This window comes from Anolis sagrei, chromosome 2, assembly GCF_037176765.1.
Source record: "Anolis sagrei isolate rAnoSag1 chromosome 2, rAnoSag1.mat, whole genome shotgun sequence".
NCBI classification, from domain to species: domain Eukaryota; kingdom Metazoa; phylum Chordata; class Lepidosauria; order Squamata; family Dactyloidae; genus Anolis; species Anolis sagrei.
Window position 1 is genome coordinate 206930515 of NC_090022.1, and position 72089 is coordinate 207002603.

General features: G+C 37.9%; 1 protein-coding gene across 2 annotated transcripts; it reads right to left on the reverse strand.

Annotated features, from left to right (window-relative positions):
• Positions 1 to 1697: 1697 nt before the first annotated feature.
• On the reverse strand, positions 1698 to 53431 carry PTBP3 (polypyrimidine tract binding protein 3). 2 transcript variants are annotated; one of them, XM_060762493.2, is made up of 15 exons: positions 53343 to 53431; positions 43030 to 43063; positions 27720 to 27795; positions 25464 to 25633; positions 24069 to 24215; positions 22003 to 22167; positions 18607 to 18717; positions 17909 to 18083; positions 15991 to 16068; positions 15145 to 15284; positions 14798 to 14831; positions 12911 to 13003; positions 10044 to 10260; positions 8144 to 8221; positions 1698 to 7666 (listed from the first exon to the last, which is right to left on the reverse strand). In XM_060762493.2, the coding sequence occupies exons 1-15, from the start codon at positions 53348 to 53350 to the stop codon at positions 7534 to 7536; spliced, it is 1659 nt and encodes a 552-aa protein (XP_060618476.2). In that variant the 5' UTR covers positions 53351 to 53431; the 3' UTR covers positions 1698 to 7533. The 2 variants fall into 2 exon arrangements, with proteins under 2 accessions (XP_060618476.2, XP_060618477.2); XM_060762494.2 differs by lacking the exon at positions 43030 to 43063 and having other exon boundaries at positions 53343 to 53426.
• Between the last annotated feature and the right edge of the window lie 18658 nt (positions 53432 to 72089).

Below are 72089 nucleotides of genomic sequence, written 5' to 3' on the forward strand. Positions count from 1 at the left end.
GCTCAACCAATTTCCTGCATGCTACTTTTTGGGAATAAAATGTGGGGTTCTTTAAAACTGAGCAAAATAACAGAATAACGGGTTTTGTTTTGTTTTTTGCACTAACACTATACTTGAGCCATGGAGCAGCAGCCACCTTCAAAGGTAAAGTAATTTATTTCCGGTTCTCCACCCCATCCATATTCCACAGAAGGAACATCATCCCCTTGACCAATCTTCACCTACTTTTGTGGATGTAATATCTGGGCTCATTTGACCCCTGCCCCAACCTAAGCAGAATGGGGAAAGAAGATGGAGACAATATGCTAAAAATCCAGTAGCTGTTGGGTGAAATTTAAAACACACACACACACAAACAGAAATTAGGACAGAAAAAGAAATACTTGAGAAGTGGATCTGTGGGAAGTTTTCTCAATTTGGTGGGAAAATGGGGACAGATTGCAAGTAATGTCCCAAACACCCATGTACTGATCTAGGATATACTGTATTTTCTGGCGTACAAGACTACTTTTTAACCCAGGAAAATCTTCTCAAAAGTCGGGGGTCATCTTATACGCCAGGTATTGTCTTATAGAACAGGTGCTAAAACTTCTGAGCCGGACTGGTGAATCTGTGGTCACTGCATATGTTGGGGGGAGCTCAAAAACGGCCGTGGTCGCATCCCCGCCATATGCGAGGAATGTATGAAAGCAGCAAGAGCAGCGCTGTACAAGTACAGTAGAAGAAAATCCACTCATCAGAGTTCGTAGAAAGAAGTGACTTAACGCAGTTCCGATGACGAGGTGAGGGGGCGCCTCACCGGGAAGGTGTAAGTGAAGGGCAGAGCAAGCTGCAGGCGTCCGGGACACCCAGGGCATGGAAAAAACAGATAGAGCGGCGCTGTGTCCAGAAAAACATGCCTCTTTCATCCGTCTGGCCCGCCCTCGTATCCTATTACTGTACCTCCTTCTCTGCCTCTCAGATCTAGCTCCTGAGGACTGCAGTGAAGTGGTACAGGCACGCATGTGTGAGATCTGAGAGGCAGAGAAGGAGGTACTGTAATAGGAAAATTATCATATTGAAATCAAATTTTTATTTGGTTTGCGTTTGAGGAATCACAATTGTGTGGTCCTTCATGCTGCTGGCCTTCTACATCCAGCAGCTCTTGCCAGCGTGTGAGGAGCTGTAGTTCAACATCAGGGAGCGACACTATTTCTACTCCTACTCTAATTACATGGTGTAAACATCTACTCTGTTGCATATTAAGTAGACTTGGGTGCAATATGGATTGTAATGATTTGTGTGTTCAAGAGGATTTTTGTACAAATTTGAACCACCTCAAAGTCACTCTCCCAGCTTTTCAAAAATAAGGAAGGTTACTTTTATCACAGGGACGTTCCATGAAAATGATTGTCAAGGACTCCAGACTGAATCCAAAGAGAGCAAGTGTAGATGAGCTCATAGAAGAAAGAAACACAAATAAAAAGACAGACATTAGCTGTACAATTAGAGGGAAAATCCAAAGTAATGGACAAGAACGCAGAAAAATTTGAGAGTACAGATGTCATAACATTTATTAAGAGGCATGCTACAACTAGAGTTGTTAGAAAAAGAGTTAAGTATAGGTACTCAAGTAATAATCAGCAAATACACAAAACTCAAAAGAAATGGAGTATACGGCAGTATACAGAAGTTCAAATTAATCATGCACTACTCAGTTAGAAAATAGGTTTCTTTAATATTTCAACTTCTTTGCATTTATAACATCAAGTCATCTCAACAACATGGAATCCTTTTCCCCCTCCAATGCCACAAGCTGTTTAACAAATGAAAGCTGGTACTGTTGCTTATCAAAATATACAAGACAATTGATGTTTTCTTTAAATATAAAACCATTTTTATACTTGTTCCCAAAAACCTTTTTTTGCCAGGTAAAAAAATGTTGTTACAAATATTTACAGCATTTTCTTGTGTTATATGAATATTTTTACAAACTTAAAAAGGGATTCATGAACACATGAAAAGTTAGGGAATGTCTGACTCCTGTAAGTGTGCACCTTTTTTAAAACTCTGAATACAGTACTAAGTATCCACTATCCTCCTGCTTTACGCCATTACATTTGGTTCACATTTTTTTTAAATCTAATTTTTTCATAAAGTAGTCCTTTTACCACCAGCATTCATATAAAAGGTCACTTCACATTGAGTCTTGTGGGAAAATAGTGAGAAAGCGGGAGAGAAAGAAAAAGCAAACTGTCAAGATGTCTCAGTAAAACCAGGGCAGACAATCTTTGGTCATTGCAATGAGGTGACAATCTGATGCAACAATTTGCTTTGTATTTTGCGAAGATGAATTGTTTCCTGGAACTGGAAAATGAATTGGGAAAAGAGAATGGTTGAGAGATGAATCTACGCACGTAAATTGGCTGTTTTTCATTATAACCCCAAATACCGCACATAGATCCAAGAATTCAAAGTTCTGTCAAAGCATTTGCCCTTCATTTATGAAGGAGGATCTCTGTGTATGAGGACCCTCAGTATTTTATTATAGTTAAGGGTTAAAGTGGCAACCACACCCCAGATATTGATGAGCTTAACTTGAATTCTTGCATGGTGCAGCATGATTCATGTTACAATGGTAGGAAGAAAAAAGTTAATAAACCCAATGAAACAGCAACTGACTGACTGCACATATGGAGAGTTCATGGGTCATTTGGTATTTTACTATATAAATACATTTTCTTGCAAACAAGAGTATTGAGTCTAAAGACTGAAAGAGATAGCAAAAAAATTACACGTCTACTGAAGGCACATAAACTTTGGTCCCATTTTTATCTTTTGTATAAACCCTGAAATGAAAATTTTAGACATTTTCAATTTTTTCAAATAATTTCTAATTGTGAAGATTTGTTTGAAAATAAAAAAACAAACAAACAAAAAACAACAGTTTCAAATACAACATAACAGATCTCTTTGCAAAGACAATTAGGATGTTGATTTTTTTCAAGAAAATCTCTGTGCAACCTGAATAGTTTTCAGCACAAATGTTTGATAAACTGGCAATTTTTGTCAACGTTACCAGCCCACAAAAAAGGTCAAGGCAAAAAAATGGCTTTAGAACAGTTTAAACTTCTCAGCCCCTCCCTTGAAAATAGCAGTACACACAACACTTAACAGGATGAAGACTGAAACGGCATGCCTCGGGTTCATTATTCCCAGAAGACCACGCCAATAAGACCAAGAGGTCTTACTGAACTCTGTGGTGGTGAGATGGGCTTGTCCTTTGTCAAATTCATGCTACTCCTGTATTTCATAACAACAACTCCATGGTACAGTCTCAAGGCTACATCTGGATTATATAGGCACAAAGAGCCCTCAAGATATTCTCCAAGCACAATGTGATGGGAGACACGAAAGGCAACCAAGTTTGGTCAAGGCATACAATGAATGTTTATCAACTTATGGAGAAGATCTTTTGTTGATCAGCGGTGCACAGAAATTTTGTCATTACCGATTACAATTTCCACATTTCATCAAATTTAGCAACACGGCCTCACAGCAAGGAGTCCAACACATGATGATTTGTGAAGGATCTACACAGCCATGGTATGCCAGGGGGCAAGTTTTCTACTTGTGGGATTCTCCAGAGACAGTGTAGACCACCACGACCACAGCAAAAATGAAATAAAATTTGAATTATCTCGAAACCTACCTCTTTTTTAGAAAACATTTTAAAATTTTAAATAGGAAGGATGGATGGCTCTGGTATATTTAAAATTTGACATGTTATTGCTGGAAGCTATCAGAATAAGAAACTCATCTTTTCTTTGGCCAGAAACAGGAGAGCCTGGCCAGGTTGGGGAAACCGCTGTGTGTGAAGGAAGAAAGCCCTGGGCTCACAGGCAGCTCCAGGGCTGCACTTTTCCCACGTTTGAGCAATGCCTGCATGAAAACACACTCAGCAGTTCCCGAATTGGATTTTCATTCCAGTTTGTATTCAAAACTAGCAGCAGTGAGTCTTTCAGAGTGACTGCTATTATGGCTTAGCCACAAGAAGTAAGTAATGATAGGCAACTGCAGGTGTCCACTTGATCAAAATTCATGTCAATATAATTCTTAAAACTAGGTCTTCCATAACACTGAGGTGCTTGGGACTTGGTTATTTTCAAAGCCATTTTTATTCTGTGGTGATGTAAATTGTTTCTTTGATTTCCTTTAAAAAGATCCCCTCTTGTGATGAGTAGAAGCTTTCATTTTATTTAACTTCACTCAAGAAAACTTTCACCCAGTATGCTAAAAAGGCACCTTCAATAAAGCTGCATGATATGCAAATAATATTGTAGTTTGATTAGAAGCCAAAATATTATCAAGCCCTAACACACACCACAAATTCAACAGGAGACAGAAATGCCTAACACACAGGAGATTGTAACTTGAACAGTATCACAAAGTAATGACAAGGGCCACACGGTGCTAAATCTCAGCCATTTTATCCTCAATGGGTGAGAGAACAGAAAGGACTAATTTGACAAACTGCATGCTAGGAACGATCAAGTAGACTAGAAAACTGGCTATTATATGCCAAGGCGCCTCACAAGGAGATTGGTAGATGGATGTTACTCAATAACCACACCTTTTTAGAGCACCTTGCTTTTGCAGGACACTTGCTACAGCTGTGTGTCCAGCAATAAAGGAATGAAAGGACAAGCAAATGGTCAAGTTAGCTATTGTCTTCATACCAGTTCAAAGACTTGCCTTCTATAGTATTTGATGACAAAGTCAAGCTAACTATTGCTGCAAACTGAATCACTATTTTAAATGCAAACAAAGTGAGTACTGCCATTTCTCACATTTGTGCCTCACAAAAATATAAACTTGCAAAATAAGATCAACCCCTAAATGCTGAACACACATGCACTACAACCAAGATGATTTATACAGAATAGAATATGATTATGACAAGACCACACAACAATATTCAAAACAAAATTTCAAACAAAGTTTCCCAGCATATTTGTATTTGTATGCCCTACAACTCAGACTGCAGGCAGTACAGAAATATCTCTTAGGGACTAAGTGAAGCTATTTTTCATGTTCAGCTGACCATTTATTTCTCTGTTAACACTACAAAGTTGCATTTTAGATTAGTTAAATCAATAAATTAAATGCCTGCAATGAGTATCAATATACACATCCGGTATTTCACACAGCACACGCACACACACATGCACACACATTCTTTTCTTGATATTATACATGCTAATGCTCAGTCTCAGAACTTGGTTTTTTCCTGCTTCAGTTACATTCATCAACTCCAATAACATCCCCCTTTGTAGCAGCATTAAACGCATGGTGAGCAGATAACTTAGCAAGTTGCAATGAGGAGGCATATTAATTGGGATTCTGATTCAAAAAGCTATTTCGCTAATGCTTAAGTAGGCTGCCATCCTGAACATGCTTACTTGGAGCCAGGGTCCACTGAAATCAATGAAACGAAAGAGATATATTTCAGATCAAGTGCCATGCCAGCAGTAGGGCACCAGCTGGATCATTTGCTTAACTGAGAAAAGGTCTTGGACCACCAGGCTTTTGTTTATATTGTTATTTCGAAACAGCTGTGAAGGCATGCTGAACTGCGAAACGGGGGTCAATTATTACTGGTCGCTAGCACAATGCCACACAGAGAAACTGATCTGGTGATATAACAAAATGCACATGCTAATGAAGTATCCCAAGGGTGATTTTTAGCTGACTAATTTCCAGATATAGCTATATAAATGGAAGGAAGCAAGTGTCTCAGTGCCTATGCTATCATGCTACAATGATGTTACCAGAAAGCTTGCGTTGCAATAATAAATGACAAGTTACCTTTGTAAAAGGAACTTCCAGCTAGATCTAAAGCTATGGAATGTTTTTTTTTCTTTTTGCCAAGCAGCTGCTGGTATTCACAGAACAAATCAACTTGCTAAAAATCCCAAAAACAACAAGCACGCTACACTCCATTTCATTTCTTAAGTCTTTGCATCCATTTCCAAAACAATTTAAAGGAATAACCACCCTTATAAACAATGGAAAATTTCAGTAGACATAACATTTTGAGACATCTCTAAAAACATTGTATTACAATCATAGAAATAACCTGTGTGTAACTATATTTCACCAAAAATAGTAAGATTGCATCTCATCTTCCACTCCAAAAAGGAGTGAACATTCGGTACTGAAGTTACGATATTTATTAAGGAAAGCCAGTCTATAATTAGTATAGCCCAGTACTGTTGGGTGAAAAGGAATCCTGAGGCAAAATATTCTCAGAGAGCCAATAGCTCAACAGGTCAGATACCATTCAAAAACTGAAGAACATTCTTATGATCCCAACAGTGGTATCACTCAACTGCAACTTCCAAAATATTGTGAAAAGCTCTATAAGGATGTGCATCGAGTTATCTTTAATCCCCACCTCCCCATCCCTGTACCAAAGCACCAAAAATCTGTTTTGATTACTTATTAAAAACATTTCTTGAAATCACCAGTTTAAAAACTAAGACAAAGGGGGGGGGGGGGGGAAACCTCACCAAGCCACAATACACTTCGAAGATATTTCAGATAAAACTCTAAACTATTGTATCATTATAAGCACATAATAAGGCACATAAGAAATTAAGTAAATACACAGTAATTCTGATTTTAAGTATTAGAGATTATAGTGGTACAAAAAACCCTTGAGGTTTAATTTTATATATTTTTAAACAAGACTTTACCAAAAATAACCTTTCTAAAAATTTGTCAAACCATATGACAGACCTGAATTTTTTTTCCTTTAAGAGTGTAAACATTTTTTTCTGAAATAAATGTACAAAACTTGAAATCAGGACATATCTTTTCTTTTCATTTTCTCCAAAATTTTATTACACATCATTTCATAGTACTAAAAGCTAGTAACCTCTCCCACCATGATTTCATATCTAGTTAAAAGTGTGACCACTTTGGATCACATTAAGACAATTCATCTATATCAATTACATCTTATATTTGGACTTTATTATTTCACGTCATGGAGAAAGAAGGCACTGCCTTTCTTCCAATTTTTTCAAAACAGGCGCTGATTAACATGTTAGTTAATTGGTCAAAGAAATCTCCCCTCACCACAAAAAACAATATTCTATATAAGTAGTGTGAAAGGCCATCTACTAAGTCGATTTTGAAAACATTTTTCGGATATTTAAAGGGACACAGAAATGTTGTGTAACATTATTTTGGAATAAACAATAAAATTATGTTCCTGAAATCATTTGAAAAGGAGGGGCTTCTACTGAAATTGTTATTAAATACTATAGAAGAAAAAAAATTGTGAAGGGCTATCGGCCCCTCAAACAGGAAAATATATGGAAAGACCATCCCTTGATTTGTTACTGTGTATAGAATTACACTCGAACCACTCAAGTTTCATTGTTTGAAGGATGCAGCGTTGGTTTTGGCTACTCCAGTCTCTGTCTGAAGATGATTTTCACTGGGAATTGTGAGAAAAGTCTTAAAATGGAAAAGGTCACAGAATTGTCAGATTGTAGATTTGGAGAAGGAAACTCTGAGGTGATGGTTTTCTCCAAGGTCATGATTATGAAGCTCAATAAGAGCCTGGATTGCTTCTTCCACAGAACCCAACTGGATGAGCGCCATTTTGCGATCTTTCCTAAAAGTGAAAGGGAAATAGTTCAATCTAATTCACATTACTTCTCCAAATCCTAATGAAATTACATTTGAAACACTATCTGAAATACAAGGCTACTTGGAGAACAAGAAATTTGGCATGATATAGTCCTATTATTTGTACACATGTCATGTTGACCCCTTGTCCTGATAACACCTCAGAAAACACAAATTGATGGGAAACTCAATTACTAGTTGGATGGCCTCCAAACAAAACAGATCTTCCTTTGATTTGAGTCTGCTAGAGCCTGAGAGATGCTTCCTGCTATATTGTACATCTTCTGCCTTTTTTTTGCAGTGAAAAGATGAGAAAAACAAGAGCGAATTCATATAATTACATTTCGCTGTTACATGACTAATTGTTTTGACTTCTTGTTATTCTTCATTTCCTGCCTACAAGTATGAAACTGATCACTTCTCTGCATAATTTGAATTTTCATAAGTTACTGTGGAAACTCACGGAAAGAATTTGAAGGCTTTCACAATACACCCAGTTTCAGCAAAAAGATTCTTTAGGTCATCAACTGTGACAGAAGGCCTGTAAAAGATAATTAATTCCCTGTGGTCAGTTAAATAGCCGGATTAAACACACACACACATAAAATGAATTGTACTTTAGCCGTTCAAGACTAATCAATGTATTGTTGCATCAGCTTTCAGACACCCAAATCCACTCCATCAAATGTATTATGTGGATGCTAGATCATGAAAGTTTATTCAACAATTATTTAAGGTATGATAAGACTTTATGTTTCTGTAGTAAAGCAAAACCTCCTTGTCTTTGGAAACAAATCTTTAATAGTTTTGTGGATATCTTTTTTTCCTGCAGTTTTATGGATAAGGCTTATTATATTCTAGAGCAGAGGCAAGCAAATGCCAGGAACTAGGATCTCCACTGTGCCTTCAAAAAACCTTGGAAGACTGCACTTACCACCATCCACTCCACTCTTAATATAAAAAATTTATATATTCATGTAAAGCAGTGGTTCTCAACCTGTAGGACCCCAGATGTTTTGGCCTTCAACTCTCAGAAATCCTAACAGCTAGTAAACTGACTGGGATTTCTGGGAGTTGTACGCCAAAACATCTGGGGACCCACAGGTTGAGAACTACTGATGTAAAGTCAACTTCATTTATAAATCCAGGGCAGGTTTTGGAGCCAAAATGATATGACCCCTTGATAAGTCAAGAGCTGAAATTGTGTTTTCAGGGGCAGTTGGTCCTGGCTCACACTTCTCTGCCCAGCCATTCAAAAGGCCACGAGGAGCCATGTAGTACAGAGAATAGAGAGGGTTACCATATATACTTGAGTATAAGCCACGTTTTTCAGCCCTTTTTTCAAGCTGAAAAAGGCCCCCTCAACTTATGCTCAAGTCATGGTTGTTTATTACTGTACTCTGTTGTTGTTTTTGTCATTATTATTATTATTATTATTATTATTATTATTATTATTACATTTATTATTATACTCTATTATTATTTTGATTACATTTATTATTTTGAAATTTACCAGTAGCGGCTGCATTTCTCACCCTAGGCTTATACTCGGGACAATATGTTTTTCCAGTTTTCTGTGGAAAAATTAGATGCCTCAGCTTACATTTGGGTTGGATTATACTCGAATATATACGGTAAATTCTTTTAGATCCACTCAGACTATGCTCTTGCCTTCTGATACTCCACCTTGAAAGGGGGGGGGGGTCTTTTTCTTGATAAACATTGAGGTTCAGTACCCATGAATGTTGAAACAGGTTTTTAAGTTGATTTTTTAACTAAAATTTCTAGATTTATATAAGGAATATAGGATACAAAAACATTTAAATTTAAAATATCCAAAAAAATATATCTAAAAACAATTTGCTTTAGATGTGGGAAAAGTTGGCTCTTTACATTAGACTAAGAACACAAATATAACAATAATAATGTCCAACGTGTGATTCAATACAACAGCCAGCAGAGTGATCTTGTTTGCTGTGGACTCATCTTGTTGTGTTTCAAATAATAATTTTATTCTTATATCCTGCCACCATCTCCCTGAAGAGACTCGGGGAGGCTTACAGATGGCAGAAAGTGCCTAAAACAAACATAAAAAGTGAACACAATATAAAATACAATAAAACGCATGCACATATAAAAACATCAATTCAGACTTAATCAGTATCATAATAATTTCAAGCATCTCTAGTCCAGTTGCCAATGTGCAGGGCTGACATTACATCAAGCTACTGAGTTTCATATAAAGGGAGGCAAACAGTTAACTGTTGTAAAATGGCATTTTTAATTCTGGTGAGGGATTAATTTCTATTTTGGATTAGGGAGCAAAGTATCATATACTACTTACAGAACATCAATATACTTACGGAATGTTGGAGAGGTGCAAGGTGGCTGATGGTGGGAAGATATTTTGGAAGTTCTTTGACCCAGGCTTCTTGAAGCGATGCAAAGGGCTATTACTATAGTCCTTCGTCAGACCTTGGTCCTCCTGTCCTTCACGAGGAAGTTGTACTGTCTGATGCTTAGAAAGTGTAACACGCAGCATCTTTCCATAAAGTTTTTGTCCATTTAGGTGATTCATGGCTAAAATAATTAAGTCAAGAGATTAAGGCTTGGAGAGAGAAGACGCAACAGCTCCTCTACTGAATCTATACTTCTAAAACACCCATGCTAAGTCATGACCTAATGAATTATACACCAATTTCAGTTTACTTTCACCCTCAACTGCTCTATGCATGTCCTCTAAAATTACAGATTTTCACTATATTTTCAATGAATTCCTCATGTAATCTTCACTGAAGACATTTTAAATTCAATGTGGAGCATTAAGCAGCTAATGTCTGTAAACTACATGAAGCACCATTTATGAAACTAGCCCTCTTTCGAATTAAAATCCCTATCCAATGTAGTGGAAACAGCAGTGAATCTGAAAGATTTAAATAAGCTGTTGTCATACAAATTTTAATTGTATGCAAAAAACTATCACAGGAAATCATAATATAAACACGGTAACTTTACAACATAAAAAGAATAAGGGAAGGTGAGAAAAAAAAAGGAATGTAACAGGATCCAGAAAAGAATGCAATATGATCCCTGGGTTCAAAACTCTCAGGTTCCCACAGAAACTGTCTTTTGGTAAACAGATTTATTGTTTCCATAGATCAACACTGACAGAAGTGAGGGAGAAAGATAAAGAAAAAAATGTGGCAGCACCTTTATGACAAACTGGTTTTGATTTTAGCATGAGCTTTCGTGGCTATAAATCTTCTTTGGATGCAATAGCAAATGGTATTAATGACTCAAGTATGAAACATATTTATATAGCTGCGGGAGTGAATATAATAGGTGAGGCCCAGCCCTTGGAAAATGTAGGGTAAGCGACACAATTTGAATCTTTCTGGATTCTAACCCTTTGTCATAACTGTACAAATAAGCTTTATACTTGAGAACTCAGTATTACTCTGGACTGCATCTGAGGAAGTGGGTTTATATCTACAAAAACTCATGCTAAAACAAAGACAAGTTAATCTTAAAGGTGTTGCCATATTCCTTTCTTCCTCCATTTTCTGCTACAAGAGACTCGTGCTGGTCCAAAGCCAGCACGAGTCTGAGTGAGCTCCCGACTATTAACAGTCTAGCTTGCTATTGACCTATGCAGTCCCAAAGTTGAATCTGTCAAGTAGGAAATTTTGCTACCACTTTGTATGGGGAGGCTAATTTAACTAATTTACGGCACCATAAAACCTTCCAGCAGCATGTGTAAGAATGAGGAAGTACTCCATCAAGGACTCGGTGTCACAAGTGGATGGTGAAACGGCAGCTCTCCCTGTGGCCGGAATCGAGCATACTCTCATGAAGCTGGAATGTTATATTGCCTCTGCATCTGTCTATATATGTTGTATGTCTAATGGCATTGAATGTTTGCCATGTATATGTGCATTGTAATCCACCCTGAGTCCCCTGCTGGGCGAGAAAGGCAGAATATAAATACTGTAAATAAATAATAAATAATATATTTGAAAATAGATTCAGTACATACTATGAATTACATTATGTCTTACTGACATAGTTAATACCTAGCTAGGGCAAATTTCAATTGAGGCCTGGGTGTGGGTCCTTAAGATCCACTATTGGTGAAATTTGGTTCTTTGTCCTGCCCCTCTCATTTTAACAGACAAGTTTCAGACAAAATGGAAAGCTATGTTGCAGGAGAAGCTGAGAGGCTCCGAGTTTTCACCTCAGACTTTAATAACCCTTGGATATGACAAAGACAAATCTGTCATATAGCAACGTATCTGGGACATGGAGCAGCAAGGCCATCTGGTATAAATGAACTGGTATCCAGAAATTAAAAATAGCATGAGATGAAGAATTAGATGTAACAATTATAATTCTGTATAATGTCCTTCCCTCCATCCACTCAGCCTCCTCCCTCTTCCCTGGCGACAAACTAGATGTTTGTAAGGAGTTAACCTGCTAACAATAACTCCATTAGCCCTAACCTCCCTATTTCTCTTTTTACTTACTATTCCATTTTCCCCTCTTGTTCGAAAAAATCTGGAAATATTCAATAAAATTTTGTAAACAAAAATATAGCATGAAGTTGTTTATTCAGTGAGTTACTTATGCAAGCTTGATATTCCAAAATTCAGGAAATCCTTCACCCCAGCCAGATTTAATATTCTGCCATCATCACTACTGCAGAGCAGGTTTGCACGCATCCACTACCATAAGCAAATATGCCCATGCAGTCTGAGGGAAGTGGAAACTGCCAGACGTGTCCGATCACATTGCATTTCTACAGGGACACTCAATCTGCTTTAATTATTTCTATTGTACAGAAGACTCATGGCAGAAGGGATGAATACTATTTGAAATACATAACAAGAGGACAGCGAATTATGAATCACATCAATAGTGGCTACATTTTGTGCTGCAATGATAAAATTAAGGAGTCAGATTGCAGATTTTAGTAGATAATGTTTTAACCTACATATTTTAATATCTGTATTCAAAGATTTTAATCAAGCGTCATGTGCAAACCATGCTGCAGATTGCATATGTCGTGGATATGTTTCAAATATGAAGCTGACTACAATGGTTGCATATCTTGGACTTTCTGCTTTTAGTGTTTTGAACTTCTGGTTTTAATGCTTTAAAAACCTCTGACTTTAATGCTTTAACATTTCAAACTCCTAGTCTGAGAGCATAATAAAGTTCATTTGTTCAATACCTAGTTGGGCTTGGGTTGCATCTGCCATTTGGACTAAGGCATTTTCCTTCTTATTAAACATGATTTTTACTCGATGGACATCTCCATAAACACCTGCAAAAATAAAGCAATGTTTTATGCATACTGTGCAGCAAGGTCATTCAAGTTATCTTATTTAAGAGAGGAATATCATGTCAGTGTTATACTAAGGATATCTCCAAATATCAATAGGTTAGGAGGCTGATGTTGTTGTATGCCTTCAAGTAATCCCTGACTTATGGCGGCCCAAAATGATCTTATCTCAGGGTTTATCTCAGCATTTGTTCAGAAGGGGTTTGCCCCAGGCTTCCTTTAAAACAGAGGGAGTGTGACGTACTCCAGGTTACTCCAAATTTTCACGGCCAAGAGAGGATTCATACCTTTGTCTCCCAGTGTCCTAGTCCAACATTCAAAATCTCTAAACCATACTGGCTTTTGGTGGTGATATAGCAAAATAATCCAGTGCAAAGAATAATTAGGAAATATGTAAAATGACAATCAGAATGGCTATGGTGTATGATTTTTGCATCATGTGATTTTAATATTTATACTAGGATGTTTTAATGCTTTGTTTTAATGTTTAAATGTTGCTTATATCTTATGTTTAATGGTGTTAATGATTTAATTTATAGTTATATGTTAGTGTTAGTTATTATGTGTTTTTTTCTTTCTATATTTATATGGCATTGAATTTTTCCCATTAACATGTAAAATGCCTTGCATCCCCACTGGGTAAGAAAGACGGTATATAAATATAGTAAATAAATGTGTGTGTGTATACATACACACACAACCATATATTATGAGCCAAAAGTCACAGAGTGGTTTCAATATTTAATAACTTATTTCTTGTTTTTAATGTACAATACCATAGCATCACATACAGTAGATATAGGAAATTGTATTACATTACATGTAAAATCAGTTCAAAAACATTTTCAAAAAGTTATTAAAACATCAGACAACTTAGTGACTTTTGGCCCTTTCTCTATAAGTGTTCTTATGACAGAGATTGAAATATTATAATTACTATAAAGTGATATGCAAGGGGGGGGGGGGATCCAAAAGCCAAATAGATAGATACCAAGAGCCCCCTTTATCATAACTGAAATACAGCTCTTTCCTGTCTGAATGCCAAAACCAAGATAAGGGGGCTTCTTCCCACTTTCCTGGCTGCCTTAACCTCTCTTGCTACCTGAGAATGACTTCAGAAAGCTAAACACTGAATTACATCAAACTCCTATATATTGTGGGGACACTGGAGGAAGAAGTAGGGTGGTCTGCACATGTGCTATTCCATCTCCATAATCCCTCTACCAGACTATGTAACAAAGCTAACAGAAGCAACTGAAGACTAGAATCCAACAATGCACTTGAATATGTAAGATCAATTTGTGAGACATGTCTCTAATTTCTAATTATATGAAGTATCCCCTTTCATGTATATTCCACTCCTTACCAACTAGGAGATAAGCTTTTATACAACTCCACTTATTAGAGACATATGTATCTTGCATATGATGTCTAATGATTGCATTAAAAGCAAATGGAAATGATGCAAGCATCAACGAATCTTCCAAATGTAATACTAACATCTGCAGCTTCACCCATATCCACTTTGAATTCCATCCCAGGAAAATGCTGGTATATTCAATAAGTAAGTAACTGTTTAACTTGGAGACAGGCTGATAGTTTCCGATACTAGAGTCTCGCAATTAATAATCATGTGAAAAAAACTTCACATGTTTTGGAAGAGGTGTTTTGGCAAGAGGTGTCAAGAAGTCCTATACTTTCTATTAAAGTTTGAAGCAGCCATTCCTCAAAAATAAATTATGGTGTGGGTTGTATTTTGCAGAAAAAGTAACTTACCAAACAGGATAAAGAGTCCATCTGGTGTAATTGCCTGTATAAAATCACAACAGAGGTTGTTTTTTTATATATATAAATATTTAAAAGGAAATAACAAGCCCTACCTGAATTACCCTGAAGCAGGCAGGGAAATGTAAAAAATAACTACTCTCCTAGCATGTATACTGAAACAAGTTACACGTGTCAGACATATCTCCTCTGTACTAACACAATATGTAATTTAAAATATTTTTTTTACTGATGATAGTGGCTGTGATCTAATTTTAATTTAGATGTTGCTAAATACCATGCACTTAATCGACAACTATGTTTGAGCTACAACTTGTTATTTCATACATTACCCTTACATCAGGATTGAGATTGCTGACAAGCAGAACAGAATTTCCTGGCATTCCATGAACCCCTGGGATAGCCATGCGCCCAGTCATGGTGGAGGTGGTGATTGCAAGAGGCCCAAGTGCACTGGGAACACCTTGGACTGACAAACCTGAAAAAGTCAAGAGTTGGATACAAATTTTTTTTTAAATGCAATGCTCTTCGACTTTTAACCATCATTCTGAAACGCAAATTCAGTATGAAGCATTTTTAAGCAAAGGCATTAGAAACCAAGAAAAGGCATTGCAATGTATTCCTCCTCAATGAGTTCAGCAACACATATTAAACTGGTTAGCTATGGTACATAAAATGAAAACACTGCTATGTATCTTAAGTGCCACCTCTACTCCCTTCAGTACACTGAGTTACACAAGATATTGGATCTCACAGCTGTTAGACTACGGACAGGCAGTGTGTGAGCTTCCAGATGTTTGGCATTAACACCCATCAGCCCTAGCCAACAAAACCAATGGTGAGTAGTGATAAGGGCTGCAGTCAAAACTCTGGAGTGAGGTAAACATTTGTACAAAACAACTTCACTTACAGTTTATTTAAAAAACAGCAAAAACACCCTGTCCTTAAAAAAAAGATGAATGACCTAATATTTTCAGTTCTTTCACCAGAGACAAGAAAGACTGAAAAACGTACTATGAATATACTATGTTCATAGCATACATGGACAGAACATTAGAAGTGTGCTGGTTTTTTATCCACTATTTGGTTCCAAAACCAGTAAGCACAACAATCGTTCTCTTAAAAAGCTAGACAAAACACTAATGCTACAAAGTTAGGCTTTACTCGTATTAAAAAGAACTTGCCTGCTGCCTGGGGAAAACCAATGGCAGGGGCAAAGCCAGCAGCCCCTGCATATGGTGAGGAGATGATTCCTGGAGTGCCTGAAAAGAATTACAAAATAATTTAGATGGCAAGAAATTAATTTCTAGTATGAGCAGAAAACACATGAATTCCTCAAAATTCTTTGGATTAGACCAATGTTTTTTTGGAGGTACAGTCCATACATTAAGTGCCACTAGTCATAAAAGTTCATATGTGACTGTGCTGTTTTGCTTCATTTTGAAACACCACGTATACAATCATGAAATTAGTATTAGGGCAATTTGCATAATGTCTTTCAGTGTAAGTATGAATTTCATAAATATGCAGAAATTTGTGGGCATTGCTTCTCTGGGTTATTTCCAAGAAACAAAATTTCATTATTTGAACTTTGATTGAAGGGTGGCAAATATCTTCTTTCCATTATAAATCAAGGTTATACTTATAGCTTATAAAGCTCATGCTTATTTTCAGTTAATCAAATACAATCTTTGGGGGCTAATTATGGAAAAATATTCGATCAGAAAAATAGAGTTAAATGTTTAAGTGGAAATAGAGCTTTAAAATAATACTAAATCTAGGCAAAGTCAGAATATGAAGTATTCATAACGTTTATAGCGATTACTCTGAACAAAGAAGCTCAGATAGCTTATCAGGCATGTTCACATGACTGAATTGCAATACTTTTGAAATTAGCAGCAAATTGGCACATTCACAGCTGCAACCCATTCTCCCATCTGAATGAACTCAACAGCTTCTCATACCTCTTATCTTTAGTCACAATATGGTAGTTACACAAATACTGCAGGGCACTATATATTTTACTTATAATACATGCACTGGTACCATGACTAGTACTGGCAGTATAGGTATTATCATTTATTCACAGTTCTGATTCCACTGTAATTCATTATATAAGCAGCTGGCAACAAAAAGCTTTTTAGCCTGATAAGGCCTGCATGAATACTGATACCAAATGCATACAATTCATATTATTTTCACCTAGAATACAAACGATTCTAGCACACAACATGTGAACTCTCCTTCGCTATATTTCACTAAAGTGAACATCCTAATTAAATAGTTAACCCACTAGATACTGGAATCTAGGCATGAGTATTTGATGCTGCAATTAAGTCCTCTCAGGCTTGGTATAAGAACCAGCTGCTATTTCAAAGTCCTTGAACCCAAGGTTGGGTTCTTCCTACAGCTGTTTTGTGTATTATGTGTAATATTATAAACATAATATTGAAAGAAAGAAAAATAAATTCTACATATCAACTTTGGAAAGCAGGAATTTCACAGCTTAGAATGCAACCTATCCACAAAAAGACAAATGCATTTTTGTGAATTCTGTGTCATATAACTTCTTACAGTAAACCACTAATGTGATGCTCTCAAGTCTGTCTCAAGTCTGTCAACTTTTGTATATACTTCAGAAAGGATGAAAATTTGAAAAAGCTATAAAATGCTTGCAAATCAGAAAGCGGGTTATATTTACACTTTAAATAACAGCAAGTTTTCACAATAAATCCAACTCAGATTTTTCTTGTACAACTTGATTTATGTCTTTTAAGATCTACAGAAATTTAGGCTTCAATTGCAAGAGGGCCCATTTATTTATTGAACTAATTGTCAACAGCAATATTTGTCTGTGGACAATGCTGGCTCTTCAGCTTAGAAATGGAGATGAACACCACCCCCAGAGTCGGACATGACTAGACTTAATGTCAGGGGAAACCTTTACCTTTACCTTTAATTTTTAAAACCTATTATTCCAAATGATGGGTCTAGACTATATAACTATTCAACTTAATTCAACACTTTTGAAAATATTAAACAGTCTAATGCTAAAACAGAAAAGCAACATGTTTTACGCTCTTACAAAGATTAAATTCTTACCAAAAGCAGCAGCCATTGTGGGCTCAAGGGAAGGCTGCCCATCACCTGAAGGAAGGTCCAAACGTGTAAAATCTCTGCTTTTATCATTGTTGTATTTTACATTAAGGCTTGTTAGTTTGGAGAAATCAATACGGAGAGTGCAGCAAGCATTGTAGATGTTTTGACCATCAAGAGCCTAGAGGAAGAAAAAAAAAGATTATACAGTTAATCCCCAAGTTACAAACAACTCCACATTGTAGTTCCTTTTGTACTATTCTCAACTTTCAGGATGATGATGAGAGAGAGAGAGAAAGCAATGTTGCTCACACCTGTGATATGCTCATTTTCTGCAGATAAGGGACAAACATCCAAACATTTCATGTCGGTGACACACTTTTTAGACATGTATACGGACACATATCTCAAGGGATATGTCTGTATTCCTTATAAGAGATATGGACACATACATAAATAAATTTAATATTAATATTGTCTGCTGACAAAAATATCAAAGTAATGCTGCCTTATAAAGGATGGTGGTGATTGAAAGAGCACTGAAGCAAAGGCAAAAAAGAGAAAGAGAAAGAAAGAAAGAAAGAAAGAAGAAAGACATCAGAAAGAGAGAGAGCACTGGAGTACATGGGCTCAGGGGGTTCTGAGCCTTGGGAAGATACACATGTATATAGGAAATCCTTATTCATACTTTACTGTTTACCTACCATTCTTGCATAATGTGCATTCAATGGATCAGCATACTGAAGCAAGGCCTGAAACTGATTGTTCTTGGTGAAAGTGATGATCTTCAAAACTGTTCCAAACTTGGAGAAGATCTAAATCAAAACATACACCTGCTGTCATTCTTTCTAGGAAAGTTTGAGACAAAAACTGTATGGATATCTCAAATAATTAGTGTTATCTTTCTGAATTGGAGACTTCATTATTCTGCTAAGAATATTACACCTGAATATTTATTTTAAAATCATAAATAAAATATTCTCCTAATGAAAGTCTAACTGTATTTTACTACTATTTTACCACAGTTAAGACACTGTCCAGTTATGTTTTCACAGCAAGAAAAATGAAACAAAAAATCACTTAAATAGTGAGCCTAATTCTGTTTATTCTAGACCTTTCAGTGATTGTGATACAATTGAGAATGTAATTCCTCTGGACTGCCTGGTTGGTCAATATCAGGAGGTGGTGCCAAGGCATATCCATCCTGTCCTGTGGGTTTCAGCCTTCCATTTTTTGGTCTTGTTATATAACATCTTCTTGAAGATACTGGGAAAAGTGATACTGAGGACTAAGCAACAGCATCACAAATATATGGACAAAAACACACGTACATGTTTTTCACCTACTAATTCCAAATATGCTCTGGAACCCCTGAATTGATGCTTGGAAGTAGTTTCAAGATGAACAAAACCAAACCAGATGAAACTTTAGCCAGATGAGGCATATATTCTGCTTGTCTGGATAGAGATTGCACTAAGAAACCATGTTGGTACTCAAGGTTCCCTCTATACGGAAGCACAGGTAGTACCAAGTAGTCAAGAATGATATATGGCAGGCATGGGCAAACTTTTTTGCCGTGGGGCCGCATTTTGGGTCTGACCGAGAGGACCAGGCCAGGAGAGAGGGCAGCTAAGAACACGTGCTGGGTGGGATGGGCTAAGAGGGACAGGGCCTGTTAGACAGTGAGGATGGAAGGGGTGGGGCAGGGCCTGGGTCATCCTTAGGCTGTTTTCCTGGCATAAGGATGGGGCTGCTTGCCCATCTTTATTCTGGGAGAAAAATAAAACATACGGCGACTGCCCTGATCCTCCTGTCCCAATCTTCGGGCTGTCCTCTCAGCAATATGCTGGGAGGAGGGTGAGATAGGCGATGTCCGAGAGCCCTCCGGAGGGCTCTCAGCCACTGCGTGCCTTCCTCAGGCCGTCCTCTCAGCATAAAGGACAGGGCTGCTCGTACCATTCTTATGCCAGGAGGAGGGCGAGACACGCGATTGCTAAGAGCGCTCCAGAGGGCTCTCAGCTGCTGCGTGCCTTCCTCCCCCTTTCTGCATAAGGATGTGGCGGGCCACCATGTCCTTATGCTGAGAGGACAGGGAAAATGAGGAGGGCCTGATGTAAGTGCCCAGAGGGCCACATCCGGTCCCCAGGCCCTGCCCATGCCTGATACATAGCCTACAACTTTAACTAGGTAGCTTTATGTGGGCCTCAGTTATACATGTTCTAGTTATATTCAACTTAACTTAATTTGGAGCAGTTTCCTAGAGGGAATGGAATGTGGAGAAGGGACACAACTTGGAAATGTCAGCTGATAGGATAATGTGGTAGTTAAAATTCTTTCTAAAACTTGTAATTGTTGTTCGGGCCTGGCCCCATGTAAGCCGCTCCGAGTCCCCATAGGGGAGATGGTGGCGGGGTACAAATAAAGTTTATTATTATTATTATTATTACTTGACCAGTACTTCTTAAGCAATCTGATGAAAGAGAGCCAAATATTGTATTTCTAATATGTTGAGGATGGGTACCATATTCATGCTGAATCTACAACTCATTTGCCTCTTTCTTTTCTGGAAACTCTCCCTGAATCAGTAGCTGATAGTTTATAAACTGGCACCATCCCATGGACTACACCTTGAGTAGTATACTATAACATCACATAATGTCAATTCTGTATCAGCTTCACTGATTCCTGATGTATTGCCAGGCCCATTTCAGAGTGGCACATCACTAATATCAGTAACATTCATGAACACCAGGAGTTAGAAGTTTTTTTTAGTGGCTCTCTCTTATACTTTGATATTATCTTGTGAGAGATATACAACTGTATTGTTGAAGGTTTTCACAGCTGGAATCACTAGGGTATTGTGTGGTTTCGGGTCTGTATGGCCATTTTCTAGCAGCATTTTCTCATGATATTTCGCCTGCATCTGTGGCTGGCATCTTCAGAGGATCCTTGGCAACCACAGAACACCCCAGATATACAGTGTTCTCTCGCTACTTCATGGCCACTTTTAGTGGACTCACTGTTTTGCGGGTTTTTGAAAATTTTAATTAAAATATTAAATATTAAATATTTACATCCAGTGGAGGACAGGGACCCTGGAAGTGCGCTGTAGGGAAGGCCTGCCTCTTTGGCCTGCTGCTGCCTGTGTGGCTCTGGAGGCTCTGCGGAGGCCAGGGAGGCAGGCACACGCCCTTGGGATGGGCAGAGAAGCGAGTAAGGAAGCACGGGTGAGAAAATAATGTATAAAATATATAAAATAATATAAAAATATTAAAATTAATATGATGTCCCTACTTCACGGATTTTCACTTATCACGGGGGGTCTGGGAATGGAACACCCGCAATAAGTGAGGGAACACTGTACAGCTTTTGGGGCTGCTTCTAAGAGGATTTATAAAATGGTTTTCCCCTCAACTTTACTTAGAGTGAATATTTTACAATTGTGTTTTACAGGTTCGGGCTTTGTTCAGAATTGTTTGAATTAATGAAATTTAATTTTGCTTAATTTTATTAGTTATGTTTTTATTATGTTTTTATAAGTGTTAATTCTTTCAGAAAAATTAATTGTATTATATAAATAAAAATGTATAGTAGCAATATGACCAGATCAAATTTATTAGTTTCCATTTTAAATCTCCCTTTCAGCTACATGTGCTCCATTTCCCATTTGCTGAGTTTTTTTTCTTAACCTGCACCTTTGTGAATAAGTGATTACTACAAAGGCAGCATAGAAAAGATGGGATGGAAGGGAATCTACATCTTGAACACATACAACCCCACTAACAAATCATTAGTAATGTCAGTTCTCATCACTATAAGCATTTACTTATTAATTTAGTCATTAAATAAATTTATATTCCGGTTTCTTCCAGCATGGGTGAACTCTCTAGGGCAAATACAAATCTCCTAGTACAAATAATCCTCACTAGAAGTTTTTTTCATTTTCAAGAAGAAACCAACCAATAAGCAATATAACATCTAAATTAGATTATTGGGAAAAAAATCCTAAGAAATAACAGTTTGGTACCTTGTTTGTTAATCTTGCCTGAAACACAAGAAAAAAAGACCAGATTTTTTTTTGTTTGCTTGAGTTTTCTTACCTGATATAGCACTTCTAGAGTTACAGGATAGAAAAGATTTTCAACTATAATTCGAAGTACAGAACTCTGACCAGGAGGCAATCCACCCTCAGTAGCTGGAGCACCTGTAAGGGCCAGGCCTCCAGACTGCACAGCATTTACTGCTTGCAATGCAGCTTGAGTTCTCTAAGAAAAGAGAAAGAATAAAATTGCTTGATAACAACTTGACTTAAGTATTGTGTACATCAGTGTAACATACTTTGCATACAATCCCACAGACATTAGTGCCACTTAAAGGCCTTACACTTTCTTTTTAATACCTGATGCAGATAATAGGGAAGGTTACCATTTTTCATTCTCTCACATTTCAGATTAATGAAAACAAGTGTATTTAAACATGTTTTTAACTTGTGGAGAAATTCTGCAGATATTGGATATTTTTTAAGTCCCCAAAATACTGCTTCATTTTGACAGTAACCAAATGGGTCATGCTTCTTCAGATGACTATACAACTATATTGCAGTAGCAGTGATCCCATTTAAGCCAACTGGCTAGAACTAGGAAGAAGTTAGAAGAGACATGAACATGGTCTGTGTAGAAAACCTGTTAATCTGATTTACTGGGCACAGTGGCTTATTTTCATTTTCCATACTAATCCGTAAATCACATCTTCAGGGCTACTATAACTCATACCCAACTGACTTTAAATGCCCAGGAGCATTCTGTGACAGAACAAACCAATGCTCTCAATACACAGAGCCGAATACTATGGGTATTGAGGTCTTATTTATTTATTATATTGAGGGCAGTTTATTGAAAAACTGCTCCATAACTCCTATGCCCGCTTGAGCAGATAGGAACAGTATGACTCTTAGCTCAAGAAACGTCTTTAAACAAGACTTTAAAATAAGCGACTAGTTCTATGTAATTAAATCAAGGTGGCTTTTGGTTTAGAGACAGGAATTGCCCCCAAATTGTTCAAATTGGGTTTTTTCTAATGAGAGCTTTGGGGAGCTTCAGAAGTCACAAAAATGGGGTCCATGAATCGGAATCTCATACTAAGTTCTATATGTCCACCCATATTCTAAATCAGTGGTTCCCAATCCATGGATCATGACCACAAATGGGAACGTGAAGGGTTTTCTGTGGTGTCACCGGACAGTGGTGAGCTATCAAAATTTTAAAAAGGAAAAATAAAAAATAAAAGATTCCCCTTTGTTTCTACATAGCCCTGTGAGAGTGTATTTTCAACTCTTCTTCAATTGAAAACAAAAACAAGAAACAGATTAAATATTGAGAATGGCATGAGGCTGGCATTAGCTGTAACTTTTTCAACTTGTTAACAAGTTACAATTTCATTCATTACGTTAAATATGTCGTAACTTAACAGTATTTTGAATTACATAGTGCTGAAAAATCTATTTTCAATGTGTTTTAATTTACCCTAAAGCCCATTTTTAATGTATCGGGGTCGAGGGTCACTTTGCCTCTATAAAATGGGGTTGCGACTCAAAATGGTTGAGAACCGCTGATCTAAACAAACTGAGGATGTTGTGTGCTGGAATTCACCCTTTGGATATTATTCAATCCTGATATAATGTTTTTGTTTGCTTTTAATAATGTGGTGCACGTATATTTATTATTCAAAAGAAAGTAAAAGTTGTTCAGTTTCAAATTTACATCATATCCTATTAGCTAGCCAGCTCAAAGTAAAAAAAGTAAAAAAAGTAAATTCTGCAAAGGTTCCCCCAGTGTTGTACATGCATTAATTGGCCTTTTTAAAAAGTCAGCAAGATAGTCATACTTTAAAAATTATTTTTAAATTGCAAAATGTATAATATCTGATCTATTCAATTCTCAGTTTTTCCTTTTTCTAAAAATTGATGGGCAAAAGGTTAGTCTTTGTCCTGCAGTGAATACTGTTGCTAACGCCTTTACTTAAGCCATAATTCTTTTCAACCATATGCTCTTCCCATGCTGAGCTGTACAACAACTTGAAAATTGGATATTTAAGTTGCTGAAAAATCTCTCTATACATTAACTGTTTCAAAGAATGTCACTTTTTTCCTCAAAAGAAAAATACTTACAGCCTGATTGGGTAGATTGTCAGTCTTAAGTTCTCTGTGATTAGAATACTGAATATAAACAGGCTGACTGCGGAGGTGTGGAGTAACAGGAGTGTAGTAGTTCACCATAGTAACAGCTGCTTCTTCTGAAGCCATTTCTAGGAAAGCCTGAAATGAACACAAATAGAATAATGTTTTGTACATAAAACCACTTTTATTGAAAAGAACACCTTAAAAAACCAATGGTGCAATTTGTTACGTTTGTATCAGTTCATTCCCCTGCATAAATACCATTTTGTAAATTTTAAATTTCATATTATTTAATGCTTACAAAATATTTCATATTTGTATTATGTAAGCATGAATGATTTGCAAAAGTTTTCATGGAATCCCCAATAACAACAGGACTCTACTATGCCAGATACAGATATTCCTTTCAGATGCTGATGGCATTATCTTACAGCATGGTGGTCCAAGCCACTGGCTGCCAATCCCTGGCAAATTTCCAAGAAAGAAATAATCAGTTCTAACCAGTGGAAACAAATATGGTACCAATGCATGTAATTCTAGAAAAAAGTAATAATTTCCAGTTCTACCACATCATATAACTTGGGAAGCATTGTCTTAGAGAATGAGATAAGTATACATATGTGACCCAGAACAGTTTGCAGATTTCTCTTTAACTGTTTTCCCCAAATCACACAACAATATTAAACCTACAAAAGAAATTAAGGGAACTAATGAAAGGGATTTTTAAAAAGCACTAAACAATTTTATATGTCCAGAATTTAGACCGTAAATACTAAAGTACAGAAGGAGTGGGAAGAATGTACTTTAGGATCTACTGGAATATTTCTGACAATCTGCAATAAATTACCAATGACATGTGATTCCCAACTATTTTAAAGCAGCATTAACAAAGCAACTATTTTCAACTTAATAGGGCTGCTGAAATAATGACACTAAGGGATAACCAGGAGAGGACTTGTGTGCCGCTAAAGTTGAGTGATTTTAGAAAACTTATTTTCCTCACTACTGTACTGTGTTTCAGTTATAATAGGAAACCATTATTTTTTTTCTTTGAGAATGAGCCTTTGGCTTGTGCTCTCCATTCTCTTCTCACTTTTATGCAATTGAAGAAGAGAGCCAAAGTTTTCACTTTGATATTAAGCCTGTTAAAGTTTCCTATGAAGCCTTCTCATTTGACAGTTGTGTGAGGATAGGGAGCTGTATTCAGCTTTGACTCAGAAATGAACTGAGTAACTTCCTAGGAAGATATTTGGCTTGTATCCCAAATCCATGGGAACCACTGGAGACAGAGAGACTAACCCATCTAACATTTACACCAAGCAACAGATGAATGATCATGCATTACATAAATTACATTTTCTTGCAGCTAGGAGAATATGTTTATACCTGGCTTTTCCCCTTCAACATCAAGAGATTGGTTACTCTGCCAAAAGGTAGACCTAGAGAAATTACTTCTGCTTCAGTGACATCATTTGGAATCTTACGAAGATGAAGGACTCGTGAAGGTGAGCAAGGTGATCTGTCTCCTTTGAATTTCTTGTTGTCATTCCCATTAGCTAAAATATATATAAATAAATAGTTTAGCATAACACAAAAGCTGCATTTGCTGATTGGATTGCAAAATCGCAACTGCATGCAGGAAGCAATGCTAAGCTTTTTCATTTACCTATTAAGGTGTTTGTTGAATTAGCTTCAGCTCTAGTATTATGAAAAAAACATGGAATTTAGGAATATGATCTAAACTAATTAACCTAGTTAATTCTAATTCAAAACTTCTGAGGAGTTTTCATTTCACTTACACATCATTCATAGTCACTGAGCTAAAAGCAACCAGTATGACAGCTGGACCAGCTAGCTACTACTTGCATTTTTCCCACAGAAGTCTGCAGGCATAAGAGCTAGCAACTGACTTCTTGGAGACTGAGATATAAAAGTAACAAAAAACTTTAAACAAAATTATCAAGCAAGGCACAGCAGGCAGATATCAGCAATCCAGGGAAGATTAAGAATGAGAAAGGATGAATGAGAGCACTTCAGTAGTACTATAGCATATTTCAATGATAAGCTTTTTGCTAGTCTATACACTAAAAGCATGATGGTGCAGACATTCAAGGGGGGTATTTGGAGCATTAGATTGAATATCGTCGTTCATTTAAAATAAATCTTTAGCTATGTCAAAAACAGCAGAAAGGTTCAACCAACGCACACTCCAGATGCCTTAGCTAGCACATGCATTGGAGCCATAAGTTGCTTTGGGATGAAGAGGATGACTACATTCGCCTGGGGGTGGATGCCCTGCCAACTGCTCACCCCTAACCCAAGTCTGGAAGTCCCCAGTGGTGTAGCCAGCTCACCTGGCACAGGAAATCAACAGCAAAGCTGCCTGGGGAAAGATACCAGGCTGATTAGGACCCAGCAAGTATTTGTGGAAGTCACTACTGCAAAGGGAGACTACAAAGGTATACCCAAAAGAAGGGTAAAATGACACATGCCATTCTCTTTTTTGCAAACTTTTCCATTCACTGAAAGTGATTGCAGATTTTCACTTATTCAATATGATTTATATAAATGTTTCTACTATGTAAACATGGTTTGTGTATTTTAATGCTTATGTGGTGCTTATAGTTTTATTTGCTGAGATTTTTTTAATTAGAAAGACTGAATTCTAAAGATATAAGCACCCTATCTTTTGCCTCAGGATTTCTGCATTCTTTTTCAAATGATTATATTACACACTGAAATGCTGACTAAAGGACTTTCTCCTTTTCTGAACAGTACATTCTAAGGGGAAGGAAGGGTATAAAACAAAAGTAACAATGGCAACACTAACAGCAGACACAAAATTTAATATTATTGATAATTGGACATGACTCCCAATAGGACTGTTTTCGACATCAAGATTCGAGTCTAGCTGATATTTCTACGGTTACTTCCCAAGGAGTTAACAATATTTTGAGAGCCTTTTAATTTAAATGGCTGACATAATTTGGTGGAATCTAAAAATTAGTTAAATCATGGCTCTTGAAGATTACTAAATGGAGGCTCTATGCATATGTAACACTCCCTACCTTCTTATGATTGTTATATCAGATCCCTCCATGAGTTCCTTCTCACTTTCTTTTCTTTCACAGCATGAAGCTGCTCGCAAATGGTTTGTCACCAATTATACTCGGTGGAAAAACCTGGTGCTGATACAGCACCTACCATAATTATCTCAGAAAATGAAGTCAGGAGTAGCAGGGAGGGGAATGCTCACATGAGAGAGAAAGGAGAAGCATGTGAACAATCTAACCATAACAACATGACTGAGCACTACCACATCTATAAAGATTATAGTAGGCTACATACTAGACAAAGAGAATGAAATCCTGACACATTACTGGGGGGAAACTCATTGATTTCCCATAATTCCTATTTTAACTGATTTATATGCTCACTCCTCCTCTTCTGGAACTCTAATGCACTTTTCAGGCTGATCAGATTGGGGAGATGGTTATAGGAGTCTCAATTTAAATCAACATACTTCATAACTGCCTTACAAATAAATCATCAAAAATAATTAGTCCACAAGGCACTTTTATCACGGAAGATCAGGCAGGTGGTTAGCTACCACTGTACTACAAAATGTGTTCTTAATGCTACCTGTAGCAGGAGTAGAATTGCTCATGGTAAGAGGCCCGTAAGCGATACCAGAAGGAAAAAGCTCATCAGATCCACGCTGTGGGAAAAATGAAATAATGAAATGTAAATACATCTGTGCCTCTTTCTGACACTCAGGAGTGATTGTTTTCAGTATCTTGTTTTGTCAACAAGTCCCAGGTTTTATAAGCGCAACAGAAACATTTTATTTCACTTGAAAATCCCATTTTATCCAATTACAAAAATCACTGCCAAAAGATTACTCCACATACTCATGTATAGAAATTTTAATTAAAAAATCAACCCAACACCCTGAATCAACTTATTCATACCTTAACTCTTGTCCAAAAAGAAAAATGGAACCATCCCTTTCTCTGAGTTGTGTAGTGAAAGACAAGAACTTAGTCCATCCCAAGAAAACCTAAAAGAAGTACCGACGCTCTCTACAGTACTTATCCACATGTCACATGTCTATCTATGATGTCAATTACAGGCCTCGCTCATTTTTTTAAGTAGTAGGACTTGTACAATTGGCATCTGACTAAATACTTCCCCCCCCCCCCCCACTTTATGTAAGTCAGCGTGTTGGTTAAAACTGTCCCTTTATATCTTCATGTATAGTCCATCTGAAAAGTCATAGCCACATGACACTTATTTAAAAAAAGGACGGACACTGTGCAGGCTGCAAAACCACAAATACAACTTTATGGAGTCACTCTGCTAAGAGCACATTGTGTTCTAAAGTAATTTTCTTTGAAATTAACAATCTATACTAGCACCTTTAAACAAGAGAAAAGACAAAAAAAGTTTATTACAAGGCAGGGGATTTGACATGCATATAATGTTTTATCTAAATTTTTTGAAAAATGGTACTAACCACTCACATCCACTTGGCTAGCTGCTTTTCCCCTGCATCCAAGAAAGCTCTCTGGTCTGCTAGGTGATATACCATATATACTTGAGTATAAGCCGAGTTTTTCAGCCCTTTTTAGGCTGAAAAGGCCCTCCTCGGCTTATACTCGAGTCAAGGTTAATTATTATTTTACTCTGTTATTATTTTTGTTACATTTATTATTTTACTCTATTTATTGTTATTACTTTTGCATTATTTTACTCTAGTATTATTTTTATTATTTTACTCTATTTATTATTATTATTACATTTACATTTTACTCTATTATTATGATATTTACATTATTTTATTCTATTATTACATTTGTTACTTTACTCTTTATTATTATATATTTATTACTTCACTCTATTATTATTACATTTATTATTTTACTCTGTTTATTATCATTATTATTACATTTAGTATTTTACGCTATTATTATATTGATTATTTTACTGTTATTATTATTTTACTGACACAAACACACAGTATGTCACAGCAAACAAGATATATATGCTGGTTTTCCTATCACAAAATCACAAGTCGAACACTTCCCAAGCGTCTAGGACTGTGTGATACATCATCTTCTTCTACTACTACTACTACTACTATTACTTCTCCTCCTCCTCCTCCCATTGATTATTTTACTGTCTTTATTATTATTTGAAGGATACGTAAGCACATTTACATTGTAGAAGGTTAGAATAATTCGTTTTATGTAAATATTCAAAAACATTTAAGCTACTGATGCCTCAATTAATGTCATTTTATTGGTATATATTTTTATTTTGAAACTGACCAGTAGCTGCTTCATTTCCCACCCTCGGCTTATACTTGAGTCAATATGGTTTCCCAGTTTTTTGTGGTAAAATTAGGTGCCTCGGCTGATATTTGGGTCAACTTATACTTGAGTAAATATGGTAATTATGCAGCTATCATTGTAGAAGCAGGGCTTTTGAGCAAAAATAGTCGCAGCTACTCAATACCAACATTGCTATCTATTTTGTGTGGCAAAGCGGAATAATAATACAATGATGTACATAATGTCAGTGCAGAGTTATCCTTTCAAATTATTATCACACAGCTAAAGTACTACATTATTCTATCATGCTCAGCTCTTTCCGAGAGAATCTCTCCAAGCTAAACCAAAAAAAAAAAAAAGTTCAATTGCTCTCAAATACAGGATGGGCCAAAAGTCACAAAGGGACCTACCTGATATTTTAATAATTATTTTTCTTCATTTACAAAAAAATACAATACTTGATTTTTTTTCACATATAACGTAAATTTATTTCCTATATATACTGTATATGAAGCTATGGCATTGTAAATTAAAAACAAAAAAATAAGAAAGTTATTAAATATTGAAATCCCTTTGTGACTTTTGGCCCACTCCGTAGAAACATGTAAACATGTTAGAATTAAAAAGGTGTTAGGGCTTTGATTCAACGTAGGAGAGGAAATATATATGAATTAAAATGTGAAACATGGTTATAAAATATGATTAAAGCAACAAACATTAGTAAAAAATTTAAGTCTCGTCTTCACACAGAAAAAAGAGAGGTAATGATTTTTTATAGTCCATCAGTTACAAGGAAATTGGAATTTCTACAAGATTTCAATCAGCAGCTATCTCTAAAACTTCATTCTGGAAAAAGTCACTAGAAAACCAGAGTGGCATAGGGCTTTGAGCAATGGGCTGTGACTCTAGAGACCAAGGTTCAAATCCTGGCAACCCATGGAAACCCCTGGGTTACCTGGGCAAGTCACTGTCTGTCTGCCTCAGAGAAAAACAAAGAATAACTCTTGCCAATACAACCTTGTGACAGAGTTGCTGTGAGCAGGAAATAACTTGAAAGCACACAGAAATGTAGGAAGATGGTTTATTTTAAATCAGTCTCCTACACACATTGCTCTCCTTTCAATGTGGATAAAAACAATGGCAAAGTACTGGTGTACTTCCATATTTAAGTGTCCATAGTCCTCCCGCATTCAGCTTCAACAGAATAAGGATCACTGAATATTGGTTTTATTTGCTCTGCAACTCTTTTGCCTTTGTAGGTATTCGCAATAACAACACTTACCATGTTCAATATTTCTAAGATCACAGCAGTCTGAAACAGCAGAGACCAGAAGACACATAGCTGAAACTCAGCATGCCTCTTTGTTCCCACACTCTCAAGGTTAAGTTGACATGCCATAAGGTAGGGTAGTCTGGGAGAATAGTAGTATTGTTTTCATTTTTGTTTGCTTTGGATGAAAAGCAATCTCTTCTCTCTAAATATGTGCAACGTCAAGACCTCCACAAAGGCCTTAACATTTCACAGATGTTTTATATTGTCCATATTACAGTTGGGCCTCCACATCTATGGGTTCTGCATCCACGATTCTATCACCACTGCTTGATTTTTTTAAAATCCCAAAGGCAAACCTTAATTTTACCATGCACCAAAATCCTGCTGTGGTCTTCTCACCATTTCCACAGATCATCAGATGATTTCTGGTACTAATTTTAAATTGTTTACGTTTTATATAAGAGATGTCATTTAACTACACAATTGTATATAAGACTTGAGCATCATTTTGGTATCCATGGAGAGTCCTGGATCAAAACCCCAGTGGATACGGAGGGCTCATTCGACAATGTGTTGCTACATTTGTGTTACACAAAATCTTGGTCCAAGTACTCAATATGAAATGTAATAAAGGACAGCAAACAGGTCATGTTTAAGAAAATATTCTAGTGATTTAGGATCACATCATGCAAGTTCTTCAAGGGTGCTGCTGAACTTGACAAACCAGACTCTAGCCTGGCTAAAGATAAAAGGAACAGGCAGATCCTTCAAGTTCAGCTTCAAGGGCAATGAAATCACAGTGGAATAACAGGAGAAGCCTAGAGTCATCATTCTAGGTCATATGCTTGCAACATTATATTTGTGCACTAAAACATTTGGCAAGCATGTGTTAAGAGCTCAATAGAAAATTAATGGGCTTTATTTTAAATTTACTTTATATACAAAGCACAACTACAATAATGACTTGGTTTATATTACAATTTATATTTTCAATGAAATTCTAATTAACCAAATAAAGCTTTATTTACAACAGCCAAATTTACAACACTGAAAATCAAAATAGGCATGGATGGTCAAAACAGCTATGGGAGATATAATAGGCTTGCTGTAAGCTTTTTGGGCTGTATGGCAATGTTTCAGAAGCATTCTCTCCGGATGTTTCACTTATATCTATGGCAGGCATCCTCAGAAATTGTGAGGTCTGTTGGAAACTAGGAAAATGGGGTTTATATATCTGTGGAATGTCCAGGGTGGGAGAAAAAACTCTTGTCTGTTGGAGGTAGGTGTGAATGTTTCAATTGGCCACCTTCACACTACCTCCAATCTACAAAAGTTATTTCTCTCACCTTGGACATTCCAGATATATAAACTCAATTTTCCTAGTTTCTAACAGACCTCACAACCTCTGAGGATGCCTGACATAGATGCAGGTGAAACGTCAGAGAATGCATCTGGAACATGGCCATACAGCCCGAAAAACTTACAGAAACCCAATGATTCCGGCTATGAAAGCCTTCGGTGGTTATAATAGTTGCACCATAATTAAGACCAATCCTAGGAGAAAGATTAGGGATATACAGTCAATAAAAATAAAAATAAAGGTACAGGGAAACAATGAGTCACCCTGAAGACATTTGCATACTCTAGTGTTCATTTCAAAAACTGGAAGTCTGTTTACATAGGTGAAGATAGCACACGAGCTTCTTTTAAAGGTCCTATCATCAACAGTCATGGTGATATGTACTTTACACTGGAGTGCATTTCAGACGACAGAAAGTAAGTGATGCCAAGCTGTGGCTATTGCCTTATTACAGGAATAAAATGCCTTCATTGTTATAACAACCCCTTTCCATGCACAATTCAAAGAACTAGTTTATGGCCTGTAATGGGCTCTCTGAAAACATATACTTTTCCATTAAAGCCTGATGACTTCTGAGATCTTCAAGGGAGGTCTTTTCATTGCCCCATACCTGCTGCGGCACATCTAGCAGTGAAGAAAAATGTGTTTACCTGATAGATGTTGCCTCTTTCTGCAACTCATAAATAAAGGAGATTAGATTATCTCCCTTCCTCTGATCTTTCAGCCTAAAGGCAGACACTTCTTCTATTCAGGTGTGCCTTAGGCAACTAATGCTGCTTGGTGTCTAAGAGGCCTTTGATTGCATGGATGCTCTTTTACTGCGGTTTTTAAACTGTGTTTTGTATTTTTATGTTTTTGTTCATGTTTTAATTGTATTTGTTCTATTTAATTATAAGATGCTTAGTATGTACTTCTATTTACTTATAAGATACAGGTTTTTGCTGAAAAGGAGGGAGATTTAAAAATACTTAGACAATAATTTATATCCCTTCTTTCCCTGACCTGGAACACAAAAAAAAGCTACACAGGTCACAAGGGGGAAATAAATAACAAAAGTTATTTTAAAACGTGGAGTGAGTTGATTGGGTTGTGAATTCAATCCTTAAAAATACACATTCCCTTGTAACAAGATACTGAGATTTGTTATCATAACCTGCTAATTGGGGGGGGGGATGCAAATTGCATTTCATAGGGGTGTGTTTTTTATGTACAAGTTGTAAGTATGCTCACCACTTTGTTTTATTTTTCTTTTAAGGTAAAATGAAAGAAGAATGAGAGAAGCAAGTATAACTTTATGTATTTTCCTTTTTTCCTTCCATCTTTATCCAATCTGTCTGAAATGTAGCTGGAATGATGTCTGAATACAATGTCTGTATGTTCCATGCCATTTGAATAGAAGTCAGGGACTTGCAGAAGCCATCTCTCTGCCTCAAGTCTCTGAATATATGGGGTAAACAGTTCAGAGGCCATCTAACAGTCAAAGCAGAAAAGGCCGAAATGTCTGCTGAGATATACTTATTCATTCGCCCTACCTCAAGATGTCTTATTCTATAGTGACCAAATTCCAGTTAAACCAGCTCATCTCGCCATGCTGAATTTCTTCCTCTGGGTCACAGAAGCAAAATAATAGTTAAAACCTGCATTATGGGGTAAAAATAGAATATAGACTCCAGGTATCATTGCCAGCCTAATTCCCTGCAACACAATGCAAAAGTGTACCTTAACAGGTACACCCTGTGTCAGCTTAGAAATAGGTCAGTTTTAGAGTAGGGAACCTAACATGAAGGCAGTGGCAAGAGGCAAAGGTGAGAAGTGCCTCCACCACATTACCCCTTTTCTGCTCAAATCAGAGAAAGTAAGGCAGACCATGTCCTCCTTCCTCATCTTCTATAAAAATTTACCCTGCAGAGAGACTGCATTGGTCATTTTAAATAAGGGCCTATCGCCACTTTGCTCCACTTCAAGTGCCTGAAATGGCTTTCTCATGTTGATGATAAATTCCACTCAGACAAGAAAAGAAAGTGAGGAAGTGCTATCTATCTATCTATCTATTTCTGGCTTGGGGTGGTAGAACTTCTCTGCCTTAATGCTGAGTCCTTAATACAAGAAAAGTTGTTTTCCTTGCTCTTATCCACTCCCACATTTTTCACACTGCATTCTCTAATTCATTTTCTTGATGTTTATTCTTTTCATTCTCTATATTTGTATAGATTGTCATTTTAAGATCAACAATGCAACTTATCCTTCTCCCACTACGGTAACCCATCAAAAATAGATTCTCTCCTTTTTCTTTAGCTCTTTATAAGTATGTTCCTTCTATGCATTTCTGTCATATGCCCCTAAATATTATCACATAACCTACCTGGGTCAAAGCAAAATCCATAATTTTGATCACAAAGCCAACACGATACCAATGTATACAAAGGTATAGGGTTAGGTTCATCGATACTTTGCCTACCCCCTATTTTTCAGAGTTTCACAAGACTGGTAATTTTCAGTTGATTTTTCTGGTTTCGTTTACATTTTCAGAATGGTAGGTCCCGCTGGTGGAAAACTGCCCCCAGACAAGTGTATAGGAAGCACTCTGTTTAACTGCCTCTAAAACAGGCAACCTTCTTTTAATCTGCCTAGAATTAGACAGGTCGGATGCCCTCAGAGAGTGCTACAACAATCAATTCAGATATTATAAGAGAAGACAAGATGGGTCTCCAGAGAAGTCAATAAAAAGGTCCATGATTGAGCCTATCAACACAATTTTTGTTCAGATCAGCAGGGTAGGTTGAAATAAACAAGAAGAAATGGCAATGTAAATTCAATTTCCCACTGATAATCCTGTGTGTATTTCCTACGAAATAATACAAATCTCATAATTCAATCATTTCAATTTAAAACAAATTATTTATATTGTTTCATAAGTCTTGTTTTTCTTTATATATTTTGCATGCTTTTCATTACATGAGCAAAATGATATTCCTTATAATCAGCACACATCATAATCTATGAGATGAAGCCAGAAACCAGAACAGTTTTGGTACTGCTCTATTATCCGGGCAGACTCCAAAAGGGGGTCTAGATAGAAAAGGATAATTCATTTTATGAGGGGGGTGGTTGAAGGAGGAAAACAATTTTCCCCATTTTCGTTATTTCGTTTCCCCCCCCCCCCCTTCCATATCATAAATTATGGTTGTTTTCACAACGGCGACATGGATGGGGGAAACAACAGGAAAAATGGGGGGGGGGGGGGAGATAGTTTAACTTCTTCAACCCTTCCCCCCTGTAAAATGGACTATCCTTCTCTTTCTAATGATCCCCTGTGGCCTCCGCCCAGTTAATGGAAGCAACAGTACCCATTTTTCATTAGACAATGTTGTCTTCCCTTGTCAATGCTTTATCTAATATATCAGGTGTTTCAAAATGCAAGAATCTCTATATCATCCACACACAAAAAAAAACCTCACAATTTTTTGATCCATATTTTAACTAAACAGATGATCTTAAGTTGATCAAAATGAATAGGAATGCCCCAAGACTTATAAGAAAACAGAAAGTTCCATTGCAACAATCAAAGTATGTTTGTGCAACTTTCTATTTAGCCCTACATTACTGCCATCATTTAAGCAAAGAACATATGAATTTGAAAACTTTCCTTGGTGAATACTTTACAATATATGTATTTTATACCACTCCTCTACAAACTAAAAACAATTCTACACTAAAAATTCTAAATGATTATGGAAGTATCAGATATCACATTTACATACCTGAAAAAATAGCTGAAACACAGATCACTCTTTAGAATCAGGCCAGCCAAAGCATTTGCGATAACTGCCTCTCTAAAACTTCAGAGAAAGAGAATGTTTCTCTAGAAATCTTTATATTGCCTTACAATCTTAATGCTGTTGTGATAGTTTCAAAATCCCTGTGTTTTGCAACATTTTAGTACAGATGTTAACTTGTTAAGAGTGCAGTAACTTGATACTTTCAAATAGCTTCCAGTATCACTTAACATAGATTCTTGATTCTCCAGTACAAACAAAGCAGGTGGAGTGCCAAAGCCAGGAGTATGGGTTACAATTAGAGAAATGCATGCATAGATACCCTGTGAAGGATTTCAGTCTAGCTCACACAGCAAGACACAACACTGTTCTAAGTACCTTGCAAGAAGAGCAAAATACAACTCTAAATGCAGATTAATTGTGAAACAAAACTTTGAAGTGACAACTTTATGTTTACATTTTATAGTTAAGGATTGTGAGTGAGGGCTCTTCTAGACTGTTTAAAGAAGGGTGGGATTTGCACTAGGGATTTTCCAAAGTTTCATTTTAAAAATGTGGGTATAGTTTACTGAGATGATCCTATTGTTTGAAAGGTATATTATCCATTATTTATTGTGTTATAGTGCAAAACTGCCATTTCACTGACAGCTATGAGGGAAAAAAACTGAAAAGAGGAAACTTTTTTTTGTTTTATTAGATCTTTGAATTTTAAATGTAAACTCAATCAAGAATGAGAACAAAATATTATAGCTGATGCTGGAAACTTCCAGAAAATAGTGTGGGACAACGAAACCCTCATTTGATATTTTAAATCCCTGAGAACTATAGCAACAAATTCTGCAGTTTCCTAACATATTTGCCCCATCTGGGTGAATCCTGAGTCAGGCCTATACAAATAATACATTTAATAATGCAAATTGCCTACAGGAGACAGCAACAAGCTTCACCATCAACAAAACCATCCCATTTCACTACTGGTTCAACAAGTTGAGCAGCAATCGCAGTAGAAACAGGGCTGTTAGTTTAACAGAGAGAGCAGCTGTTTCAGTTTTCCTCTAGCAGGCAGCCAGTTCCATTGTCTCATGTATCAATTATTGAGGCTCACTGCTAGATCAGTATCAAGATACTCTGAACCTACAGAAAAGCATACAAGGTTGTAATTTAACATCTAGAGGGAAAGAGTGTCCATAGTGGAAGGAAAAGGTTCAGCCTCAATACTGACTTAAGTGGAAGAATAAAATCAAGGTAGTTGAAGCTCAAGAGTCTCAACTACTAAAACAGCAAGCAAAGAGCTGAAGATTTCCTTAGAATCATCTTTTCAACAAGCTGAAGGGAGAGGAGGGGGGACAATATGCTTTCAGAAGCTGGAGGCATGATTTGACTCAAAATAGGGTTTATATAACATGCACAAAAATAATCAACTGTGTAGCTATGTATGGTTTGAGAACCTCACAAATATATTTTTCTCCAGGGGGTGCCATGTACCATATATTTTACTTCAGTGCTTTCCTTCTCTTATGAGGAAAACCCTAACTCTCGGTTATGATAGCTGCAAGTCCAGCCTCACACCCTTTTCCTGCTGGTGGCAAAACAAAGGAGAAAGAAGGCAACAAACTGACTGCAAAAACCATACTAATATATTTATATATAATCTGTATGAATTTAAAATGCAGCATACCTCTTACAAAGAACCAAGAAAGGACATTAGCAATGTTCTGAATTAGGAGTTTTACCTAAAAATTGGGTTGATTACAGCACAGTATTTGATAGCAAGCTGAGGAAATTGTGTACCTGTTAAATCAAATCTCTCAGTCCTTAATTTCAAATGTTGCTTATGAATGAAAAAATTAAAAAGTCATTCACGTATTATGGTCATGTATTTCATATTTCTCTCCCACTTCTCTCCCATATTAGTACTGAGGAGACTTCTGCCTGACTACTTGAACTCTCTTGGCTCCAAATCATGCAAGCAATGTAATCGCTTCAAATATTTCAGCTGGCAAAAGAAATATAGAATCCGTAACTGTAGAGTACCATAACCAACTTTTAATACTTTTCTGTAGAATGAGTGGCTGCATAGTCTTTTTATTTGCATAAAGCAATTCATCATAAACCTAGGATTTTGTATTATTTTCCGAATGTTCTTAAAATACTTCCTTAAATAAGGCTCATGATGTATATTTCAAAACAACTAATTGTAATTTATTTCAGTGCTACTAGCAATTTAATATACAAAGCATTCAGATATTGAACCAGTATCCAAATAACATGATTTAATGATAATGTGTAGTATGTCTTACAGAGGAAAAAAAACATTTTGAAAGTTTGGAAGACAAAGAGATCCAACTAGTCTACAAAAAATCAAGAATACCTTTAACTCATAAGGCCTATCAGTGAAAATATTGCTAGCTAAAGTTATAATTCAATTCAAGCTAAAAATTACAACCTGAACTTCAAATAAACAAAACAAAGTGCCAAACAGAATTTGAATTCTAAATCCCATGGCAACACCATTTCCCATAACAGAAGAAATGCTGCATAATAAGATATCCTATGAGAAAAACCACTCCTTTTCCAAGTAAGCTACCTATTGTACAGGCACATCCTCCAATAAAGAAGCCCCTTTTTCTAAAATCTTTTTGTCTCCCCAAGTAGAGGATTGAGTCCAGCATGACCAAAAGTCATAATGGATAATGGCTCTAAATAATGAGTTGGCTAAAATTGGCCTGCCTTTACAATTTCTGAATGATCTAGGACCTAAGTCAAGTACTCATGCAATGCACTCGAGATATCTATGCTCAGTTGGACCTAGCAAGCATAGGTAGGTCTTCTACCACAAGGTTTTTAGCTCCCCACAAAAGGAATATTAATTTAGAACACTATCTGATTATTCCACTTCTGCTACCCTTAAGAAGAATATATACTAGGGCTAGGTTTGAACAACTTGGTATTATGAGGCAAACCGGTGGTTACTGTAACATCCCAAGAAGTGAGAGATTCTGCGTATGGGGAGAACAAACTGTGAAAGATATCGAACATTTCTTAATTGACTGTCCAGCATATACTGAACTGCGATACAGATATTTACATCCAATATTATCCAACTGCAGATCCCCCAACAGAAATGATCTTCTTGCAAGGACAGGGGAGATCCACGATAATCAGAGTAAGCCTTTTTATTCTGAAAGCTATCAAGAAAAGAGCACATTTCCTGAAAGAAGAACCAGGAAAATAAGACTCTGACTGTAAATAGAAGGTCAGCTGCTGTCCTCTCCTTTTTGCCTTGTCTTTTATTCATGTTGTAGATTGAAAATGTCATATGACTGGTCAAATAAATAAATAAATAAATATTGTCTCCCCAACCTCTCCTTCCATCTTTATTCTCTGTCTAGCTGGAGGGTATTTAACTAGTACCAGGATGGTGTAGGAGGGTTGGAGAAGCACAGTCTTCCAGTGTCAGGTTACAACAACATGTCTGCAGCAAACACTGCAATAAAGCTTGAGCCGAGGAAGGATGAGACTCTACTCTAGTCAATTCTGGCAATGTGTGCTTGCCTCCAACAGGCAAGGTAAACAAGCATCACTTACTGAGCACATATGAGAGAAGAACAGAAGCAGAAAAGTCTGTCTCACCAGTTACTCTCAGAATTGCCGAATCAAAGATGTAGAAAAGTGTGGCCACCTCGTAAGAAGGAATCCTAATAAAAGTGAAACTGCTAAAAAAAATAAACAAAATAAAACCCTGGATACATTTTAGAAGAAGGCTTCACATTGTTTCTAGAGGTTTTAATATATTTACTTCTGCAAGCTTATCTGACTTGCAGAAGTAAACAAAAATATTAATTGTGTTGTTGAAGGCTTGCACAGTTGGAATCACTGGATTGCTTCTAAAACATGGCCATACAGCCCGGAAACTCACAGCAACCCAAAACATTCATTTCTGTTAGTTATTGTTAGTTTGGGGTAAAAACAGTCTGTGGAACTGTTCTTTTACGTGAGGCGGGAAACTATCTTTCTATGTTCTTTCTACTTCTGATGCAAATTGTTTTGTAAAAGAGTGATGCCCAGGAAACATATATTTTGTTAATTGAAGTATACTTGGATATGCGTTTTCAATTTATCATTGTATTCTGGTTTTGATTTGTAACTATAAAACAATGATGTTGAGAACATTCACATCTAGCATCTCTTTTAACTAACAATTAAGTCAGTCACAACTAAGAAACTACTGTAATCTGATCACCAAAAGATATGGAAATTACAATGTTACTTCAAAATAATAACCAGTATTATAAAACAGTTCTATGAAGCCATCAAATGTAAGATGCATCCTAATTTCAGGTGCACCAACAGAAAACAGTTTTATTTATATATTAGAAAAGTGCCTGCGATTCGAAGATGCACCCCATTTTAGAGGTGTTGATTTTTTAGGGGGGGGGGGGGAATCTTAGACTTGAAGAAATGAAGTATTAGACAAATATCAGACATATATCCTGCATCAGACAAATTATGGAAAAGCTGAAGAAGTAAATGAGAAAAAGTAAATTAGAACGGTATTTTCTTCATTTTAAAGTGGAAGAGTAAGGCATCACGACACATTCACTTAAGAAAAACTGTGATTGACAATGACATATAACTATTATTATGAAAAACAAGAAATGTTCTGGAAGACATTCCTCTTCTCTTGAGCAAACTTAACCATCCAGTGGTTCAACTTATATTTGTACAAAGTTCAGAAGCCTTCAGAGGACACCATAAAGTCTGTAAACATATCCTGTATGTATCACTTTATTTATTGAGAACATGCTTCCCACTAAAACTGTAGAGGGAAAGTCTCAGGGCGGGCAATGTATTTATTTATTATTCTACTGACAGCAGAACTTTGTTCCAAGATTTTTTTTAAAAAAAGATGATGACACATACAGGTGAAGTGTAGACTTTCAGGATTTCCTTTTTATTTGGACCCTGAAGACTAGTAACAAGAGTGAGGTGCAAAATATGGATTTGCAGAGCAAGGTGCCTCTTCTAAGCATAAACGCAGCTCAGATATTTTTCACTGCCAGAACCTAAGTTTGCACACAAATTATATCTTAATAATAATAAGCTTTAATTATATCCCTTCCCCTCTCCCCGAAGAGACTCGGGGGGCTTACAACACAACTAATGAATACAATAAATGAAATACAAAAATAATCACAAATCAATTAAAAACAAAATAACAGAATAATATGATCTTATATATGTATGTTCCTGTTTCTCCTAAAGCTTTCTTGCTAAATTTAGACGAAATAAAGGTGTTTTGCTGCAGATCTATTTCAAATCCACTGAGAGTTGGAAGCACTTACAAATCTACTGTGCATCATTTGACGACTAGTAAACCCTGATCTGCTATTTATCTTTTTCTTGAAAGAGATCCGCAAAGGCTGAGAGTTGGACAAGATTTCTACAACTATTTTTTATCTTTTAAAAACATGGAAAACAAAAATGGCTCTTGTCCTTCTTCAAACCATGGAGTTTCTCATCTCAGAAATAGCCATACTTTGAAAGTGAGCTGAAGTTTTCTTCATCTCTTAAATCTAAAAAGAACTGAAACAAACTTCCAACCAATGCTCTCATCATCATCTCTACATTTCCCTGCTCCTCAGAATAATCCAGAACCAATATCTACACACTCACACAACATTTTGTCACCAACATCCAAAGAAGCAGTGTAAACCGATGGGAAGAAAGGTTGAAATTTCCAACATGAAGAATTTAAGCCTTGCTGAGGCCATATTTGCTGACTGCTTCCAAAATGAAAGCTGGTTGGAAGAGGCAAGTAGATCAAACCAGAAGTGACCAACTTAAAAGATAATGTTGAACACATTCCCTATTTCATAAAATGGATAACTGAAAAACACATATTCCCAGCACCATTTTAGCTTTATTCAGATGGGCTAATTAGGCATAATACTTTGTTTTAATTTGTTTAGTATGTACAGTTCTCAACTGTAATAATGTTAGGGCAGAACATCATATTGATTAATTTAAATCCCTGCATCATGCAAAAATGAGTTTCACTTTGTATGTGAATGCTTCTCATTTCAATATGACTATAATTCAGATAACTGAAAATACATTCAAATGATTTAATCGAAGTGCCATTCAATTAATGATTTATCTTAAAAAACACTTGAACCTAACCAACTCCCCATTTAGCTATTGCACTTATCTTCCTCCTGCATTGATATTCTGACAGACTCACTCCAATCTTTCTGGTTTCCCAATTTTTAGTCCTTTTTCATTTTATATTTCTTACCTCTTCTCAATAACTTGCACAAAGGTTTAAAAACTTTATCTATTCCCACCATCCAAAGCCATATTATTTTATCCGCCTGCAGGTCTGTTTACTTTCATTTTATAAGACGCTAAGCCCTTTTAGCTTGGTGAGACTTTCTTCTTAGTTAAGATATGGGGGATTACCTTAGTTAAGATGTTCTGTAAACAATGTAACAATAAGACTTGTATCTTTCACTGAAACTGTACTTCTGGGTTATATATAACCAGACATTATTTACCTGATTTTTTTTTATAATGAGACTAAGCATTTGGCACCCTAGTGAGGTTTTGGACTAGAACGTCCACTGGCAATGTTGGCATGGGTAGAAAGAAGTTGCCCTCTTACTTACCCCAACTAAACAGCATTCAACATTTTCAATAACTAATTTTTCATCATTCATGAGGATCGCCGTATCTATTAAGACTACTGTATTCAAAAGCACTATTTATTTTTCAAGATGCATGAATGCTCAATTGCTATTCTTAAAAGTTTGAAGTTCACAGACTGACCAGAGATATCAACAATACCAAAATTCAAACACTGCTTTGACATCTTAGTCATTCAACCTTGAAAGAACACTTTTTAATTTTGTTTTTATTTATATAGATCAAAAAGAGATAAGAGTCCAACTTTTCAGAATTTGGAAAAACTGGACTCTCAAATCCAGCATATGGGTCATTAAGATCCTTAAGTCTCCAGTCTTCTAATAACATAACTTGGAATAGGAAGAAACGCAACTGTGAACCTCTATAAACTGAAGCTCCAATTCCTGGGGTGGGAGAACAGAGCAAGTCCACAAGAAAAAAAAGATGCATATAACAATGTGTTATCCAAAAATAATAATAATAATGTGGGTAACAAACGCATATGAAAGGACAGAAAGATGCCTACCTTTAAACCGACTGCTATAAGATCTGTAACAACACTGTGTGAAAAAAAATGGGAGAAAATGGAAAAGTTAGAAAAGTAGTTATTGCACAGGAAGTGGTAAATAAAGCTAATGGAAGAAAAAAAATATCAGAAGAATGAAATGAGTTATGGAGTGTCTTGCAAAATAAATGAGACAGTTCAGTAACACACAGTAATGAAAAAGAAGTTTCATTAGAACAAGTAGCACAAAAATCCACACAAAACTCATTAAAAGGTTTTCTGCTTTTTAGACATATACAACATAAAGAAGCACGAGAAAGGTAGCTCACATTCCAAACCACATTTGGATTATATTTTTATTGCTTTGGGAGCATCAAAGAAAAGGAACAACTATGGCTACATAGATAGAATCAGAAGCAGTGTGTTACTTCCAACAGCAAATTATGTCTGTGTCATCTAAGAAAATGGAAATGCATGACTGCCAACTCACAGTCTGACTTTAAATTCTAGGAGGTCTTTAAAAGATAATTTCTCCCATGTTTTTTCTATGACTTATACATTTGCTGGCTGCTAGTGCCACAGAGTCACAATACACTGCCATGAGAAAACAAGATAGAGAGAAGCCACTGGGGCACAGATAGAAAGGTATTTCACTGAATAATGTTATCATCAATTCAAGAGCAGGGCCATAGGCACTATATATACACATACACACAGAGTATGTACATGTGCACACACAAACTTGACTTCCAATTCCATCCATAAAAACACATTTCAGGCACACTACAGTAAACATGACAGTATAGCTAAACTGTCATAATGAAAGTATGATTGCCTCTGAAATATATAATTACTTCAAAGCTAACCTAGCAACAAAAGAAATGCTTTCTTATACCAAAATGTATATCAAACCAAAGATATCATGCTCACTGAAAATAAAGAGAACTATGTTCCCCATCAATGTGCCTCATTTTGTGAAGAAGCTATTGGTATATATAATGTACCTACAAGATTAGAACTTTGCATGGGACCCAAGAGAGACCACGATGGCCCCATCCTTGCTGGCTTTCCACTCACATTAAACTACACCCTTAAGCAGTTGTTAAATCAACTGAACAATGAATTAAGTGGTCATAATTTGCCGTCTCAGTGTCTTAAGTATGGCTTAAGTCTGCATTTGGATGTAAAGAAGTTTAGGACTTCTTACTAAACATAATTATATGAAAAGTAAAAGCATATATACTAGGTAAGTTGTAAATTGAGACATTTTATGTTGAAACGGTAACATGATGTCTGATATAAGGTAAGCATTACATAATTAAATTTCTCAACACACATAAGCACACACCATTTCTATTTTCCTGAAAAAAAATCAAAATATTTTTTCTCTTAAGGCTTTACAAGGATCAGAAATTCTGGGTCCTTTGCCTATAGGTCCCTTACACTTCCTCATTATAGAACAATTAGCCCAATAACCATAAATTCAATCAAAATGCCCAAATGTAAGAGATAGAGATGAGTAATCCACTTAAGTTAAAAAAATGTTCCCAATGAAAAGTGCTTTCTGTAAATCCAAAATATATTTATCAGAATTTTTCTCAATGACTAAGGCTGCTGCTGACGTGTGGCCATAAGCAATTCAGAAAATGACTAAAGTTTTCTTTCATTTTTATAAAAATGTTTTTCTTAAGACTCTGTCCTATTTACAGTGACATTTTTTTTCTGAATGGCTTCTGAATGATGCAATGTGAAATTGCCTTGCTTCTCTGAACCAGTTCCCACTTCCGGAAGAAGCTTGGGACAGGCTCCACTTCCTGAGAAACTTGGTACAGAGATAAAATGGCTACCCTGGATGCCATTGTAAGGGAAAGCAAAATTACAATAAAATCAATATTATAACTTCTCTGCTTAGACACGTTATCATATTACCTAATGCATTGGGCTATTCACTCATTTCCCTACATTTGCTTGTATCAATGTCAAGCAACAATTATTTTAAAAATAATTTTGCATTCATGTTAAAGTAATGCACTTTACTAGAACTATGAAGATTTTAATCATTCCACAATGTATAAAGTACAAATTACTTCTAGGAGACCCAATTTTCATTGAAAGTAAAAGCAATCTAGACTCCTATAGCATTTTCAGTCATCTTCCACTTCTTAAATAAACAGACCAACTTGAGTGTATGTATTTCATCACTTTTATTTCAGGAAATATTAGAAAAAGGAGTAAAGGAAGACAATAAAATATTTCAGTCTGTAACTAGACTTAAACTGAACAACAATTGGGAAACAAAGTTGCAAACTTTTCTTCTTGTAATGAAATCTGATCGTTTCAACAATGGTTGGGGTGAAGACAAAAACACAATCGACATCCCTATCCCACAATGAAGGATACACACACATCCATTTTATTAGTAGTACCAACATTAAGAGTGAGGTTTCAACTGCAGAAAAAAACAGCCAGCTTCCTAGTAACAATGACATTACTGTACATGTCTTAGGCCAAGTACTTCACCACATATTTCAGTCCATCTTCCTTTAGGCCCGTCGCAAACTAGGTTCCTGCGAGAGAAAACCTTGCTAGCAAGTCCCTGACGTCATGAGCCTGCGCCTCTCTCCCCGCCCCTTTCTCTTTGCCAGTGTGGTTTTTCCTTTGCTAGGGCAGCATTGCCCGCATTTTCTCTCAGTTGAATTCTGCCAACTGAGAGAAAATGCGGGCAATGCTGCCCTAGCAAAGGAAAAACCACGCTGGCAAAGAGAAAGGGGCGGAGAAAGGGGCAGGGCGAGAGGCGGAGTCTCGTGACGTCAGGGACTTGCTAGCAAGGTTTTCTCCCGCAAGAACAGAGTTTGCGACGGGCCTTACACATACGACCTTCAAATTTATACCTCCTTGTTTTCCTCGTGGAATACAGAGTACAGAAGTACCTCCTAGAAAATCTTTAATATTTACATAGCATGAATCTCCTTTCGCCATACACAAGAAGGAATTTTACAGCCTCTAGTTTTTACAAAACCAATTTCAAACATGTGGAAATCTGCACTTTTAAAATACACCCTAAAATCCAATCTCCTCCTCCATCATTTCCAACTAATAAATAATATTATAAATGGGCTTACATCCATCCTGATCATTACTCACTATTCGTTTGGAAATGGAAATACAGAGTAAATCAGTCATCATAGCCAAGAAATCATTCCTATCATTCAAAGTACCCAAATAATCATGGCAGTTGGTCCATTTTTAAAACCTACTGCTAAGCATTCTCTTATTTATAAATCTAAAATAATGCCAAAAAAGAATATTATACATTATAATCTGCCTCATAACTGATATTAGGACATGAGCATTCTTCTATAAATAGGAACACTGGTATTTTGACTGTGAAATTATTTCAAAAACTAATATGAGCACTGGTTCTTGAGCTAGATTTCCATGAACTTAAATTAAAGGGGTTCGTAAGGCTGTACCTTTTAATTAGATAATCCACCTAAAGCTTTAATTATCCAAGGGAGCTATTTTAAACTGTAAGGCTTACGGTAAGGCACCATCTGAGACAATTTTGATTTCAGATATTACAGAATTTTATGGAGATTCTGGGAAAGTGAATTACTTTTGATCACCTGTTCACATAATTCTACCAACTTGTACTATATAATTTCTCAATTACACTACATATAGTAAGACAAAACTACCATATGTAAAACTATTGTATCCACAAAGCAAACACCAATTCAGAAGAGACCCACTGAAAAAAACGGAACTGGCATATATGCTTATTAGTACATTAACATGGAGACATGATAGCCATGTACAAATATGCAAGAAGTAGTCATAGGGAGGACAGAGCAAGCATGTTTTCCGCTGCCCTGGAGACTTGGATGCAGAACAATGGCTTCAAACTACAAGAAAGGAGATTCCATCTAAACATTAGGAAGAACTTCCTGACTGTGAGAGCTGTTCAGCAATGGAACTCTCTGCCAGGAGTGTGGTGGAGGCTCCTTCTTTGGCAGCATTTAAACAGAGACAGATTGCCACCTATCGGGGGTGCTTTGAATGCAATTTTCCTGCTTCTTGGCAGGGAGTTGGACTGGATGGCCCATGAGGTCTCTTCCAACTCTATGATTCTAACTCAGTTGGTTTACTGTGGTTTGGATTAATGGCTGTATTTAGCCTACATTATTTAGCCCATTATAAAATAATCTTAACCATTGAATCTTTATGGATTCTAGATGTTTCCCTATTTCCAAATGATTCACACAATTGTACAGTCATATCATATATTTAAATTGAGCAATATTTGACATTAGTTGAACTAAGCACAGATCTCCAAGTAAAACTTTTAGTAGTAAAACTATATAGCAATTTCATACCAGTCTTTGAACATATTTCCTACACACTGACTATTTCAGCTTAACTAGCCTTCAGACAAACTGCAAAAACCAGTTCCTATATTAGATTGGAGTGAATTATAGTGGAGGGAGAGTAGAAGATAGTTATAATGCCTGGGATAATATTGTTTAGATTGCAATTGTACAGGTATGTTCATTTATTTGAGAGCAAGCTGCAATTACCTCCATGGAAAATATCTACAAACCAAGATGGATGCCAAACGTAATGATGGGTGTCAACGTTGATTCAGGTGTTTCTCAGCTGCCCATCCCTAAGATACTCCCTTTCATCTGGCTGTGTTTGCCAAATCCAGTCTACAAGAAGCCATTTGGACTCCTCTCTAAACTAGGCCTGCACAATCTGTGTCCCTCCAGGTGTTTTTGACTTCAGTTCCCTGAATTCCTGACCACTGGACAAGCTGCCTAGGGTTACTGGGACTTAAAAGTCCCAAACCCCCTGGAGGTCCACCGTTTGTACAGGCCTGCTAAGGCTGTCATTGCAGCAGCCATCTAATTGGCCACACTATGATTGACTATGTTCATTTTAGGAACAAATACCTGACTCTGCTTGCTTCCCCACCACATGCTACTCCTTTTTTCTCCCTTCATGCAGACTGTGTGCCTTTCTAAAAATCTCCAAACAATGCTTAACATTTAGGTGCTGTATAAATTGCACAAATTATAATAATCTCTTACCATTTAAAAACAGACATTAGTAGCACCAATTAGTAAAAGAATTTAATGAAAAGAGGGGAAATTCTTCTTCTAATTTACCTGAGAAGTTTGCATTCAAGTTGAAAAGATTCTTTAAAGAGCGACCTGAGGTAGGAATGATTGCAATGGACATTTTTGAGATAAATTATGGACCTTCTGGATTTAAGCCTCTGAATTTAGTTCATCTTCACATGTTTCCTGAGGAGGTCACTATAACTCCATTTTATAACTCCAACTGAGTATATTTTGTGTAAGATTCCTCACCCACCCACTATTCATGGCTAATTCAAGCTCAACACATCTGGCTGAGAGTGCAACCTATAATTTGCTAATATGTACATGAAAAAAGAGAAAAGTAAATGTCATGAAAGTGAAATACACCATAAACTTTCTCAATTATACTGAGCAATCAGGGTCTGCAGTAATTTACTTTTATCTGAATTTTACAAGTGGGCACCTGAAGCAAAACTGGTTGGACAAACTTTATGCCTAAAGGGACATTTGAACTTTGCCTTGCTTCCTATTCTTCACACAGCAACAGTATTGTTTAATTTATATCAAACTTGCATGGCATTTCCTAACAGATCAGGGCCCTTCTGCCTTGAAACAAAAGTTGTAGGGATCCTGAGAAACTCAAGGCCCTTCCAGACAGGCCTATATCCCGGGATCTGATCACAGGTTTTCTGTTTATCCCAGATTATATTGCAGTGCAGACTCATAAAATCCAGTTTAAAGAAGAAAAACTGGAACCAGTTCCTGGGATATAAGGCCTGTCTGGAAGGGCCCACAGCTTCCTTTTTTGAATGTGTTGTATAATTATAGAAGAAAACCCCAAAGGCATAAAATAAAAGCATCAAAAATCTAAATTAGCTGTATTAATATTTTGCTTTCATTGCTTAAGAGAATACTGAGCTGGTAAGATAGTTGATTTATAGCACAAAATATATCGTTTTCTAGGAAATGATACATAATATACACTAAGCACGTTGTGAATGACACATCTACAACACAGGCAAAAACTCTAAAAAGAATCTAAAACTGACTTAATGAAACAAACCTCGTGTAAAATAAAGGTTAGATTAACCCATTAATTTTAGTTTTGTCCTGCTAAATTACAATCCAGTACCTAAATGTATTGGGAACAAACTTCACTGAATGAGCAGGCATAGAAAAGATTGAGTGGTAAATAACCTGAGACATTTATTTACTTAAAATCAAAGGTCAACAGAAACATAATTTAATTTGTATTTCATGAAACAGGATGCAGGCTTTTGAATTAAAGGATTCTTTGAACTATCGATGCTGGCAATTCCTGCCTGGTTTCTACAGGATGCTGCAATAACTATTTCAGATGGTTCAAACCAGGCCTACACACAGTTACATTTAATGTTTTATATTTATAACATAGAAAACACACTGATCATCTCATTTTGACTCGTTACTAAATAAATCCTGCCCAAACTTTACCTATGTTTACATCAAATATTTTGGTTTAACACAATGGCATACACACACTCAAAAGAACTAAAATGCAGGGTTGCTGTACGTTGTAAGACCTCACAACCTCTGAGGATGCCTGACATAAATGCCTGCGAAACATCAGGAGATAATCCTTCTGGAACATGGCCATACAGCCCAAAAAACTTACAGCAACCCAGTGATTCCGGCCATGAAAGCCTTTGCTAACAAACTAAAATGCAGTTTTTCAAAAATCATAGCACTTTGAACATCTGAAACACTTTTATTGAATTACAAAAAACAGGCAGCCTCCAAGTTATGAACAAGATGGGTTCTATAGATTTGTGATTAAGCTGAATATGTCTGCAAGATGGAACAGGTACATTTTTAAAGTGTAACTCCAGCTTATATATCCATATCTATCCATCTATCTACCTATATATAAGCTTTGGATAGCACAGGGAAGGGTTAAAACCTAATGTGTTTGTTTTGCTGTCTGTACCCCTGTTCAGAAGATTTCACCTCACTTTCTGTCCCTGTGATAATTAGATTTTGAAAAAAAATGGTTTGTTGTGGAAACAAAGATCAATGATAAAGCTTCAGTGGAGACACCTTTTCCCCACTATAATTGTTTCAGGAGTAAATTTCCTTCTCTTCAAAGGAGTAGATTTCTCTCACTTCCCACTGTCTCGCTCCCGTTCTGAACAATGAATAATTTGTAAATTGGATGTTTGTAACTGAGGGACTGCCTGTATTGTGACATCAGAAAAGTCTGGCTCAAACTACATGTCAATTTGAGTGACTGGGAAATATGGTGATATCTGGATATTGGTTGGAAGGATGCAAATTAGGCAAAATCCAAGAGGAGAATGTCTTAAACACCCCAGCTGTATTAGTTTGTATTTCAATTTGTGTTGTGTTCTAACACCAGCCAACCTGTTTGCCTTCCTTGCAAGAGACATCTATCTTAACAAATGTAATAGCATAACTTATGTGTACAATATACAGAAATGAAAATAGTGCTTTAATAAAAAAGAAAAAAAGGTCACAATAGCCAGGAAAGACAGAAACGCCTGTCCAAACTAAATTGCAGATTAATACCATTATAAGATATTACTGCCTAGACATTTTCATAACTGAAGCAGAAGTAGTCAAAACTACATCATCTAGTATGGGGCTTCCATTTTACTATTGAGAGAAGGTTGGATCCTATCTGGGATCTTTTCTGCATTACAGGCAACACCAGCACTGACTGTGAAGTGGAATATTTATCAGGGACAGCCAACAGCAGGAAATTAGCTATGATAATTGGATTTTGAAAAAAAAATGGCTTGTTGTGGAAACAAGCATTGGTGATTCAACTTCAGCGGAGACCCCTTTCCCCCTATGATAACTCTCCCAGGAGTGAATTTCCCTTCCAAGGGGTAGATTTCTCTCACTTCCTGTTGTCTCACACCAGTTCTTAACTATGGGTCTCTTGTAAGTCGGATGTCCGTAACTCAGGACTGCCTATACACTCAAGAGAGTAGGACATGGAAAAACGGAGCTGTGGAAGAGATAGGAAGAGTAATGGGGTATATATTTTTCCGGGGGGGGGGGGATTGAAACACTTATGAAGAGCAAGGTTGCTCCAGACTGAGAAACCTAGTGTCTGGTTTCATGGCGAGGCAAGACAAGAGCTCCAATTAATTAGTTAATGGACTTCATGGGTTCCACGTCAAGATTACGGCCTAAGCTTCTCCAATTGTTGCTTATGATACGGCTCCACAAGAGGGGAGAGGCTCCTACTCCCTGGAGCAGGAAGGAGAAGTAAAAAACGAGCAACGCGAGTATTTCTTGAGACGCGTCGGCAACCTTTAACTTTGGGCGGCGCTCTCGGATTTCCTGGTTACTCCTCCGTGGGGCCCGAAAGCCACGATGCGCACACGCCCCACAGTCCCGCGTGGGAGCCGCCCCACCCCGGGGTCACGCAAAGAGGAAGAAGGGCTCCCTCTCCTCGGCTTTGGCCTTTCACCAGGCACCGGCTGCACCACTAACACTACAACATTAAGGCACTTGGGCACCTCCTGAGAGGCCAAAGAGGGCTCACGCCTCCCCAAACTACAACTCCCAGGATTCCAAAGCATGGAGCCATCGCAGTTAAGGCCGACGTCAAACTCTATTGATTCCATAGTGCGATACACTCCCACCCGACCCCCGAGGAACGACAACTCTTAGAATTCTATCGCATTGAGTCAATTGCCCACTGGATGTGCACCTCTTGGGAAACTACAACTCCTCTTAAGATTCAATAAGGGGGGGTTAAGCCGCATTAATGTTGCAATTTGAATGGAAACTTTCTCCCTCTACTCGTGAAACTACAATTCCCAAGATGGCACGGCACTCCTCCTCCAGTATAGACGCAGGCGCCTGCGAAACTACAACTCCCAAGATCCCATAGCAGTTAAAGTGTCTCAAACTGCATCAACTCCCCAGTGTAGACGCACCCTTCCCTTCCGTCGCCTACCCTCCCGGAAATTGCGACGCTTTAATTCCCTTTGCAAAATTAAAAAAAGGCCCAAACCCTCATGATCCCCACCTGGCAAGAGAGAGGAAAGCAAGGAAGGGTGGGGAGAAGGAAAGAAAGGAAGTAAGGAAAGAAGGGGGAGGAAAAGATGAAAGAGAAGGAGGGAGGAAAAGGAAAGGGAGAAAGAAAGAAGGAAGGAAGAAAGGGGGGAAAGAAGGGAGGGAAGGAATGAAAGGATGGAAGTAAAGGAAGGGGGAGAGAAACAAGGAAGGAAAGAAAGGAGGGGAGGGAAGATGAAAAGAAGGGAAGAAAGGGAGAAAGGAAAGAAAGAAAGGAGAAAGAAGGAAGGGATGGAAGAAAGGGGGAGAAAAGGAAGAAAGGAATGGAAGGGAGCAAAGGAAGGAAGGAGAAGGGAAGAAAGAAAGAAGGGAAGGAAGGGGGAGAAAGGGAAGGAAGGAAACGAATGGGAGGAATGGAAGGAAGGTGAAGGGAGAAAGAAGGGAAGGAAGGAAAGGGGGACGAAAGGAAGAAGGGAGAAAGAAAGAAGAAAAGGAAGGAAAGGGAAGAAAGAAGGGAAGGAAAGAAAGCAAGGGAACGGGAGAAAGAAGGGAAGGGAGGAAAAAGGAAGAAAGGGGAGGCACCGTCCGGCCTTTCGCCTCTCGCCAATGTCGCAACCCAAAGAGGAAGAGAAAACAGGGCGGGGAGGAAGGAGAGAAAGAGGCTGCTGCTGCTGGCGGCTTTCGGCCGTCCCTTTCCCCCTTCCCCGCACCCACCATTTCTTTCTTTTCTTCCTTCCTCTTCCTTAAAGGCACAAAGACCAGAAAGAGGGGAGGGGGGGAGTGTTTGGGAAAGAAAACAATTCAACAAGGCGGCTGACTTTCAACCCAAGAAGTTTCAAACCCCAAGGGCTGGGGGGAGGCAAGGGGAAGACTTGAAACCACCCTTTTAACTCTCTGGAGGGTGGAAAGAGGAGGGAGGGGGCTTGTTGCCTCCAGGAAGCAACTCCCCACTTTTCCCTCAACACGACCCCCCCCCCTTTCTTTTGAGAGGGGCAGAGAGGTGAGGATAGAGGAAGCCCCGTTCCCCTTCCCCAAGCAGCTCCTCAACTCAAGCCTAGCTGCCCCACCTACTTTGTTGATCCGCTCCGGGCCTTTAAAGTGAGAGAAAGAAGGGAGAGAAAAGGTTGGTGTGGGCTGGGGGGGGGGGCGCCTTGTTTGTGCGTCGCTCTCGAAGAGGCCCAGGCGAAGGCAGGCACGACTTACCCATCCATGGCACAGACGGGAGGAAAGGAGGAAGGAAGGAAGGCAGGAAGGAAGGAAGCAGGCAGGCGAAGGAAGGAAGGGGGAAGGGAGCGGAGCGAGCCGCCTCGCGCACTCCACACACCAACGGAGGAAAGGAGGGGCGGGGGCGGGGCTGGCGGCGCCTGCGCATGCGCGGCAGCTGTTGCATGCCCGGCCTGCCTCTCTCTTTCTCTCTCTCTCCCTCCCTCCCTTCCTTCCGACACACCCAAAGCGTCCGTTGGGGGCGGGCGCGCGCACGCTCGCCCCCAACGGAGTTCGTTGCTATTTGGAAGAAGGGGGGGGGGGGGGGAAACCGGTTGGCCCCGCCCCCTTGTGTGGGTGGGCGCGCGCAAGAGAAGGAAGGAAGGGAGCGCAGCTGTTGTTTTTCCTCAGGGGGCGGGGTTTGAGGTGTGTGTGTGTGTGGGGGGGGGGGGCTTTTCTCCTGTAGGTGGGATGCCCCTTTAACTACCATGGCTCTGTGGCACTCTTTGGTAGAGAAGGCCACAGACCACTGGTTCTCAACCTGTGGGTCCCCAAGTGTTTTGGCCTACAACTACAGGAAATCCCAGCCAGTTTACTAGTTGTTAGCTTTTCTGGGAGTTGAAGGCTAAAACATCTGGGGACCCACAGGTTGAGAACCACTGCCACAGACCTTCTTGAAACTACAACTCCCAGGAGTGCCTAGCACTGAGCTGTGGACAGTCAAAGCGGTGTCAAATTGCACTGTACAGTGTGTGTACACATCATGAGAAGACAGGAAAGCTTCCAGAAGACAATGATGTTCTGAGAGTGCCTTGGACCACCAGAAGATCCAACCAGTCCATACTTCAGGAAATAAAGCCCGACTGCTCATTGGAGGGAAGGATAGTTGAGGAAAAGATGAAATACTTTGGCCACATCATGAGAAGACAGGGGAGCTTAGAGAAGACAATGATGCTGGACAAAATGGAAGGAAAAAGGAAGAGGGGCCGACCAAGGGCAAGATGGATGGATGGTATCCTTGAAGTGACTGGCTTGACTCTGAAGCAGCTGGGGGCAGCGACAGCCGACAGGGAGCTCTGGCGTGGGTTGGTCCATGAGGTCACAAAGAGTCGGAGGCAACTGAATGAATAAACAAGGCCAAAACATCTAGGGACCCACAGGTTGAGAACCACAGGTCTATACTATAATAGTGTATGTAGGTGTATGTGTGTATATACACACACACTGTACAGTATATACTATAGTGCACTATAGTATAGAGGCACTATACAATGTATATGTATATACACACACTATAGTATAGATACACTATACACTATAATAGAGATGCATAATAATAATAATAATAATTGTATTACACACCTCTCCTTGCAGCTTCAGGCAGTTTAAAACAGAGCGATGAGACACAAGCCTCTGCCTCTCTCTCTCTCTCTCTCTCTCTCTCTCTATATATATATATATATAAGGTAAAGGTAAAAGTTTACCCTTGACATTAAGGCCAATCGTGTCCTATCTATCTATCTATCTATCTATCTAGGTAAAGATTTTCCCCTGACATTAAGTCCAGTCATGTTCGACTCTGAGGGTTGGTGCTCATCTCCATTTCTAAGCTGAAGAGCTGGCGTCATCCATAGACACCTCAAAGGTCATGTGGCCAGCTTGATTGCATGGAGCACCATTACCTTCCCGCCAGAGCGGGAAGGTAACCTTTTCAGGGTTTTTTTTTTAACTTCTAGGTTGGCAGAAGCTGGTGCTAACAGTGGGAGCTCACACTGCTCCCCAGAGTCGAACTTGTGACCTTTCGGTCAGCAAGTTCAGTAGCTCAGGCGAGATTGAAAAATAATCATAATAATAAACAATAACAAAGAAATACCTGCCTCTCTTCAGGACTTGATAATGGTTGTTCTTCCATGTCACATAACCTTAGAAATATGGTGTTCCAAGCTATGAAGAGTTCTGATTTTAGAAGCAAAAAAAGGGGCATGCTATATAGGTGAGTGATGATGTGTCCCCAAGCCATTTTGTGACTATTTATTGGAAAGCATCAGGAATAATTGGGTCAACAGAGAGTCGGAGGTGTTTATATCCATTGGTTGGAATGTATCTGTCGATATATTTATATCTAGAGCCACAAATTCAACCATGGCTTGATATATATATATATAGAGAGAGAGAGAGAGAGAGAGAGTCTAAAAATACACCTTGATTTTACCATTTTATATGCATTTTGTACTAGGCCATTGTGTGTAATGAATTTTGGTATGCTGGATCTAAACCCCAGAGGAAACCAAGGGGCCATATATGTGTGTGCTTGCTCAGAAATAACATCTATAGATACATTATAGGATTGTGGTTCTCATTCAAATAGCCAAGGGGCCATGCTGATGGCTCCACATCCCCAAATGGACTTCCATAAGGATTAACTTGAGAGTTCACATATTGCCAAAAATACTCTCTATATTTATGCTTACTCTTCTAATCCCATCTCCATGGTAATGGTCTATTTATTATTCTGTAGATCTGGGGAGGGGGGTGTTGCATAATCGTCTGTGGGTAGGGCCACATAAGTTTGGAGATAAATGCTGGCACACTACAAGAAATAGATATAATTAATGTCTGCTCCTGGTGCCTTTTCAGCCTGCAATTCTGCAGTTGTCTCTGCATTACTTACGGAAATCAAGTGATTTGGTTATAGTCAACAAGGGATTTGACAGGATTTCTAGGTTAGAAAGGAGTAGGGGGACTCCTTTCTAACCTAGAAATCCTGTCAAATCCCTTGCTGACTATAACCAAATCACTTGATTTCCGTTTCTGCATCTCTGCTGTGCTTGCTTCTAATCTGAATATACAATTATTATTATTATTATTATTATTATTATTATTATTATTATTATTTCTCACCCACCTCTCCTTAAGGCAAGGTACAACATGATTAAAATGCACAGGGTGCATCTATAGCACAAATGCAGTTTGACAACACTAACCTGCCATGGCTCCATGTAAAGTTTGCTGGTGCAATATCTTGCCAAACTACAAATCCATTTGGTTTTAACTATATATTTTAATAAAATCTATTTTAATGCCCTTATGCTTTGGGTTTTCATCTACATATTGTATCACTTTTGGTGTTAGCTGATCTGACAGAGAAGAAGTAGGATAGAAATGATCATAATCATATCCCAGGGATGAGGATGATGAAATCATCCTCACCCCAGGATTACATCTCATTGAAATGAGCCATAACAACTAAAGGCCCCATCTCCACTGGCATATAAAATCCAGATGACCTACTTTGAACTGGATTATATGGCAGTATAGATCCATATAATCCAGTTCAAAGCAGATCATCTGGACTATCTGATTTGAAAATTTGGATTATATGGCAGTGTAGATCCAACCAAAGTTGTGTCAATCTGTATTAATTATATAGGATGAATCTATTAATGTATTTTGACACCACTTTAACTATGGTTCAATGCTAAAAACCATAGGAGTTGTAGTTTTACAAGGTCTTTAGCCTTCTCTGCCAGAGAGTGCTGGAGTCTCACCAAAGGACAACTCCCAAGATTTCCCAATATTCAGCCCTGGAAGTTAAAGTACTGTCAAACTCCATCAATTCAGTAGTATTAATGTACCCTTACATAAAAACCCAGTATAGCTATGCCTATAGATACAAACACAAAACTTCCAGAATCACTTATGGTATGTTAAAAGACATAGACATATTAAAAACATGCATATGTCAAGTATAAGGAGTAGCATGTAAGTCACCCGTCTTCACTGGGCAAAAGAGAAAGCAAAACATTGAGGTTCTGCATGCTATATGCTCAGTATATATTTCAGCTTCATTGATTCAATAACCCCAAATTTAGTTTCCCTCCTACTTTACATTTCCTCCTTTACTGAGAGACAGAGAAGGTTGTTCCAATTTCTTGTGTCGCAGAACTGAGAGGAAACCAAAGGTTGATTTTTCACTGTTTTACTTGGGCTTCCTGTTTTCTTTCCATTCTGTAACTTGAGAACAGAGACAATTCTCTACCTTTGGCAGAAGGAAATCAAATTATCAGGCCTATTGTGTGTTCACAGGCCTTCAGGCTTTTTAACTGGTTGAGTGCCTCTGGTTCTATATTTTATTGTTGCGTTTTTTAAAAATGTGTGTTTTTAATCTTTCTCTTAATGTATTCGTTTTTATGTATGCTTTTGTTAACATTGTGCTTTTAATTTGCAAACTATTACTGACTGCATTGAGATAAACAAATAAATGAAACAGTTAATAAAACACAACAAAAGAGGATGGTCCCAAACAGTAAAATTACAGTTGTTCCTTCAGCAAGACCACACATTTTGTTTTTGTACTTTGCCTGCTGAGCTAAGCATATTCAACCCAAGGCATGCTTAATCAAGGGTACATCCCACTAAATTCAGGCCCCATCTATGCTGCCATTTATTTCAGTTTCTGAATCCAGATGATCTGCTTTGAACTGGATTGTATATATATGGCAGTGTAGACTCATATAATCTAGTTCGAAGCAGATAATCTGGATTCAGAAACTGGATTATATGGAATTGTAGATCCAGCCTCAGCAAATCCTAATCCTATGGAAATCACAAATACATAAGATTATCGTTTAAAATAACATTACAGAGTATGGATCCCCTCATTGGGTTCACAAGGCACTTTGTAGCCCCTTTAAGATGTCATTTAGCTTGCATGGTTCCAACACATTCAATGGTTGTTGACAATTTCTATTGATGTCCAAATTAGTTTAGCAGTCAATTCATTTCACACTACTTTCTCACTGTAAGGTGGGTCGCCAGTTGTTGTTGGATTGCAGTTCCTATCAACTCTAGCTAGTACTCTAGAGCAGGCACGGGGAAACTTTGTCCCTCCATGTGTTTTGGACTTCAACTCCCACAATTCCTAACAGTCTACTGGCTGTTAGGAATTGTGAGATTTGGAATACCAAACACCTGGAGGGACAAAGTTTGCCCATGCCTGCTCTAGACCCAAAGGGACTGATTAAAGCTGCAGCAACATATTTTGCCCATAGTACCAAGAAAAATACAGATATCCTTCCACATTTACATGTTTGATTACAATGCTAAATGTTCTCCAGGAATATCTGGGTCTTTCACTCAATTCCCACTGGAGGTTGATCAGAAAGTCATGCTGAAGCATTTAGTGATTCCTAGAGTTTAACAAGATGTTTATTCTTTGCTGTCAAATAGTTGGTGCTTCACCAATTACATCTCCATAGCATTGAGCCATGGAAGCTAAAGTCCTGTCAAGCTACATTAATTCAGCAGTGTAGGTGCATTCTAACACCATTGCATCTGCAAGAGATGATTGTGAAGGAACAGCTGAGAACAGAGGGATGTCTTCACTGGCCAGGAATAGCCAAGGGAGACGGGAGTCTCTGAAATTCAAAGCTGTGTATGTTTTAGTCATCCAAGCTGCTGGTTCAATTTGTTTTGATAACAGATGCCTAAGCTTTTATGTAAGGGCTGGAGGGGCGTTTAATTCTTTTTTCTATCCTCTTAATTCATCAACATGCAGTGTTTCTCACCAGGTTGTTTAATTCTCCATATTGCTGGCCCAAAATACACAAGTTGGCTTTTCTTTTCTTAATGTTTTTCTTTTTGTTTCTTGAATCGAATCAGGCTTTGTTACTCAAAACAGTGGGCTTACGCAATTCATATTCCCTGCAGTTAGTAGCCAGTAGGAATGTATCAGTTCTGCTTTTTGACACATTCAGCCTTTTTTGTTTTGTTTTGTTTTTCATTCAAAAACCTCTCTTTTGAAAGGTTTAGTGAACTACTATACCAGTCTATATATAGGTGCTAAATATGAGAAACCATTCAGTAAGTGACCACTGTAATTCGGTACCAACATGGTCGGATATACAAGAATTGAAATTTAAATGTTTTAAGACCTCACTGATCTGGTTCAAAATTGAGAAACTGGTTAATTTCTACTTTTCCACTGTTGTTACAGAAAAGAAATCAAGTTCTTTCCATTTCAAATATGAAGAAATCTGTAGTTTTTAGTACATTCTTATTTTAAAAATTGACTGGGATAATATTCTGCTCTGTCCTGGTTTTCCTTCATAAAAGAAAGCCCATTTCCAATTACAAAAATACAAAATTCCCAAGTTTTCCCATTCTTCCTTGTTACTTTATCACTGTTATATCCAACCACTGATCAGAGTAGAGATTACTACTGTTGGGAAGGATATGGGTTAATCAAGGTGCTAAATTAACTTTATGGCCCAAAAGGTGGTCCTCCAGACATGTGGATTAATCCGATGTTTTACCTGATGTCTCACACCAATTTGGGTAGACAAGGCAACTCCCAATAACTTTGTGGCCAGTGACACCAGGGATTGTAGTTCTATCTGTAACATAATCCAGTCCAGGTAAGCATCATTCCCTCAACAGAAGTTTCTCACTCATGCAAAGAATTATTTAAAAATCCCACCCCAGAACACAACAATAAAATGACAGCATGCCCCTAAAAGCAATTCATATAATTGCTAGCAAGTCCTAATGCAAACAAGCAGATGAGTTTGTACAGTCATTTTGAATTCAATTGATGGAGCCATTTCTTGGGAATGATTAGTTAGGCCATTACTCCATTGTTCCCATGAGTCTTATTGATCATAGGGACAGCTCAGTCTTAATGCACTAGCAGCCTGATATGGGTACATGGTTTAAAGTGTCAAAAGGTAAAAAAAAAAACCCCTGATACTCTTCGAATTATATATATTGGCAACACACCATGGTTCAACTGATACAGAAAAAGTACTATGATTGGACCGTCTGGTCTCAGCAAGCATATGGGTGGCCTCATTGCGTACCAGTTTAAAGTGTTCTGGTTGTATTCATAGACAGTTCCACATAGAATATAACTAGTTAAGACCAATGCTATGTCTTTTTCTCTAGGTAAAGTCACAGTTGGCACAGCAACCTGAGTTGGGAACAGGTACTCCTGACCACCAGTACCAACTGTATTTTCACAACAGCATTCCCATGAGTGACCTCAAATTGGAAACATTCATGGGGTCATACAGTCTCACCCAAATAACTGACTACAGCCCTGGACCCAGATCATGTGGCTCCCTTTCATAAACATTTCAATCTTGCTTGGATGAAATTTCAGTCTGTTCACCTTTGTTCAACTCCTCCATCAGATACCTGTTAAATAGTCGCACAGCTAGAAGTAGGTCAAGGACTGGAGATCTCATAGAAATCTGGAAGCTTCCATGTTTGCGGGGAAGTGAATTCACTCTGGGGTTTCATCAAAAACAGTGCTTCCTGAACTGGGCAATATTTCCCCAGGAGGGCGATAGTAGCCTCAGAGGCAGTTGTGGGGGTGGGGCATTGAATAAAAGTAAGAGGGCAGGGAAAACTTAAGGAAAGAAGAGAGAAAATGTTGAAAAGCCATTTGTACATATTTCATCCACTGTGAAACATATGATTACAAATGAACACAAAATGCAAGTTATATCCCATCAATGAACCAGTCCACTGACAGGTCCTAAAATGCAAATGTGGCAGGCAAGCATGTTGCACATTGTCAGGAAATCCAGCATGCATTGTCAGGAATATGTGTATGTAATGATTTCTTTACAATATGATACTATAAATAGATAGCATGTTTAAAATCTATTCTAGATTGTTTCTAAATTATGTGACAAGCAGTTAATAGTACAAGTGCAATAAGTATTTACATTTTTATTCATGCTGCTGACAAAAAGAAAGCTGGAAACTAATAAATTGTTAGCAACACACCAGGTTCTTCCCCCTAATTTAGGATTACTGCAATTTTATTCGTAATTTTTATTTTAATATTAACTTGTGTTGTTATAATTTTATGTGAATGTTACTAATTTTAAGTGAATGTTACTATGATTGATTTTAATGAATAACACTATGTAACACGATTTTTGTTCCTGGGTGACAAATGTCATTTCCTAATTGGTTCTGTCATAAAGCAATGGGAAAAGTTTATTAAACATCCTACAGCACATTTGGCTATAGTTTTTCAATGAATATCTCACTGAGTCTCAACCAATTCAACATAGTTTGCGGCAGCCACAAAAAAGAAGTTTCTGGAGTATAACAACTACTTTCAATGTAAGTACTGCACAATTAAACAGGAAATAACACTTTCAAACCAGGAACGGAAAATATTTCAAAAGCTGTTACATAGTGTAATTTCATTATTTCAAGTTTCAAAGTGTCTTATTTACAACAACATCTTTATCGTATTGCACGAAGAAGGTAGAAATATAGGCACATAAAATGCATATTTGTCACTATGCCTTTCTGTTTGTTCACTTAAAGAAGGTAGATTTCCGGGGGGCGCTGAGTAATTTTTTTCTGAAAAGGGAGCGATAGGTGAAACGTGTTTTGCATCCCCTGTGACACGGTTTTGTCTAAAACAGTGGCTCTCAAACTGTGGTCTTCCAGCTGTCCATTGGCTAAGATGACTATGGCACCTGGGAGTTGAAGTCTAAAATGCATTGTTTGAGAGTCTCAAGTCTAACATTGGAATGAGCTATCCAAAGTGCTGAACCTATTTTTGACTATGTTTCAGCATCTTGGATAGCTCCATTTAACTTAGGCATGGGCAAACTTTGGTCCTCCAGATGTTTTGGACTTCAGCTCCCACAATTCCTAACAGCCTTTTAGGAATTGTGGGAGTTGAAGTCCAAAACATCTGGAAAGCCAAAGTTTGTCCCTGCCTGGATTAACTCCTTTTAGTTTGGAGTAAAACTTTGAAATGGATGCCAGCAAGCACCAACTTATTTTGAATTGTTGACAACCAATTTCCTGCATCAGACCAAGAGTTTCCTAGTACATGCCCCAGAATTTCTGGTAAATTGCCAATTATATATTCCAGGGGTCCACAAACTTTTTAAACAGAGGGCCAGGTCACAGTCCCTCAAACTGTTGGAGGGCCGGATTATAATTTGAAAAAAACATGGATGAATTCCTGTGCACACTGCACATATCTTACGTGTAGTTCAAAAACACTTTAAAACAATAAAATAATTAAAATGAAGAACAATTTAAAGAAATATAAACTTATTAGTATTTCAATGAGATAGGATTGTTATTGTTGTTGTTGTTGTTGTTGTGTGCTTTCAGACTTAGGTTGACCCTGAGAAAGGGCCGGGTAAATGACCTTGGATGGCCGTATCCAGCCCCCGGGCCTTAGTTTGAGGACCCCTGATATATTCTCTTACATCTTTCCATTAACATTCATGGTACTATGTTTCTGTTTCTTAATCTGAAAGCCCTATAGTTTCTGAGAAACACGAGTCACTAGCATCATTATATTGCTGCCCCTCAGTTGGTCTCTTTCTTTCCAAACCTAGGCTTTTTTAGAAGCACAAGAGCAAAAGGAATGTAATTTTACTTCAGTACCCTTAAAAATATTTCAAGTTCACATTTTTATGGAAAGCACAGATGTTTCTTATTACAAGCTAAATTTAAAGTCTGTCTTAAAATACTATAAAGATTTTCCCCCTCTATTTTTGGCCTATGAAAAGAAGTAGGCCAGTTGTAATATAGTCCATGATACACTGCTCAGAAATCGGACTGGCTTTCATTTCCTTGTGTTGGTTCCTCTTGCTACGCAGAGCCTGTGACCTAGGATGTTCACCGCCCAACCCCATGACTGTCTTTTTGATAAAATAAGCCCCACTGAGTTCAACAAGGCTCACTCCCCTGTAACGATGTACAGAATTGAAGTTTTAGAAACTGGATGCCTTCAATATTGTAACTTGCAATAAATAGTTGTAAGGGGGAAAAGATTAGAGGGAGATATCACTCTAGGTTCAAAATAGATTAGCAGAAAACATTTGGGTGAACATTTACTGTTTCAGAATGCTTTGGGCTGCACTGTTTGAGCTTCACAATTTCAAGATTCTGTTTTGTCTGTCTCTAGTTAAAAAGGGGGAATAAAAGTGAGACTTGACAGAATGACTAAGAATCTTGCTGCATCTTCAAAACCACCTCTTGACTATTCTTTGCCTTAGAAGACTGTGAGATCTATAGGTTCACCATAAATCGACTTGAAGGCATATAACACAACCTTTCATGAACTGGGGTTGATTTAATAGAAGCACTGATGGATAGATAGATTGTACATAGGTCATAGGTAGGACTGACAGGAAGAAAGGCAGAACAGTAAGGGCAGCAGGAAAATACAGTAAATGTCTAAAATACAAATTCTTACAATCACATTACAGCTTATAGGTGTAAAACAATTAAATCAGCCATTTGGCATTTGATGGAAAGACAGACACCCATCTAGCAGTAAATCTAATTGTAGAATTTTTAAAAACTCTGCGAAAATATAACTTCTTGATAAATTGTATGTCGACAGTTTTATACTATTGTGAAGTACTTCTGTTCAAGAACTTTCTTGTAGCTTTCCTTTTTTTTGTCAAATTTTGTTCATTTTTTCTCTTGTGTGTATTGTATGGGGAAGCATTGGATCATGAGGTATCAAGCAAAACGTGGGTGCTAGAAATAATATCGGATGAAAGCTGACTGGCACAACCTGGGGATCACAACCAGATAGAGTGAAGACATCTGCTTTGTTACTCTGCTGCTGAGTATGCATGCTCAGTGTGGCACACATCTTACCACGCTAAAATGATGGATATAGCTTTTAAAGAAACATGCTGAATTATCACAGGATGTCTATGCCCTACACTGCTGGAGAAATTACATTGTTTAGCCGGTATTGCACCACCTGACATCTGCCAAGAAGCAGCAGCCAGCAATGAAAGAACCAAGGCAATGACATCTCCAACTCATCCTCTGTTTGGATATGAGCCAGCAAGCCAATGCCTTAAATCAAGAAATAGCTTCCTAAGATCTACAAGAGATACTTGTGGGAACACCTCAGCAAGCGAGAGTCCAAAAGTGGCAGGTGAAAACCCAGAACCTCATTCAGTGGCTGAGACCAGATGAGAGACTCCCTCCTCGATACACAGAAGACTGAGCGACTTGGAAGGCACTGAACAGATGAGATGCAGAGCCAGTCTTAAGAAATTGGGCTACAAAATAGAGTCCACAACATGCGAGTGTGGAGAAGAGTGAACCAGAGACCACTTACTACAATGTAGCCTGAGCCCTGCCACATGCACAATGGAGGACCTTCTAACAGCAACACCAGGGCACTTGATGTGGCCAGTTTCTGCTCAAAGGAAAACTAGTATCTAGTTTTTAACTTTGTGTTTGTTTGTTTTTTAATATATCATAATTGTATTCTCAATTCGCTTCTGGCACGATAAATATAAAAAATGAGATTTCCCTATTCGTCCAAGGAAGCTATACATTCCGAAACTTCATTTTTCAGAGGACACTGCAAATGGCCAATAGAAACCAGTTCTTTTTTATATGCCTGAGTCATTGGAGAAAAGGGAAAGAATGGGTGGCTGCATCTTCTTTTCATGTACAGAGCAGCAATTTGTGTTATGAGGAAAGTACTCTAACTTCCTTGTGTGTGTGTGTGTGTGTGTGCATGCGTGCGCATAGCATTAATCTGTAGTAGCAATTCATTTGATTTTTCTGCATGCATCAAATGAAAATCTGATTTTTACATAGGTAGAATGAGCACTACATAGAGGGGAATTGCTGGGGTTGTTTTGAGCTGCAAGAAGCTATAAAATGAACACACTGAGTGGATGAGATACGACCTAAACAAGGGGAAGGCTAGCTGGTTATCTCATGATAAAAGTACAAGGTCTGGTTTGCCTTGAGTGAAAAACATTGCTACTCCCCCCACATCTGAGTGGATGATTTGATCAGTTGATGTTTGGAGTAAAATGGCTTATTGTATTCATTCCCTTCTCATTAAAAAAAAGCTAAGACAGCTAAGGAGCACAATAGCTTCTCTAAGATTTGATCTATATGGAAAAAAAACACCAAGGGGCAAGGGATTTTGTCAACAATTCTGGTATTTCTCATGCTTCTCCACCATTCTCCACCTTTTTTGGACAATAGTTTTCAGACCCCCCGACCAGAATGGGAAAAGAGTTCCTCAAATTCCCCAAGATTCAGGGCCTCTGTAGTTGAAAAAGTAATTTCCACACTGAGAGGCTGAACAATACAGATGCAAGCAGTCCAAGAAGAAATAAAACTCAGGAAGTTGAAGCAAATAGCTAATGCTAAAAAATTTTGACATTTCCTGTTGACCTTTTGCCTGCATCTGCAATCTTATATCAACAACAACTAATACTCTCTAGCAGCGTTTTTGTGATATGGCATTTTTAAGAGAAAACATGAATGTTCTCTTCCCTTCCATGGAAAGTGGCTAAACGATTGTACTAAAATTTACATATGTAGCCTTTTAATCCTATTGTTTTTACACTCTTTCTCTATGTGTTCCTGCTTGGCCCAAAGTCCCCTGTTGAACCTTCTTCCTTATTTGAATGGCTTATTTTTTCCTCCATTCTCAGTTTTCCTTCAGACCACCTTCAAAAGACTGACAGCATTCAATATTGCATTCCCCTCTTGAGGAAGTTTTAAAAACGGAAAGCGAAATCAAATTTAATTTTGTGTTGTCGAAGGCTTTAATCACTGGTTGAATCACTGGTTGCTGTGAGTTTTCCGGGCTGTGTGGCCATATTCCAGAAGCATTCTCTCCTGATGTTTCACCCATCTATGCAGGCACCCTCAGAGGTTGTAAATTTTCAGGCTGTATGGCCATGTTCCAGAAGCATTCTCTCCTGACATTTCACCCACATCTATGGGAGGCATCCTCAGAGGCTGTGAATTTTCTGGGCTGTATGTCCAGAATTCTAGAAGCATTCTCTCCTGAGGTTTCACTCACATCTATGGCAGGCATCCTCTGGGGTTGTAAAGTCCTCATAACCTCTGAGGATGCCTGCCATAAATGTGGGTGACACGCCAGGAGAGAATGCTTCTGGAACATAGCCATACAGCCTGGAACACTCACAGCAATCCAAATGTAATTTTGTCTGCTTATTTAGCTTTTGTCTCATCTCACGTATTTGTATAGTGAATTCTCAGCAAATCTTCAATAGATAAGTCACACAATCCAGTTCCTGTTAGTTTTCTGATAATTATTTAGGATGAATCTCTACTGCCATATAAAATCATCCAGTTTCTAAATCCAAATTATCTGCTTTGAACTGGGTTATATGAGTCTACACCATCATATAATCCAGTTCAAAGCAGATAATCTAGATCAGCAGTCCTCAGATATTTTAAGCAGAGGGCCAGTTCACAGACCCTCAGACAGTTGGGGGGCCAGACTATAGTTTGAAGAATACACAAACAAATTAATATGCACACTGAACATATCTTATTTGTAGAACAAAAAACCATGAAAAAACAATACAATGTTTAAAAGGAAGAACAATTGTAACCAAGATAAATGTACCAGTATTTCAACGGAAAGTATGAGCTTGCTTTTGGCAGATGAGATAGTCAAGTTATTCAGGCTTGTTATTGTGTGCCTTCAAGTTGTTTCAGACTTAGGGCAACCCTAAGTCTAATGTTTAGAGTGGGGGCCGTGTAAATAACCTTGGAGGGCCACATCTGGCCCACGGGCCTTAGTTTGAGGACCCCTGATCTAGATTCAGGAACTGGACTATATGGCAGTGTAGATGGGGATTTAGGGAGCATCTACAATATAGAATTTATGCGATTTGACATCACGTTGACTGCCAGGGCACAATGCTATGGAATCCTGATACCTGTAGTTTTATGATGTCTTCAGTCATCTGCCAAAGAGTGCTGGTACCACACCAAACTAAAAATCCCAGTATTCCATAGTTATCGGCACCACGGTTTCCCATATCAGAGCAACATAGTTTAGCAGATGGGCTGCTTTAATTTCTGTAATGCAGGAGGAAGAGCATATGGCAGACACTTTAATATTATTTCACCTTCTTAGCCATGAATACGCGATCCTTTGACTATCGTTGTGAACAATGCTTCTGAGTTTTTTGACACATGCGAATCTGCTAACACATGAACGGTTTCCTTCTCTTTCTCCCCCCCTCTCCTTTTGTGGGTTTAATATGAGGAAGAATTAAAGGTTTAACTCTTGATACTAATTTAAGAGTTATCTTCATTATGTTTGACAGGGAGGGGTTGGACCACTGTATTCAAAATGAAGCAAAGCAAATCCTGAGCCGAGTTCCTGCTGTAAGGGATTATAGTATTTAAAAGGGGGGGGGGGGGTGGCAACACACAAACCTAAAACCATCTGCTGGTAATGGCTAATTTGCAGCTGTTTTGGTAATTTGAAATCGACTATAAAATGCTAGGCCAATACGAGCAGATCTCATTTAGAGCTTGATTAAATGAATATTTCATGGGATGTGTGAACAATTCAGGGTAGAACGACGGATTACCTTAGCAAACACATGTTCCCAAATTTATATGTGTCGAGAATCACATAGAAGATGAAACAGAGAAAAATTGACAGTTAGGAAGACAAGGGCAAGGTTGCTTTTAATCCCTTTCTACATCCACCAAATTCTATGCTACAACTACATTCCTGAAAAGCCCACCCATCCCATTGTCTTTCTCCCAATCTCAGAATACTGTTTTGCCCAAGCTAAAATAGTCCCACAGACAGGATTTGAGATTGGATATAGGTCTGGTTGTAGGGAAATATCTTCATGGAATGACTAGCCAAGGAAAAACCAGTGGCTATGGGAAGACTTGGTGTCCATCTACACTATATACTAATGGTAGTCAAATACCACTTCAACTGCCCTGGCTCAGTGCTATGGAAGCATGCGACTTGTAGTTTGGTGAGGAACAAATACAATTGGACAGAGAAGGCTTGGGCCCCTTCCGCACAGATACATAAAATCCCATAGTGTGTGCTTTGAACTGGAATATATGGCAGTGGTGACTCAGATAATCCAGGTCAAAGCAGATATTGTGAGACTTTCTTTCTTGATATTCTGGGTTATATTGCTGTGTAGAAGGGCCCATAGTATAAACTTTTCCCAGGCCCCTTCCACACAGCTATATAAAATCCACATTGATTATATGGCAGTGTGGACTCAGATAACCCAGTTCAAAGCAGATCTTGGATCCTTCCACACAGCAGTATAAGATGCACATTGAACTGGATTATGTGGCAGTGCGGACTCAGATAGTCCAGTTCAAAGCAGGTATTGTGGATTATCTGCCTTGATATTCTAGTTTATATGGCTGTGTGGAAGACCCCAAATGACAACTCCTATGATTTTATAATATTGAGCCATGGCAGATGAAGTTGTGTCAAACTGCATTAATTCTACAGTGTGTAGATGAATTTCTAGGCCCCTTCAACACTTTCATATAAAATCCAAGATTATATGGCACTGTTGAATCATGTAATCCAGTTCAAAGCTGATAATGTGGATTATCTTATCTGTTAATCTGGATTATATGGCCGTGTAGAAGGGGCCTTAGAGAATGGTTTCAGAGCTGGACTGGGAGACCAGTATTTAATTCCTATTCAGCCATGGATTGCCTTTGGCAAATCACAACTCTCTCTCAGCCATAGGCCCCTTCTACACGGCCATATAATCCAGATTATCAAATCGGATAATTCAGATTATCTGCTTTGAACTGGGTTATATGAATCTACACTGCCATATAATCTAGTTCAAAGCAGTTCATCTGGATTTTATACGGCAGCGTAGAAGGTGCCTCCACTTTAAACAAATGTGATGACGCGGCCTTAATGATGCCATAAATTGGAAATGACTTGAAGGCACACAACAACAACATGAGAAGCTTCAGCATTCCTTTTCTCTCTACTAATGTGCATGTAGTTTGCAGATGTTTGCCCTAGAAATCTGGTATTGACCTTGTATTATATAGATCTCTTAATTCAGTGCCAACAGGAAATCAGGAGCCTGTTTATGTAAGGCTGGTTGGCAGGGATTGACACAAAATGCATTTAAAGTACTTTATCAATCACAACATGCAAAACTGTACACATGATTACCAAATTACTTATTTTGATACCTTACCTAGAAGGTCCAAATACAAAGACTGTGACTGGCTTTGTGAATGAATGGGATTTAATGTCTTCTTAAGTGAACGTGTGCCTATGCAAAATTGAACTGAGTAGCTTTACAATGTGCCTGATGTAGTTTAGAAGTGCCTGGTGGAAGATTTTTGCCAGTGATGGGATGGCGTCTTTACATTCACTAACAAGGGCTGCATCTACACTGTACAATTAATCCAGTTTGACACCACTTTAACAGTCATAGCTCAATGCTATGGCATCACGGAAGCTGTAGTTTTACAATGCCTTTAGCTTTCTTGCCAAAGAGTGCAGATGTCTCCTCAAACTACAATTCTCAGTATTCAATAGCACTGAATCATGGCAGTTGAAATGCACATGAACTGAATGTTTTGTTGCATTTCTGCAATGTGTCTGACATTCATAAAGTCCTAATATATAGAAATAGGATCTCAACCCATAGTAAGGGTCTGGGGCCTATAGATTTGGACCTGAACCATCAATTTCTTTTTGTATCTTAGAACACATACAATTTCTCTTTGATATGAGATACACACATACACAGACACAATTGATGTTCTTTTGGCCTAGAAGGCACCCTTATGAACCAATTCTAATGAAGTGTTATATTCAGACTTAGGACAACACCACAAACATTTTGCATAAGTTTGAACCAATTGGCAAATGTTGGATTTTCCCCAAAAAAGTTCAGATTTTGACCCATTTCACATGAACCCTGGTATGAAACTATTTTTAAGGAGTGCAGGTGTGCTGCCTTTGTTTCATTCAGATCATAAAACCATCAACATTGTCCCCAGGCAACGGCAGATAAATATATAGTGATTTGAAGCTAAAATGGGTGACACTGTCAACACCTCAAGTGCAATCAAACCTTGGCAGCAAAGAATCATAGCAACGTGTAAAATTTGGAGTGTCGCAAAATTAGATAAGGCAAGGGAGTTAATTCAAATTGTGGCCTTTTCATAACTCTGGGTTAGCAAAATGTGGCCCACAAGGTGCATGCAGATCCTAAGACTGGCTTGGCACCCCCTCCCCTAAACCTTCCCTATTCTACCCCAATTGGCTTAAAACTGGGGGAAAATGTATTGCCAGATGCTTCTTTGGAATCTCTGTGGTGATTATGGGCTATAGGTAGCAGGCCTTTTTAAAAGCTGGAGGTGACTGGAATTCACTTCTGGGTACTTTTGAAAGAGGGGACTCCCTTTTGGACCCATTACAGACCCAAGCAGGGAGAAAAGAGTTGTTGCAAAAGTGCCCCAATTGCCAAATTTGGCCTCTTGGAAGGTTCTAGATACACAATTGGGTAGTTTTAGGGCAATTTGTAAAAATGTGGATGGGGTACAAGGGTTATAAAATTGGTAAGGATGGCAGGGGATTGGACTGGACAGCTGGTATGGTCTCTTCCCACTCTATCTATCTTTTGCAAAGATCTAAAGACATGGATGTTCCGCTATGCTTTTGATTAGGTGGTTACCTAGAAAATTTCGACTCCTAGCTTTTGAGCCAAAAACCTAGTTCCGGCACTTTACTACTGTCCCCTGCCCAGAGATATAGTGCTCCATCTCATATTGCCTTTATCCCTATTGTCATCCGGCACTTGCACCTCAGCCCTGTCCTCTCAATTGTTTGTGTTGGCTCGCCCACCTGAGCCCAGAATTGTTTTGCTATTTCAGGTTACTGGTTTTTTTCTCAATAGTTGTTTTATATTGTGCTATGCTGTTATTTATTTGTTTTATGTTGTTTTATGCATTTTAATGTTTCATATTTTAACTATGTTGATCAGGCTTGTCCCTATGTAATCTGCCCCGAATCCCTTCGGGGAGATGGAGGCAGGGTACAAAAATGAAGATGTTATTATTATTATTATTATTATTATTATTATTATTATTATTTTACCAACACAAAAGCACAGTATGTCACAGCAAACGAGATCTATATGCTGGATTTCGTATCACAAAATCACAAGTCAAACACTTCCCAAGTGTCTAGGACTGTGTGATGTATTTTCGAATGATGCGCGCAGATCCAAGTAAGGTAGCCTTTTGCAGTTGACAGATCGTGATTTTGACAATGTTTATTGTTTCCAAATGCCGGCTGAGATCTTTTGGCACGGCACCCAGTGTGCCAATGACCACTGGGATCACCTGTACTTATGCTACAGCCTTTGCAGTTCGATTTTGAGGTCCTGATAACAGCTGAGTTCTTCCTGTTATTTTTCCTCAATGCGACAATAATAATAATAATAATAATATTCTTCAAACTCCGTGATTCTATGATTCTCCCCCTAGGGAGTATGTTTGTTCTCTCCATTTTAATAAATTCCCCAGACCAACTTTTGCCATTTTATATAAGGGTCAGTATGTTACTATACCACTGTATCTCCTGTGTTTTGTGTGTCCTGGGACCAAACCCCAGCAGACACCAAGTGTCCAATGTATACATTCATTGGCAAATCACAAACTGGTTGCATATTAAAAGAAGGATTATTTTCAGTCATTTCCCTCCACCTAACTTTTATTTTATCCAGTAGCAAACAGTGGATTGATCACAGAAAAATATTCTAGGGCTCTTCCACACAGCCATATAACTCAGAATATAAAGGCAGATAATCCATAATATTTGCTTTGAACTGGGTTATCTGAGTCCACATTGCCATATAATCCAGTTCAATGCGGATTTTATACAGCTGTGTGGAAGGGTCC

Bases quoted from the DNA above. Each gene is read 5' to 3' on its own strand.
- PTBP3 (XM_060762493.2), bottom strand. The intron at 18,718-22,002 runs GTAAGAAAACTC...GTTTTGATTTAG, and splicing joins CTCTAGAAGTGCTATATCAG to ATCTTCTCCAAGTTTGGAAC. The intron at 13,004-14,797 runs GTAAGTTACTTT...TTATTTTTGCAG, and splicing joins TGGACTCTTTATCCTGTTTG to GTGTTTATGGAGATGTCCAT.